Genomic DNA, 72089 nt, shown 5'->3' with positions numbered 1-72089 from the left:
CGCCCTGCTGCGTATGGGGCTGCACACGGAGGACCAACAGCATATTAGGCAGGTGGTCATAATGTTTTGGCTCAGCCGGTCGTAATGTTTTGGCTGAGCGATGCATACCTTTGTATGTCCAGCCTCTCGCGCTACTCTTGCCTGCCCAAACTCTCCCTGCAGCTTCGGCCCTCGTGTCCTGGCACCACATTCGTAAATCTGCTCACATTTCATAGCAATGGCACCTTTCTTACGGAAGGGCGAGTAAAACTGAGCACCCTGCTCCAAGTGCAGCGCCACTGCCGTCCTATACAACCTGATATTATTCACGAAGGTCGACAAACAATGTTGGAGTAATCCAGCGGGTCAGGCAGCATTTCTGTAAAAAAGGAACGTTTCAAGTCGGTACCCTTCTTTAGTCTGAAGACGGCTTCCGACCTGACCCGCTGAGTTTCTCCAGCATGTCGTATCTATTTTTGGTATCAACCAGCATCTACAGTTCTTTTAGACACACAGAGCTATTATTCACGCCTGGCTAACACTAGTGGCCTTAAAAACCTTTAAAATTCTAAATCAATTATCACTGATGCATTTTAATGACTACCACTTCTCATTTAAAAAATAACAACAAGATCAAACAAGTTTTTTTTGTACTTCATGCGTTATTGTATCTATTGTTTATTTCTCATCTTTACTGGGCAGCGTGTTGGTTTTCCAGGCGTTCATGTAAGCACGTCCAATAACAATTCACCCCCCCACCCACCTTCCCCACTTAACTGTAAGATAAACCCCAAATAATCCGAAACCTGGCGCATATAATGCACTAGACACATCCACAGGTGATTCTGCCACAATGCGCGTTTCCATAACATGAATTGGATTGTAGGCAACTACAGAATTAGGGAACACTATTTGTTCGACGCAAGTTGAATTTGTCAATACAAATAGAGAACCAGTTTTTAAAGTTGTGACGGAAGAAACTGCATATGCTGGTTTAAACCGAAGATAGGCTAAAAAAAAAACTGGAGCAACTCAGCAGGTCAGACAGCCTCTCTGGAGAAAAGGAATAAGTGACGTTTCGGGTGGCGACCAGTCTGAAGACGGGTCTCGACCCGAAACGTCACCGATTCCTTTTCACCAGACATGCCGTCAGGCCCGCTCAGTACCCTCGCTTTGTGTGGATATCTACCAGTTAATCGTTACTTTCTAAATTAACTTGAAGGGGTAAAAGCTGACTTATCTTTCAATATATAGAAACATAGAAACATAGAAAATAGGTGCAGGAGTCGGCCAATCGGCCCTTTGAGCCTGCACCGCCATTCAATATGATCATGGCTGATCATCCAACTCAGTATCCTGTACTCTTAAAGATAGCCAATGAACTGGCCTCAACTACCTTCTGTGGCAGAGAATTCCACAGATTCACCACTCTCTGTGTGAAAGAAAACGTTCTCATCTCGGTCCTAAAAGACTTCCCCCTTATCCTTAAAATGTGACCCCTTGTTCTGGACTTCCCCAACATCGGGAACAATCTTCCTGCATCTAGCCTGTCCAACCCCTTAGGTGGAATAGGTGGAAACTATGGCTCTCTCTCCGTAGCTTCCATGTAGTAAGCAAACAAAGCGGTCAATAAGAACTTTAATCGCGGGCGGGAACTGAAACAGACAAACAATGGTTTCCATTGGCACTTGTGCAACCATACACTAAGCAATGTAATAAACCAAGCGACGTGAAGAGGTGTCCCCATCCGAAACATCATGTATCCATGTTACTCCAGAGATGTTGCCTGAGCCGTTGAGTTACTTCAGCACTTTGTGTCCCTTGTGCAAACCAGCATCTGCAGTTCCTTGTCTCTACAATATAATATGAAGCCTTCAGTCGTTTATAGACAATAGACAATAGACAATAGACAATAGGTGCAGGAGTACGCCATTCGGCCCTTCGAGTCCGCACCGCCATTCAATGTGATCATGGCTGATCATTCTCAATCAGTACCCCGTTCCTGCCTTCTCCCCATACCCCCTGACTCCGCTATCCTTAAGAGCTCTATCTAGCTCTCTCTTGAATGCATTCAGAGAATTGGCCTCCACTGCCTTCTGAGGCAGAGAATTCCACAGATTCACAACTCTCGGACTGAAAAAGTTTTTCCTCATCTCAGTTCTAAATGGCCTACCCCTTATTCTTAAACTGTGGCCCCTTGTTCTGGACTCCCCCAATATTGGGAACATGTTTCCTGCCTCTAACGTGTCCAACCCCTTAATAATCTTATACTTTTCGATAAGATCTCCTCTCACCCTTCTAAATGCCAGTGTAAACAAGCCTAATCGCTCCAGTCTTTCAACATATGATAGTCCCGCCATTCCGGGAATTAACCTAGTAAACCTTCGCTGCACGCCCTGAATAGCAAGAATATCCTTCCTCAAATTTGGAGACCAAAACTGCACACAGTACTCCAGGTGCGGTCTCACTAGGGCCCTGTACAACTGCAGAAGGACCTCTTTGCTCCTATACTCCACTCCTCTTGTTATGAAGGCCAAAATTCCATTGGCTTTCTTCACTGCCTGCTCTACCTGCATGCTTCCTTTCAGTGACTGATGCACTAGGACACCCAGATCACGTTGTACGTCCCCTGTTCCTAACTTGACACCATTCAGATAATACTCTGCCTTCCTATTCTTACCACCAAAGTGGATAACCTCACACTTATCCACATTAAACTGCATCTGCCATGCATCCGTCCACTCACACAACCTGTCCAAGTCACCCTGCAACCTCATAGCATCTTCCTCACAGTTCACACTACCACCCAGCTTTGTATCATCTGCAAATTTGCTAATGGTACTTTTAATCCCTTCATCCAAGTCATTAACGTATACATTTTGTCTCATCTTGATACATTTTCCTTTAAGTAATCTCGGTAACAGTATACATAAAACAATTTAAAACGTTCATTTTTGGTAACCTCTAACTACCTATCCTTTTCATACATGTTAATTTGATAAAATACATCTCTTGGTGCCCCTGAAGACATCATCAGTGATGTAACCTGGGGTCATTGGTATTTCGGGTCTTTCAACATCGGACATCTTCGTCCGGGCGACCCAGCCGTGGTTGATCGGACCACGACTTGTATTTAGGTGCCTATCGCTCAATTCTCAGAAGGAGGATCTCGACACGAAACGTCTCCAATTCCTTCTCTTCAGAGACGCTGCCTGTCCCGCCGAGTTACAACAGCATTTTGTGTCGACCTTCGAATTAACTGCCAGGGATGGTGGTGGAAGCAGGTGCGAACGTGACTGTTATCAAACTTTTGAATCGGCATCTGGAAGCCCAAATAATGTCGGGACCTGGATTATGTGAAAGCTGCTGAGATCAGTTTAACTTGACATTATGCCCACCACGGTCATTGTGGGCCGAAGGGTGTTTTCCTGCGTTCTACCGCTCCATGTTCTATGGTCTTTGCCTTGGCGATGTAAGTGCTTGTCGAGATAGCCCTTAAATGTTCTGCGATGCCCTGCCTTCACCGTTCTCTAATCGAACTACACGGTGTGAAAAATCCCATTCACATCCTTTGACCCACCTTTTACCTATCACCTCTTGTCCAAGACAAACCAACCTGGGAAAGTTGTCCCATGTTTTGGCAGTTTTCTTTTCACCTTCCAGTTCAACATTTTACAATAAACTGTTCAGAAAATATGTGCAAGTCGGTAAGATTATCGCACAGTGGTGCATCTGTAGCATTACTGCCTTGAATGCGTAAGAGCACGAGAACTCTGGGTTCAATCCTGACTACGGATGCTGTCTGGACGGAGTTTGCACATTCTCCCTGTGACCCGCGTCGGCTTTCTCCGGGTGCTCCGGTTTCCTCCCACAATCCAAAGATGTACAGGCTTGCAGATTAATTGGATTCGGTAAAAATTGTGCATTGTCACCTGTGTATGTAAGATAATGTTAGTGTGCGGGTGTCGCTGGGCTGGGCAGACTCGGTGAGCCGAATGGCCTGATACCGCGCTCTATTCCCAAACTAACCAAACGTATCTAATCACCCTGCAGCCTTGTAGCATACTCCTCGCAGCTCACACTGCCACCCCACGCCCCCCTCCCAGCATTGTGTGACCCGCAAGCTTGCAGATGTTACATTTCCCAAACTACTAGCCTGTACGAGCTAAAAGGATAAGCGCAGCAAGGACTGAGGAACACTACCATAGAGTCATAGAGTCATTTAGTAGTGCAGTGTGGAAACAGACCCTTCAGCCCAACAATGGACAATAGGTGCAGGAGTACGCCATTCGGCCCTTCGAGTCCGCACCGACATTTGGGTCCCCAAGAATCAAGGGCCAAGACCTTCAATTAATACTAGACCCGTTGGGCCCAAACCTCTCCTGCATTGGTGCAGGACACTCTCCTCCTCCCCACCCCACTCCCTCCCCCCCCCCCTCCCTCACTCCTCCCTTCCCCGTCCCCACCCCCGCTCCCTCCCCTCTCCCTCCCACCCCCTCCCCCCTTCCCATCCCCCTTCACCTCCGCAACCCACCTTATCCTCCCTCCTCCGCCCTCCCTCCATCCCTCCCTCCTTCCTAGGAGATAGATTTAAACGTTAAAATGTGAACGTTAAAACGTTTCAATGAAACTTCTTCCATTAGGACCAAAGAGACGACGTTGAGTAAGGTGGCCCAAAAAATTGCGCGCTATCGTGTACCATTTTGTCTGTAGTTCGGGTGAAAACAAACAAACAACGAGAATTTTGGTATGTAGATGGGTGCACCACGATTGCTATACACTTATGTGTCCTACAGAGGGCGTACGGTGACAATTCGCCAGTATGTGTTCTGGGAAAGTGTTTCCGTTGTGGCAGGGGATCTTTCGTGAGCTTGACGTCCGTAATTCAGAGTTTAGAGAAATGAAAGTTGACTTCTCTGAAACATACAAAGTGTGGGGTGTATATTTTCTTTAGCTATTGGGGTTTGAGAAAGGGAAATAGGTACATTCCACAAAAATAGCGCAGGCCTTTCAGGACTGTAGGGAAGAGAAGATAATGTCTTCAGAAAGTTGAGTCTCCGTGTTCCATACCATTGTCACACGTCCTTTTCAAACAACGGAACAATTCCCTTACTCCAGCGAGTGTCTAAATTCATAACTTACTATCATGGTTGTCAACAACAATTTACAAGTTTTCTATGGGACAACTATTGAATCCGCATGAGCAACCGCTGACATGTTGACGGTCTTTCGTCTTATAAAGAAGTAAAGGCGTTAGTGCGTTTAAATGTCACAGTATCACTGTGGTTGGTTACGGCTCTCAAATGTGAGAATTTGCTCCTCCACCTCAGACAGCGTGTTACAGATTGCAACATACCGCTGGAGAAATAGTTCATCAGGTTCATCTTCACCTCTTACCGTTTCCTCTAATATGCCCTTTAGATCTGGACACTTCTGCCGTGGTGAGACATGTATTACCATATACCCTAACTACGCCCTCACAATATTTTGGAGATATATAGGGAATACACCATGAATGGAAGGACCCTAGGGAAGACAGGGGTACAGAGGGACCTTCGAGTACAGGTACACAAGTCCTTGAAGGCAGCAGGACAGGTGGACAGGGTGGTCAAAAAGGCATATGGGTTACTGGCCTTCATTAGCCGGGTCATCGAATATAAAAGTAGGGGGGTAATGATGGAATTGTACAGAACACTGGTGAGGCCGCAGCTGGAGTATTGTGTACAGTTCTGGTCACCACATTATAGAAAGGATGTGATAGCTTTGGAGAGGGTGCAGAGGAGATTCACTAGGATGCTGCCAGGGATGAAGGGCCTCGGCTATGAGGAGAGACTGAGCAGACTGTGGTTGTTTTCCCTGGAGCAGAGAAGGCTGAGAGGGGACATGATCGAGGTGTACAAGATCATGAGGGGCACAGATAAGGTAGATGGCGGGGAACTTCTTCCACTGGTGGAAGGTTCAACAACGAGGGGACATAGATACAGGGTAAGGAGAGGGAGGTTTCGGGGGGATGTGAGAAAGAACTTTTTCACCCAGAGGGTGGTTGGAGTCTGGAACTCACTGCCTGGGGTGGTGGTGGAGGCGGGAACACTCACAACGTTTAACAGGCATTTGGATGGGCACTTGAAATGCTACAACATTCAGGGCTACGGTCCAAATGCGGGAAAATGGGATTAAAATTAGACTGTGTTTGGTAACGGGCGGCGCGGACACGATGGGCCGAAGGGCCTCTTTCTGTGCTGTAGGACTCTATGACTCTATGACTCTATATCTTCGTCCCTCAGCCTCTTCTGCGGAAAGGCCAAAAAAGCGCACCAAAAGTCACTACTTGCTAAGAAGACCAAGGAAGTTCGGCTTGTCTCCAACGACCATTACCAACTTTTACAGATGAAACTTAGGAAGCATCCTAATGGATTACGCTACAGATTTGTTTAGCAACATCTGTTCCCAAGATCCCAAGAAATTCCAGAGTTATGGATGCAGCCCAGTAATTCACACAGACTAGCTTCCCCACCATGCAATGAATCTGCGCAGCAAGCTGCCTATGATAAGCAGCCAGCTTAAGCAAAGATCACTCACATCCCTGTCGTTCATTCTTCTCCCCTCTAACGTCCGGCAAACGATACGGAAGTTTGGAAGAACGTACCACCAGATTCAAGAACACCTTCTTTCCCGTTATCCGCAGGCTGCTCAACGCTCCTGTAATAAGCGAGAACCTCTTCCCGATCTTCCAACCTTTCCGAAGGTGGATTTGGACTTTTCTTCTGTAACTATCACGTTGAAATGCTGCAAATACAATATTCTTCACCCTGGTATTTTTGGCTTTGCGTTATTTGCTGTACTTGTGTATAGGTTGATTGTGCTCCTGTACTCCTTCACAGTTCGCACCGATGTATCATTTCTTGGGATCACACCATTCCTAGCCATAAAATGGGTTATCAGGGAACCTCCCTGGCTGACGCCATCTGTTGCCGACCGTGATTTGTCCTCGTTGTTTCTTGCTGCTCCCCCCCCCCCACACACACACTACATTGCCAGAAGAAAGGCCCCGATCCGAAACGTCACCTATTCATTTTCTCCAAAGATGCTGCCTGACCCGCTGAGTCACTTCAGCATCTTGTGTCTATCAATACCGACGCCATCGGATTTTCCACTCACTCCTCATCACTGAAACGCTTCATCCAAATATGTGTTCTGTACATTCACATCCTCCACATTCGCACCCTTCCTACACTATGGCATCGGAGGTGCTGTAGAGATTACAGCTGTGGCGTTCCCATCATTTTCGGGGAATCGCGTAGCAGAGGACATAGGTTGAAAGTGAAGGGGGAAAGATTAAAAAGGAATTTGAGAGTTTTTTTTTTTGACACAAAGGATGGCGGTGTATGGAACGAGCTACCAAAGGAAGTAGTTGAGCCGGGCAATATTGCAACTTTCAATAAACAATTAGACAAGTACATGGATAGGACAGGTTTGGAGCGATATGGGCCAAACGCTGTCAGGTGGGACTAATGTCGGTTGGACATGTTAGTCGATATGGGCAAGTAGGCCAGAGGGACTTGTTTCTGCGACTTTGGACTCTGAGTCTACTAGACCAAGTTGACCCGTTGGGCCCAAACCTCTCCTGCATTGGTTTCAGCACCCACTTCTCCCCCCTTCCCCTGCTCCCCCTCCTCCACCTCCCTCCCCCCTCCCCTCCCCCCCCCCCGCTACACCCCGCTCATTCCCCCTTCCTTCCTCCCCCCCTCCCACCACCCTCCCTCCATCCCCCTCCTACCCCCCTTCCTCCCTAGGAGAGATTTAAACTTTAAAATGTGAATCACTTTAAATATATAACACAGATTTCAATTAAACGTCTTCCATTAGCACCAAGGGGATGATTGTGAGTAAGGTGGACCTAAAATTGTCACGTTGTCGTGTATCGTTTTGGCTGTAGTTCAGGAACAAACAAACAAACATACGAGAGTTTTAGTATATAGATGACGAATAGTTGGACCATAACCTTCCTGTTCGTATAAACTATAACCTCGCAACTGCCCTCCCCGCCTTCATTGCCACCGGATCATAATTTTCCTCAACTTATTAGAAATTCTGTGACAAGAGAACTTTGACTGATAAACTCCTCAACGATTCAGCTTTCTGAGAATTCGTGTGAAACAGGATCCTGGGTTGACTCATGCGGAAGCTCGTGGTGAATGAGTAATTATCAGGTTGAGTAATCTGTCTGATTACTCCAAAGATGCCTGGGGTAACCGAGCAACGATATGAGCCGTAAATTAAGCGACTTTATCCAGAGTCCTCCGGAGTAATGATTGAGAGCAGGGACCTGGGCTGACTCCATCAAGATCTCAAGTATTAAAGATTTCATGATTTCAAGATCAAGATAATTTATTGTCACATGTACCAATTAAGGTACAGTCAAATTTGAGTTACCAGACTCTTTTGGTATGGCTGTATGGCTATATGGTAACTTTCAACCAGAAAGAAACGAGGGGACACAAGTTCAGTTTAGTTTAGTTTCATTTAGTTTCGTTTAAATTAGTTTAGATTAGTTTAATTTGGTTTAATTTGGTTTAGCTTAGCTTAGTTTAGTTTAGTTTAGCTTAGTTTAGTTTAGCTTAGCTTTCTTTAGTTTATTTTGGTTTAGTTTTGTCTGTCAGAGAATCGAATTCAAAGCACTCCTAATTGTCTACAAATCACTTAATGGTGTTGGACCGGTATACATATCAGACCTTCTCTCATCTTACATTCCAGCTAGACCCCTGAGGTCAACTGGGACCAGTCTATTAAACACTCCAAGAGTAAAAAACGGTGAAGCAGCTTTTAGTCACTCTGTTTCGTACATGTGGAATAAACTCCGCGAAGAACTCAAACAGGCCCAAACTCTAAATATATTCAAAACTAGGCTAAACACCAGTGTCTATGACGAGCACTTTGATTCTTGCTACTCTATATATCTTACTTTTGATCTATTCGTATTACTTTTTACATCTTATTACTTTGTATCTAATTGTATTACTCTATCGTTCGCTCGCGTGTCAGACGGCGTTAGCTCTCTGTTGGCTCCTGTTGTCGACCAATATGTTGACAGAATTGGTCGCCCGACGCGTCACGAGGACGCTTCTGTCACGATCCCCCATTACTCCATTAATCTTACTTGTAACTATTATTTATTTATCTTATTACTCTTATTATTTGTATTATCCTACCTTTTCTCCATGTTCTATATTTTTTATGCTCTGTGTAAAGCGCCTTGAAGTACCATTGCGGTATGAAATGTACTATATAAATAAACTTGCCTTGCCTTGCCTTGCCTTTAGTTTAGTTTAGTTTGCTGAAGAAGGGCCTCGACCCGAAACGTAACCAAAAATCTCCCCAGAGATGCTGCTTGACCCGCTGAGTTCCTCCAGCATTTAATGTCTATCTTTAGTTTAGTTCAGTTTAGTTTAGTTGAGTTTAGATTAGTTTAAATTAAGTTGGTTTAGTTTAGTTTAGTTTAGTTTAGTTTAGTTCAGTTCAGTTTAGTTTAGTTTAGTTTAGTTTAGTTTTGTTTTGTTTTGTTTATTGTCACGTTTACCGAGGAAATGTTAAAAACGTTTGTTGCCTGGTAACCAGCCAGCGGAAAAAACAACAAAATGACTACAATCGAGCCATGCACAGTGTAGAGACACATGATAAAGCGAATAACGTGAATAATGTTTCGTGCAAGATAAAATCATGTAAAGTCAGATTAAAGATAGTCCGAGGGTCTCCAATGAGGTAAATAAAGCAGCTCAGGACTGCTCTCTGATTGGAGGTCGGTGGTTCAGTTGCCTGATAACAGCTGGGAAGAAACTGCCCCTGAAACTGGAGCTGTGCGTTTTCACACTTCAGTACGCTTTGTTTGGTGTGAGAAGGGGAAGAGGAAGTAACCGGGGTGAGATTCGCCCTTGATTATACTGGTGGCCTTGCAGAGGCAGCGTGAGATGTAAATGGGGATAATGGAAGGGAGTATAAGAAAATAACTGCAGATGCTGGTACAAATCGATTTATTCACAAAATGCTGGAGTAACTCAGCAGGTCAGGCAGCATCTCGGGAGAGAAGGAATGGGTGACGTTTCGGGTCGAGACCCTTCTTCAGACTGATGTCAGGGGGGCGGGACAAAGGAAGGATATAGATGGAGACAGGAAGATAGAGGGAGATCTGGGAAGGAGGAGGGGAAGGGAGGGACAGAGGAGCTATCTAAAGTTGGAGAAGTCGACGTTCATACCACCGGGCTGCAAACTGCCCAGGCGAAATATGAGGTGCTGTTCCTCCAATTTCCGGTGGCCTTACTACGGCACTGGAGGAGGCCCATGACAGAAAGGCCAGACTGGGAATGGGAGGGGGAGTTCAAGTGCTCGGCCACCGGGAGATCAGTTTTGTTAATGCGGACCGAGCGCAGGTGTTCAGCGAAGCGATCGCCGAGCCTGCGCTTGCTTTCGCCGATGTCAATAACGGAAAGGAGGTTGATTAGCGTGGTTGTCTGGGCTGTGGTCAATATTCTTTGCAATCTCCTGCTGTTTCCAACCTATGGCACAATGCACGCCGACGAAATGTATTCTACGGCGCATCTGTAGAGGTTATTAAGATTTGTTGGGGACATCCCAGACTTCTTCAGCTTTCTAAGGAAAGTTGGTGTGCTTTATCGGCCATTGCTTCAACAAGGAATACCTCTCGCCTTTGTCCGTCCATTTGTCTGTCACCCATACCACCCACCCCTCCAACGTAACCTGCAACCCATCATCACTTGCAAGGCTTCCGCCCCACTTCTTTTCCAGTATTTGGCCCCCGACTACAATCAGTCTGAAAAGGGATCGCTAATTCGACGCGTCGCTTCCCCGTGTCCTCGAGATGTGCTGCCTGACCCGCAGAGTTACTCCAGAACTTTGCATTATAGATTCATGTGGATGTACCGGGTGGCGCCGTCAGCGACGGTTAATGTTCTCTGGTTTGTTTTATTGGGGGGGGGGGGAGAGGGGAGGGGAATCTTTTATTGTATCTCTTACCTTGCCGGAGATGCGATTGTTTTCCGGATCGTATCTCCGGTCGCTCTGCGGCCTAACGTCAGGGAACTGGGTGGCCTTGCTCGAAACTGACTTTGAGCCCCACCGAGGGGCTGTGGACCTACCATCAAACCTGCGATCCCTTGCCAGGGTTCGATGCGACAACCGCGACCTGCGGACTTCACCATCGAGGAGCTCGCAGTCTCGGGCAATGACCGATGTCGGGAAGCTCCAGGTCGCAGAAGGTTCGACTAGCCCCGAGCCGGGTCAGATCGAGGGCAGCGACCCCGGAGGAACTAAGAAGGGAAGAGATTGAACTTTTTTTCGCCTTCCATCACAGTGAGGAACGTGGAGGAGTCACTGTGGTGGATGTTTATGTTAAAATGTATTTTGTGTGTTCTGTTGCTTTTTATTGGTATGTTTTTATTGTATGGCAAAACAAATTCCTCTTATGTTGCAAAACATACTTGGCTAATAAAGTATGATTTTGGTTATGTTTATGATGATTATGATTATGATCATTATGATGTAGCAATTCTCGAGTTCGATCGGGAGAGATCGGACAGGGTGCAGCATTATTCCATAGAGCGCGGGTGTCTGAGGAGTGATCTAATAATGTCATTACAGGACAAGGGGTCTTGGCTCATCCGCCAGCGGCGTCCCAGGAGCCGAGGCTGTTTTGCAACAATATCTCTGGAGCATGGCTCTGGAGCAGTGTAATATCCTCACTTGCCCAATGTGACTGCAGGCTGATCAAGAACCTTGACAGAATTACCACAACAGACTCCGCTTTCCTGAACAGTGATATTTTTTAAAAAGGGAACCATTTTTCATTTCCACAGAAACATGAATTTACTATGAACTGTTCCAGAGGAGGAACTTGGACTAGTTAACGCAGTTTTCCCGGGGTCACTGGGTTATCTGGAATAGACATTTGTGTGAGTTCATATACACTAACCCATGGTTCCCGATAATGAAAAGGAGCGAGAGTTGTGGTAATTCCATTAAACCGGCAGGCGGGCGCGCAGGATTTACGACGACTTTGCTAAGACTCGAGGCCTTGAGCAACAAGGAGAGAAAGAGCATGCTAGCGCTTTATTCCTTACATCTCCGAGAGGCTGGGAGATCTTCTTCTGAGGCCGCGGGCCCAGATCATGTCAGCCCGAGGGTACTCAACGCGTGTGTCAGCCAGTTGCGTGGAGTACTCCAGCATATCTTCAACTTGAGCCTGAGTCTGGAGAGAGTTCATATGATGTGGAAGACACCCTGCCTGGTTTCTGTTCCAAGGGACACCGCTGTCCACTGTCTCCGTCAATGGAGGGGGTGTGCAGTTTACCAAGGAGTTACAAATACCTCGGAGTTTACCTGGACAGTAAACTGGACTGGTACAGGAACGCTGAGGCACTTTATATGACGGGACAGAGCCGGCTGCACTTTTTGTGAAGGCTCCGCTGTTTCAACGTCTGCAGTAAAATGCGGCAGATGTTCTACCAATCGGTGGTGTCCAGTCCCATCTTCCTCGCTGTCGCAACCTGGGGCAGCAGAGCAAATGGCGCAGACGGAAACAGGATAAACAAGCTCACGAGGAAGGTTCACCCCCTCCATTACACACCGGTCAACATGAGGAGTACCTTCAGCAACAAACTGGTTCCACCAAGATGCAGCACAGGACGCCACAGGAGATATTTTGGCCATGTGGCGATCAAACTGTACAACTCCTCCCCCTTCTGTCGTGGAGTAGATTGCCCCCCCCCCCCCGCCCCCCCCCCCCCCCACCCCCCCCACACACACACCCCTCCCCAATATTTGCACACTCTTAATATTTCCTCTTGGCTTTAATTTCACTCTTGGCTTTAAGTTCACATTTTATGTATCTTGTGTTTTATGACTGTTGCGGATCAATTTCCCTCCTGGGATAAATGAAGTTCTATCGTTTCGTATCTTATCGTAAGCGAGTGGTATGGTTTAAGTTTAGTTTAGTTTAGTTTAGAGACGCAGCGCGGAAACAGGCCCATAGAGTTTGCACCGACCAGCGACCCCAGCACATTAACACTATCTCACACACACTAAGGTCAATACCAGGCCAATTATTCTACAAACCTGTAGGTCTTTGGAATGTGGAAGGAAACCGAAGATCTCGGAGAAAACACACACAGTCACGGGAAGAACGTACAAACTCCGCACAGACAGCACCCGTAGTCGGGATTGATCCCGCGTTTCCGGGGCTGCAAGCGTTGTAAGGCAGCAACTCTTTCGCTGCGCCACTGTGCCGCCCGAGTAGGAACCTGATGGGCAACCTTTTCACACTAAGGGTGTTGGGTATATAGTATGAGCTGCCCGACGAGGTGGTGAAGCAGGTGCAATAACAGTTAAAAGACGTTTGGACAAGTACAATGGGAGGAATGTTTGAGGCCAACGGCGAGCGAATGGGAGTAGCTTCGATAGGGCACCTTGGTCGACATGGACGACTTGAGCCCAAGGGTGTGTTTAATTCCTTTGACTATATGAGTGCAATTCACCCACACTGACGCACTATGATGCTCCTATATTTCCAGCTTCGGGCCACGGAGACTGGTAACCATTTTGCCTTCTTGCTCAACTTAGTACGAATGCAAATTGTCCCTAGTGTGTGTGGCGGCTCGTGTTAATGTGCGGAGATCGCTGGTCGGTGTGGACTCGGTGGGCCGAAGGGCCTGTTTCCGCGCTATATCTCTAAACTAAACTAGACTAAGCTAGACTACATATATTTGGCTGTGGAACACGGTGTTAACTGGTGAACAATGTCTCGTGTTTGAAATACGTGGATTTTCATGTCTTGTTATCTGCGGGTTATACCAACCTCGGAGGCCCCCTCTACCGCTCTCTGAGGTGACTTCCGTCCTTTGCTGCCAGTTTACCCTCAAAGGCTTCTGTTTCCCTTCTTCTCTCTGATAAGATTTTAACCAATGCGGAACTCCACGACCACGTCCTTTCATATTACCATGCCAACCACCCCTTCCCCCACGCAGCCTGCCACTTAATTGTGCTTTATCACAGTTAAGAATCAGAACGTTGTTCGGAAGTTAGCTTGGTAAAGTCGGCTAGGCTTGTGTTCACTGGAGTTTAGAAGGATGAGAGGGGATCTCATAGAGACATATAAAATTCCAAAAAGTACTGGACAAGCTAGATGCAGGAAAAATGTTCCCAATGTTGGGGGAGTCCAGAACCAATGGCCACAGCCTTAGAATAAAGAGGAGGCCATTTAAATCTGAGGTGAGAAGCAACTTTTTCACCCAGAGAGTTGTGAATTTGTGGAATTCTCTGGTGTGATGATGTGGAGGCCAAATCACTGGATGAATTTAAAAGAGAGTTAGATAGAACTCTGGGGGGCTAGTGGAATCAAGGGATATGGGGAGAAGTTGGGCACAGATTTCTGACTGTGGATGATCAGCCATGATCAAAATGAACGGCGGTGTTGGCTCGAAGGTCCGAACGGCCTCCTCCTGCACCTATTTTCTATGTTTCTATGTTTCTATGTTTCTAAATGCCAGAAATTATGCCTGCAGCTGCAGTGAGGAAAGTAAATGGCATGTAGGCCTTCATAGCGAGAGGGTTTGAGTATAGAAACAAGGAGGTCCTACTGCAGTTGTACAGTGCCCTGGTGAGACCACGCCTGGAGTATTGTAGAAACGTAGAAACATAGAAACATAGAAAGTAGGTGCAGGAGGAGGCCATTCGGCCCTTCGAACCAGTACCGCCATTCATTGTGATCATGGGTGATCGTCCCCAATCAATAACCCGTGCCTGCCTTCTCCCCATATCCCTTGATTCCACTGGCCCCTAGAGCTCTGTCTAACTCTCTCTCTCTCTTAAATCCATCCAGTGATTTGGCTTCCAGTGCCCTCTGTGGCAGAGAATTCCACGAATTCACATCTCTCCGGGTGAAATTTTTTTTTCTCACCTCAGTTGAGTGCAGTTTGGTCTTCTAATTCGAGGAAGGACATTCTTGCAATTGAGGGAGGGCAGCGTGGGTTCACGATATTAGTTTCCGGAATGGCGGGACTGACGCATGATGAAAGAATGGAGCGGCTGCTCTTGTATTCACTGGAATTTAGCAGGATGAGAGGGGATCTGATATAAACATATATAATTCTTAAAGGATTGGACAGGCTAGATGCAGGAAAAATGTTCCCGACGTTGGGTGAGTGCAGAACCAGGGGTCACAGTGCAAGAATTAGGGGCAGGTTATTTAGGACTGAGATGAGGACAAACTTTCCTGCCAGAGAGATGTGAATCTGTGGAAATCTCTGCCACAGAAGGTAGTGATGGCCAACTCACTGGATAATTTCAAGCGAGAGTTAGATATAACTCTTAAGGCTAACGGAATCAAGGGATATGTAGAGAAAGCAGAAACGGGGTGCTGATTTTGGATGATCAATCATGATCATATTGAATGACGGTGTTCTCTCGAAGAGCCGAATGGCCTCGTCCTGCACCTATTTTCTATGTTTCTATGTTTCATTGGATTCCATAGTAAGAATCTTTCTCAGATTGTCAATGAAATAATGTGGCTAGATTTAAGATGACAGATACGAGTTTATGGCGGAATCTGAAGGGGGATTAGGTGAATTTTATCATTCTTGGAGGGGAGATGAAAACAGAATGGATAGGTTGGATCACTCTGCTATTAATTAATTTTAGTTTAGTTTAGTTTAGTTCTGAAATACAGCACTGGAAACAGGTTCTTCGGCCCACCGAGTACTTCTACAGGTTGTACAGGGCCCGTGTGAGACCACACCTGGAGTATTGTGTGGAATTTTGATCTCCAAATTCGAGGAAGGATATTCTTGCTATTGAGGGAGTGCAGCGCAGGCTCATGATGTTAATTCCCGGGATGGCGGGACGGTCGCATGTTGAAAGATAGGAGCGACTGGGCTTCCATACACTGGAATTTAGAAGGACGAGAGGGAACCTTTCTGAAACCATGTAAGATTATTAAGGGATTGGACACGATGGAGGCATGAACCATGTTCCCGATGTTGGGGGAGTCCAGAACCAGGGGCACAGTTTAAGAATAAGGGGTAGACCATTTAGAACTGAGATGAAGAAGAACTTTTTCACCCAGAGAGTTGTGAATCTGTGGAATTCTCTGCCTCAGAAGGCAGTGGAGGCCAATTCTCTGGATGCATTGAAGAGGGTGTTAGGTAAAGCTCTTAAGGATAGCGGAGTCAAGGGATATGGGGAGAAGGCAGGAACGGGGTACTGATTGTGGATGATCAGCCATGATCATAGTGAATGGCGGTGCATGCCCGAGGGGCCAAATGGCCTCCTCCTGCCCCTGTTGTCCATTGTCTATTGAGGAAACCGAAGATAACGGAGAAAGCCCATGAGTTCACGGGGAATACGTACAAACACCGTACAGACAGCACCCGTAGCCGGGAGCGAGCCCGGGTCTCGGATGCATTGAGCGCTGTAAGGCAGCAACTCTACCGCTGAGTCACGTGAATTAATTAATTGATTCAGCATTTGTATAATTCTACAATTAATGTAATGTCTGAGAGGTTGAAGCCGGCAGGCGTGGACTCTAAGAACACTTTCGATGCATCTGGATAAATACTTTAATGGTACAAGGATACGTCCAGTGTAAATGGGGTAGTACAGATAAGTTCCAGCATGGACGGATTGGCCACATTGTGCTCTGCAACTCAATGGCCCTCAATCCTTGTCGCGGATTTGGCAGGAACTCGAGCTTGGGCTAAAGGAATGAGTTTAAAGCACGCTGGAACTTTGTTCCTTGGAGGCTACGGGAATTGATAAGTTGAATGCGCGGTCTTTTACTCGGCGTGCGGAAATCAGGAATCAAAGAATTAGACTGAAGGTGAGAGGGGAAATATTTCATTGGAATCCGATGGGAAAACATTTCCCTCAGGTGCTGGTAGGTACTGTATATGGAATGAGCTGCCAGAAGATGCAGTTTAGCAGCATCCAATTTAAAGGGCAATTGGATGGGTAAATGGATAGAAAATGTTTAGAAGTATGTGGGCCGATTGCGGGCAAATGGGACTAGCTTGGATGGGCCATCTTGTTTGGCATGGACGAGTTGGACTGAAGGCCATGTTTCCGTGCTGTGTGACTCAATGATTTTACATCTGTCGGACGTGCAACGCAAGAAAATGGGAACTGGGTCGACCACCTGACATCCTGCTCTGCCGATCAAAGGAGTCGGGGTTTAATATTGGTTATTTCTCTCATGTACCAGATATGAATCAGAGCAACGAAACCATTCTTTGTTGCTGCTTTGCAGGCATATTGAGCGCACACCAAAAACATAATAATTTTACAATAAAATGTCAGATATTCTAATACACCAGACCACGAGAGCCCAACGTATGAACAAAGCAAGATAAAAAATTATAAGGAAGCGTTGCCTCAAGAAGGCAGCTAATTGAAACAAACGGCCATACTACCCTGGACACGCTCTATTCTCAATATACATGGCAACTAAACAATATTGACTCTTCACATTGGAAGTGGAAGGAGGGATCATATGACCCATTGAGCCATACAGCTCCTTTGGCGCGACCCGACATGCCGACTAAAATCGGCAATCTCTGCCAGTCCAATCTGCCCACATTTGGCCCATATCTCTCTAAACTGCTCCCTCGTGTACACCTTTACAAATATCTTCGAAATGCTGACATTATATCAGGCTTAACTAACTCCTTGTTCCATATACCCACCACTGTGCAGTAGAAAAAGTTCCCATCGGGTTCTGATTCAATCTTTCGCATCCTAACTTAAGCGTATGCTCTCTAGATCATAACATCATATGTGATGGGAGCAGAATATGGCCATTCCGCACATCAAGCCTACTCCGCCATTCAGCCATGGCTGATTTATCTCTCCGTACTAACCCCATACTCCTGCCTTCTCCCCATATGGTCTGACAAACGTACTACCCAAGAATCTGTCTATCTCTGCCTTAAATATGTCCACTGACAGCCTCCACAGGCGTCTGTGGCAAATAACTCCACAGATTCACCAGCCTCTGACTAAAGACTCCAGTGCATGTTTTCCCTACCCTTGGTAAAGGAGTCTGGCCATTCATCCTGCCTATTCATCTCGTGATTGTATACATCCGTATGCGGCCTCTACTCAGTCTCCTAGGCACCCATGAATAAGGGCCGGATCTATTCACCAACTCGCTTTAATTGTGGAGACACCTGGCATAATCCTTATCAATCTACCAACTAAACACTCGTGATTCTTAAAACTAATTGAAGCGAGGAACCCAGGTCTAGAGTCATAAAGTCATACAGCACGGAAACAGTCTAACTCGTCCATGCCTACAAACCTGCCCTATCGAAACGAATCTCATTTCCACACGAATGGCCCATATCGCTCCAAACCTATCAAATTAGCTGCATTATTCCATAGAACAGGGAACAGTACAGCGTAAGAACAGGCACGTTGTCCACAGTGTCCATGCGGAATAGGATGCCTGGACCAACTCACATCTACCTGCTCATAACCCATAGCCCTTTATTCCTGCTCATCCACATATTTATCCAAAGGACTCTTAAATGCCATTGCCATAACTCACTCCACCCCCCCCCCCCTTCCCCCACACTCCCGCGCTGCGCATTCCTGGCACTCACCACTCTCAGCGTAAAAATCGTGCCCCGCACATCTCCTTTAAACTTTGCTACCGCTCGCCTTAAATCTTTGCTCTCTAGTTTTTGGTTTTCAGCCTTGGGGCAATACACGGTTCTGACAGTCATCTCATACGTTTATATACTTCTATAGATTAACCTGCCTCATCCACTTCATTTGGCAACTCGTTCAACATGGTCACCGCCCTCGGGGTGAAAACAATGAATCGTAGATTCTATTCAATCTTTTCACTCTCACGATGAAACTTTGCCCACCAGATGCAGATCTTGCAAACCTGGGAACAAAGCTGTATACATTCTCCACTTATCTACCCCCCTCTGAATTTTATAGACCTCTATATAATCATCCCTTGCTTCCCTGCGTTCCAAGGAATAAAGTCCGAGCCTGCCCAACCTTTCCATAGAGCTCAATTCTTCAACTGCTGGCAAGATCCTCCCAAATACCGCATTCTTCCCAGCTTAAGTATACCCCTTGGGTGACCAGAACGGAAGACAGTCCTGCAAGTGCGACCTCGCGAATGTGTTCTGCAGAAGAGAAGGACTTTTAAAAGATAACACACTCAAGCAGGTCAGTTTCAGTTGAGCAATATATAACCTCTCCACTTGACTCCGGACAACATCTTCTTCGTGCGTCGTCTCTGGGCACATAGTCTAAGAATAAGGGGAGGCCATTTAAAACTGAGGCGAGAAAAAACTTTTTCACCCAGAGAGTTGTAAATTTGTGGAATTCTATGCCACAGAGGGCAGTGGAGGCCAATTCACAGGATGAATTTAATAGAGAGTTAGATAGAGCTCTAGGAGCGAGTGGAATTAAGCGATATGGGGAGAAGGCAGGCACAGGTTACTGATTGGCTCGAAATGACCTCCTCTTGCATCTATTTTCAATGTTTCTTTGTTTCTATCATGATCGATCCGATTGTTACCTCAACTCCGCCGACTGTTGGTAACCTTTCCAAATCAAGGACCCAATTATTCTTTCTTACAACGATTCAAATACCTATTGGGGAAATGAGCCAAAGACTTGCAGAGTGAACAACCGAGAGAAAACAATTGACTACATTTTAGTTGATTATCCTTGGTCCTAAAATAATTCCAGAAAAGATTTTTACAAAATCATGAGAGGAATAGATCGGTGTAAAAATCACGAGAAGATCAAAACGGTTAGACGCACGGAGTCTCTGGTCCAGAGTAGGGGAATCGAAAACCAGAAGACATAAGCTTAAGGTGAGGGAGGGTGGGGGTGGAGATTTAATAGGAAACTGACGGGTAACGTTTTTTCAGGCAGTAAGTGTGTGGAACGAACTGCCGGTGGGGGTAGTTGATTAAGGTAATATCGCAACGTTTAAAACCAATTTAGACAGGTAAATGCATAGGACAGGTTCAGAGGGATATTGGCCAAATGCAGGCAGGTGGGACAGGTGCATGTGGAACATGTTGCCCCCTGTGGGCAAGTTGGGCCAAAGGGCCTATTTCCACGCTGTAAGGCTGAATGACTATGACTCTAGAATTAGAAGCGGGTACCAGACAATGCTTCCCCCACCTTAACACGTGGTATGCAGGGGAATTCCAAGGCGCCAGAAACCCAGAGTCACAGAACATAGAGGTTCTGAACACTGCCCAGTCCACCAGAGATGGGTAATAACATCCCCACCATCAAGGGATTTACAGGCTTCTAGCCGCTGGAGTTTACAATGTTGAGGGTGACCACATTAAAGCTTTCAGAATAATGAAAGGCATGGATAGAGTGGATGTGGAAAGGATATTTCCACTGGTGGAAGAGTCTAGGACCAGAGGTCATAGCCTCAGAATTGAAGGACGCTCTTTTAGGAAGAAGACGAGGAGAAACATATTTAGTCAGAGGGTAGTTAATCTGTGGAACTCATTGCCTCAGAGGCCTATGGAGACCAAGTCAGTGGTTATGTTTAAGGAAGCGGATTCCATCTTGTGATTTGAAACTCTGATGTCCATAAGTCTAATTGACCCAATATCCCAGTCTGAAGAGGGAACATCGCCGATACATTCCATCCCCATATACTGCTGACCCGCTAAGTTCCTACAGCACTCTGTGTTTAGGTGACAAGGGAACATTCTTCAGCGGATATGTACAGCCTGTCGAGGGGATTGGGAAAATATTTGACGGTGGATCCCTTATTTGTAAGTACTGAACAAGTTCTGGAAGCTACATGTGTGAATTTCCATTTACTTTGTGAAACACACTGCCTCGTATCTTTCAACAATGCAAACCTTGGAAATAACGGTTCCTCTTGTTATGGATATATCGGTTTCCTGTGCCTTCTTCAGCCACAGTGGCTTCCGTTTCCCTTCTTGCCGATGTTAAGGTATTAACCACAACTCGCTTTCACGGCCACACAACTTCCGTTATCGCCAGAGAAACCGTATCAGAAATAGTCCATCCCTTCCTCCAACAGCCCTGCCACATAAAACGTGGGTGATTGAGAAGGTGGATGGGATGGTTTGACTTCAACAGCTACGGTTCAGACTGGAGTTGCACGGGTGTCGCACAGTCAGGGAGTCATAGAGTAACAGAATAACAGAGAAATACAGCGTGGAAACAGGCCCTTCGGCCCACCACGCCCAGACTGACCAACATGTTCCATCTACACTCGTCACACCTGCCGGCACTTAGGCCATGTACATCCAAACCAGTCCTTTGCATGTTTTTTAAACGTTGGGATACTCCCTGCCTCAACTACCTCCCCGGCTGCATGTTCCATATACCCACCACCCTTTGTGTGGAAATGTTACCCCTCAGATTCTTATTAAACTATCCCCCGTAGCCTATGTTCCCTGGTCCTCGATTTCCCTAATCTAGGCAAGAGACTGTGCATCTACACAATTTATTCCTCCCGCGATTTTATGCACATCTATAAGATCACCGCTCATCCTCCTGCGCTTCAAGGAATAGAGTCTCAAGGAATAGCCTGCTCAACCTTTCCCTCTAGCTCACACCATCGTGTCCGGGCAACATCGTCGTAAATGTCATGGTACAAAGCGGGAATATTGCGCATATTTTTGGTCGCTATACTACAGTCCAATCTAGTCAAGTATATTGTACGGCGTGGTACAGCTACATCGAACATCTCGCTTGCAGAGGCATCACAGACACATGTGGCAGAATAAGGTCTTGCCAGGGCACAATGTCAAAGAAGAGAGGGCTTGCCTTTAAGGAGAGAGGTGCAAGAATTAAATGAGATGCACAGGCCACCTGGAGGGCGTTGTGTGCCTGGAACAAGATAGGATAGAGGCTTATCAATAGCACACGGAATAAACATTTATGGATCACGTGCAGGCAATGGAGATATGTTTAACTTTGCAACATATTCGGCAGAGCAAATGTGGGCCGAAGGGTCTGCTCCTGTGTTGTAGTGCTCTATGTTATATGCTCGGAGAAGTTTCACGGGGATGTTAGGGCGGCAGAATGATAGTGCATAGTTACAGTTGCTGCCTTACACCGTCAGAGACCCGTCAGTGTACGTGCTGTGCGTACGGAGTTTCTACGTTCTCCCCGTGACCAAACTCAAACTCAACTGAACTGAACTCTTCAATGGTCAAAGACACACACAAAAAGCTGGAGGAACTTAGCGGGTTGGACAGCATCTCTTAAGGAAAGGAATAGGTGACGGTTCCGTTCGAGACCCTTCTTCGCCGCGCTTTTGCAAAGCTCCGCCGAAAGAGATAGGTCACGTCCTCTGAAATAGAAGCTCAGCCCATGAGAAAGGTCCTTAAACTCATGAGGGGAACAGAGAGGATGAATACGAATGGTTCTTTTTTCCCATGGGTTACGAATAAATAACCAGAGGACACACGTTTGAGGTGAGAGAGAGACAATATACTATGAACGGTGCAGTAAAGAAGTTGGGAGGTCATGTTGCAGTTGTATAAGACGTTGGTGAGGCCGCATTTAGACAATCGTGTTCGGTTCTGGGCAACTTGTCATCGGAAAGATGTTGTCAAGCTTGAAAAGGTACAGAAATGATTAACGAGAATGTTGCCCGGGCAAGATTGACTGAGCTATATGCTGAGGTTGAGAAAGATGGGGCTCAACGTCGTGGAGCGCATGAGGATGAGGGGTGATCATATAGAGGTGCATAAGATCACGAGAGCAATATATCGTGTAGTTGCATAGCCTCTTGCCAAGAGTGGGTGAATACAGAGGACATAGGTTCAAAGTAAAGGGGGAAATATTTAATAGGAATCTAATGGGTTACATTTTTACTCAAAGGGTGATGGATGTATGGAACAAGCTGCCAGAGGAGGTAGTTGAGGCAGGGATTTAACAATTAGACAGGCACATGGATAGAGCAGGTATGGAGGGATATGGGCCAAATGGCGGCAGGTGGGACTAGTGTAGCTGTGACATGTTGGCCGGTGTGGGCAAGTTGGGCCAAAGGCCCTGTTTCCATACTGTATCATTCTATCACTCTGTGACTCTAACCCGAGGAATAAAAGACAATTGAACTGATGTATGGATAAGAAAGATTGGGAGTGATAAGGACTAAATGCAGATAAATAAGACTAGCGCAATATGACAACTTGGTCGGCATGGGAAGCCTACGTCCTTGCTATATGGATTTGTGACTCTATGAGCGCCTTACCAATGGTTCTCTCGCACGACTTCGCCAATATTTCTCTGAATCTCGCTAAAGCTGCGCCCACATACGCCCGCCTGCAGTTAACATGAGTTGCTCCTTGCCGGCCAGCAGCCTTTCCTGCTCGTAAATTCTTAGCTTGTCCCTCCATTCAAGAGAGTGAATGTGAATCGCAGTAAAAATAAGTAAGAAGCCACCTTTTAACACACGCTTTTAATCATATATTAAGGAAAGTACAAAAATGCGTTTTACAGGAAAGTGCAAGTGGTATTTTCACCCAAAAATCATAGGTTGTTAAAGACGCCCTATCTATTTTAATTTTAGAGATACAGCGCCCTTAGCCTCACCGAGTGCGCGTCAATATGGGTACTTTGGGAGCTCCAACCGCGGGAGCCTGCAGGACGTAACATTGTGGAGCTGTCGGTCCCCGTCGGGGATCGACCTTGGAGCTCCAACCACGGGAGCCTGCGGACGTTAACATCGTGGTGCTAGTGGTCCCTTGGTTAGGGACCGACTTCGGGAGCTCCAAGCCGCAGGAGCTTCGACCGCCCCGATTGCAAGTGCTTCGACCATCCCGACGTGAGGACTTCGACCGCCGGCTACGGGAGCTTCGATCGCCCCGACTGCGGATGGTTCGACTGCCCCGACCGCGGGAGAATAGGGAGGAAAGAAGATTAGACTTTATTGCCCTCCACCACAGTGAGGACTGTGGGGAATCCGCTGTGGTGGATGTTTATGTTAACTTTTATGTAGTTGTGTGTCTCGTAGTCTTTTTCAGTATGACTGTATGGTAAATCCAGTTTCACTGTACCTTAATCGATGCACGTGACAATAAAATACCTTTGAATCTTTGAACTTTTGAACCTATGAACAGTGCTCAACAACATTGACAAGCTTGCAAATACATGTTTCTTTGTTTTCAGTATATGCCGAGTACTGTCAAGGCTGCACAGATTGACACAGTCTGACAAAGGGGCTTCCACCATGGTAGAAACAAGGAACTGCAGATGCTGGATTTTTAAAAATGACACAAAGTGCTGGAGTAACTCAGCATGTCAGGCTGCATCTCGGGAGAATATGGATAGGGTGTCAAAGGTTATGGGGAGATGGTAGGAGAATGGGGTCGAGAGGGAAAGATAGATCAGCCATGATTGAATAGACTCGATGGGCCAAATGGCCTAATTCTGCTCCTACGACTAATGAACTAATGAATCGATAGGGTGTGTGAAGCAGGTGACAGAGGAAGGCATCCACAAGCCTTGTATTACTTAAAGTAATTTGCCAAATGACGAATCAGTCACCTTAGCTCAAACAGACCTGAATAGTGTACAGTAATTCGCTTATTTGATTTTTTAGCAGTCACTGTGTTAAGATCACAAATCATTGGGCCGTGGCCTTATAGAGGAAGACGGATCTACAAGTAATCATTGGCGCATTGCCTGGTTGGAACGCTGCCGTTACGAGGAGAAACTGGATAGAGCCACACAACAGTGAACGTGCACGCCGACCAAAATATCGCATTTGAGCTTGTTGCAATTGCCCGCGTTTGGCCCACATCACTAACCCTTTGTAATAACGTGGCATTTTTTGGGTTAGATGTACAACATGCAAACAGGTCCTTCGGCCCACCGAGTCCACGACGACCATCAATCGCCCGTTCATGCACACGCACCATGTTAGCCCACTTTCCCATCCACTTCCTACACATCAGGACCACTTTGCAGATCCCAACTCATCTAACACTTGCACGTTTTGGGAATATCGGAGGATACCAGAGAACCCGGAGGAAATCCACGAGGTCACGGGGAGAACCTAATTTTCCGTGGGTACTGAGAAATAAAATCCGATTGTTCAAGCTGTTCTTTGCGAATGCAAATTCAATGGTAGCATTTATATCAAGAGGACTGGAATACAAAAAAACAGAGATGTAATGCTGAGGCGCCATACGGCGCTGGTCAGGCCGCATTTGGGGTACTGTGTGCAAATTTGGGCCCCATATCTGAGGATGGATGTGCTGGCTCTGGAGAGGGTCCAGAGGAGGTTTACAGGAATGATTCGAGGAATGAGTGGGTTAGTATATAATGAGCGCTTGACAGCTCTGGGCCTCTACTCGCTGAAGTTTAGACGGTTGAGAGGGGACCTCATTGAAACTTACAGAGTAATGAAAGGCATCGATAGAGTGGATGTGGAAAGGATGTTTGCACTGGTGGGAGAGTCTAGTACCAGAGGTCATAGCCTCAGAAAAAAGGTGCCTTTTTAGAAAGGAGATGAGGAGGAACTTCTTTAGTCAGAGGGTAGTTAATGTGTTCTGTGGAACTCATTCATACAGAGGGCCGTGGAGGCCAAGTCAGTGGATAGTTTTAAAGCAGAGATAGATAAATGCTTGATTAGTACGGTTATTAAGGGTTATGGAGAGAAGGCAGGAAATGGGATTGGGAGGCAGACACCAGCCATGATAAAATGGCAGTGTAGACTCGATGGACCGAATGGCCTAATTCTACTCCTATGAATTGTGAACTTGTGAACTGTCTCCCATTCAGTACATTCTTGGTGAAACTCTTCTCCACCCTCTCCAAAGCCTGCACATCCTATTTGTAAGCGTTTGTTGCAGAATTGTACCTTATCCTCTAAATAGGATCCAAGCAGGTTTTATAAATCCTGTCTCCGGTATTTTATATGCTCAGTGCCTGACCGATGCCAGCATATACACCCATATTGGCTGCGCAGCCACAGAGACCCGGGTTCGATCCTGACTACGGGTGCTGTCTGTATGGAGTTTGTACGTTATTCCCGTGACCGCGTATGTTTTCTCCGGGTGCTCAGGTTTCCTTGCACACTCCAAACCTTTTGGTAAAGGTTGTAAATTGCACCCACGCCCTTCCTGCAGCGCGGTGACCAGATCAGAACACTAATAACACACCGGCCACTTTGCAGAGCAATATCCCCTCTCAGCCACTGTTTAAATGGCTTGGGTTGGAAACCGCTTGTGTGGTTAGAATGTGTGCAGGAAGGAAATGGAGAAGCTGGTTAGCACCGAAGATGGACGTATTAATTTGGAATAGCTCAGCGCATCGGCTAGCATCTATGGAAGAAAGAAATAGGTAACGTTTCGGGTCGAGACTCTTCATCATACTCACCAAAATTAGACACAAAATTCTGGAGATACGCAACGGGTCAACCGGCATCTATGGAGAAAATAAATAGGTGACGTTTCGGGTCGAGACCCTTCATCAGACTGAGGGTCAGGGAATAGGAAGCGAGAGATATAGAAGGTGCATTGAACACTTGAACGAAAGGTATGCAAAAAGCTGCTCAAGGAAAGATGGAACCCACAATGCTCCATTGTTGACCGTGGGGTAAGTGATAACGAGTTTTTTTCAGACGGTGAAACTCAACAGAACGACATTGAAACTAGTAGCACAACAAGGGTGGGGGCGAGACGGAAAGAGAGAGGGGATACTTGAAGTTAGAGGAATCAATATCCATACCGCTGGGTTGTAAACTGGCCAAGCGAAATATGAGTTGCTGTTCCTCCAATTTACATTTGTCCTCTCTCAGTGCAGGAGGCCCAGGACAGATAGGTCAGTATGAGTTTCTCTAACTTCCATAGATTTCTCTAACTTCTAGTAACTAACTCTTGCATGCACTCACTCCCCATCCTGCCCTCACCCTAATCGTCGTGCTAGTTTCACCCTCGTCCTGTTGAATTTCACTGTCTGCATAACTCGTTATCACGAGTTAAGTCACAGCCAATAATGGACCATTGCGTGCTCCGCCTTTCCTTCCTCATCTTTACTTTCTGCATATCTTTCATTCTTCTGTATTATGTGTACCTTCTATATGTCACGTTTCCTTTTCCACTTGATTCTCGGCCCGAAACGTCACCTATTTGCTTTTCTCCAGAGATGCTGCCTGACCCGCTGAGTTACTTACTCCAGCTTTTTGTGAGTGTGAGCAATTTTGGGCACCATATCGGAGGAAGGATGTGCTGGCCTGGAGAGGGTCCTTCAGGAAGGAGATGGGAAGGAATTTATTTTGTCAGAAGGTGGTGAACCTCTAGAATTCTTTGCCACAGTAGGCTGTGGAGGCCAAGTCGGTGGAAATATTTAAGGTAGAGATAGACAGATTCTTGATTAGTACGGGTGTCAGGGGTTATTGGGAGGAGAATGGGGCTAAGATGTAGAGATAGATCAGCCCTGATCAAATGGCGGAGTCGACCTGAATGGCCTAATTATGCTCCTATGACTTATGACGTGACCGTATGGATTGTTTTCCAGATCCTAAAGTCCCGGCGTTCCCTGGGACTCTGATTGGATGTCTGATCCCTCCCTTCGCCTTCACCTCTGTTCCGAGTTCTTCATCAGTCCACATTTGCATACGTTGAATCGAATTCCAGAGTATAATTCTCATAAATATCGTTGCATTTTTTCCTTTGCTGGGTTGATCTAGTTTCTGGTTCATGTTTCTTTTGCACCTGGAACAGAAATAAGAGTAGGCAGAGTAGCATTGAATTCTATTGAACGCTATCGTGTGACGCACCGGTAGAGTTGCTGCCTCAATGCGCCTGAGACCCACATTCGACTCTGACCACTGGTGCTGTCTGTACGGATTTTGTACGTTCTCCGCGTGACATGCGTGAGTTTTCTCCGGGACCTCAGGTTTCCTCGAACAAGCTGAAGACGTACAGGTTTGTGAGCTAATTCGTTTGGTACAATTGTAAATTGTCCCTAGTTGAACCCCTAATGGTATTGGTGCGCGTGAAGGACCAGTTTCCGCGCTGTATCGATAAACTGAACTGAACATTTATTCAATGAAAATCAATCAAAACCAATCTACCCGCTAAACACAAAATACTGGAACAACAGCGGGTTAGGCAGCATCGCAGAAAATGAGTAGGTGACGTTTCGGGTAGAGCGCCTTCATCAGACTGAACTTCAGGGGAGAGTGAAACTAGAGGTATGAAAATGTCCAGAATAAAGCTGAGCCTCCATCAACGACTCGGGAATTGTGGAGCCCATAAGGGTCCATTGTTGGCTGTGGACGAGGTGATAACGAATGAATACAAACGGTAAAATTAGCAAGAGTACTGTGGTGGGGGAGACATGGAGAGAGAAGTAAAACAAGGAAAACTTGGAGTTAGAGAAATCAATATCCATGCCTCTGGGTTGTGAGCTGCCGTGGCGAAATATGAAGTGCTGTCCCTCCAATTTGCGTCTCGCCTTATTCTGACAGTGGAGGAGGCCCAGGACAGAAAGGTCAGTGTGGGAGTGGGAAGTGGCGTTTAAATGTTTGGCAACCGCGAGATCGCGTGGGCCTCGGCGGACTGAGCATTCTGTGCTTGGTATCGCCGATATATAGGAGTCCACACCTAGTACAACGGATACAGTAGATGAGGTTTCAGGAGGTGCAAATGAACCCCTGCCTCTCCTGGAAGAATAGTTGGGTGGAAATGGTCAGACGATGTTACGAGTGGGGAACCTTCTTCAGACTTGCAACATAGAAACATACAAACATAGAACATAGGTGCAGGAGGAGGCCATTTGGCCCTTCGAGCGAGCTCCGCCATTCATTGTGATCATGGCTGATCATCCACAATCAGTAACCCGTAACTCGTGGATGATCATATTGAATGGCGATGCTGGCTCGAAGGACCGAATGGCCCAGTCATGCACCTAATTTCTATGTTTCTATGTTAATGTCTGAAGAAGGCTCCCGACTTGAAACGTCGCACAATCATCTGCTCCAGATTTTCTGCCTGACCCGCTGAGTTACAACAGCACTTTGTGTTATCGACAAGTGAACGTATTTATTATATTGGTAGAGTGGGTTGGTTATATTGGTTGGGAAGAAGATCTCGAAGACGCACGACTGGTTTTAAGGCCAAGTCGACCGAGATGACTCCCGTCATCGTAGCCAAGCGCGCCGCGCTATCCGAGTACAAGCGGCCAGCCAACGAGACGAACCTGCAGATCCTCAGGTCTGCCAGGAGCAAGGCTCAGCAGACTGCCAGGCGTTGCACCAATGAGTACTGGACACAGCTTAGTGAGGACGAAGTCCTCTGCCAGTGCTGGAGACCGGATTTTCAGAGCTCCACCGCGGGGAGCCTACGGGACTTTAACATCGCGGAGACGTCGATCCCTTTGCCAGGGGTCGACCTCGGAGCTCCAACCGTGGGTGCTTGCGGAATTAACATCACGGAGCCCACGGCCTCTGGTCAGAGACCGACATCGGGAACTCCAAGCCACGGGAGTTTCGACCGCCCCGCCGCGGGAGTTTCCATCGCCCCGACGTGAGAGCTTCGACCGCCGGCTGCGGGAGCTTTGATCGCCCCGACGAAAGGTTCGACTGCCCCGACCACGGGAGAAATGAAGAGGAAAATATTGGACTTTTTTCCCTTCCGTGATAATGAGGAATGTGGGGAATCCGCGGTGGTGGGATGTTTATGTTAACTTTCATGCATTTGCATGGTTTTTCCCCCCCTATTATTGTAGGGTAATTCGCACATCACAGCACCTTAATTGATACATGTGACAATAAAAGACCTTTGATACCTTTGAAACGGGCCCCACCGCCCACCAAGAAAGAGCCGCTTAATAAATGCGCGGACGAACACTGTCCTACACACATTCGGGACTATCTACAAATTTTGACAAGCCGGTTAGCCTCCAAACATGTACGTCTTTAGTGTGTGGGAGGAAACCGTAGATCCTGGAGAAGGGGAAAACGTACAAACTCCGTACAGACTGCACCCGTGGTCATGGTCCAACCCGGGTCTCAGGTGCTGTGAGCCAGCAACGCTATGGCTGCTCCTTGTGGAGACCATGATTACCTTGACTCCGCTGGCCTCCATGAGGACTTCGTCTTTACGATTCTTATCCTTTGGTGTCGCTTTCAACGTCGCCAACTCAGTCTTGCCCTCTGTATTTACCGGTGGTCTGAAACAGAATTTCAAATGGTATTCATAAGGTTACATGTTGTAATATATTCATGCATATTCATGTGCCATGTTAATGAGTGGGTGTTCCTTATTAGCCAAGAACGCTGGGTAAATAAAGCCTGGCGCGATTCAGGCAACGAACGTGTGAGTGTACTTTATCTTTATGCCGTGCTGAACATAACAAAATTGGCGACGAGGACGGGATTGTGGAGGAGACTGAGGTTGTTTTGCATAGCTAGCATAGCTTTTGTACTGCTAAGTTTTAGGTGCATTGCTACACCAGAACTGGCAGGAAATCTGAGCTTGTGCAACAAAACAAAAAACTTTCTTCGTTCCTTTGTTTAAAAAAAAAAGAGAGGGACAAAATGGCAGGGTCCACGGGCTACATCGGAAGCCTGGGCATCTTTGACAAAAGTAGAGAGCCGTTCAGCTCCTATATGGAAAGAGCAAACATATTCTTCATGGCAAACAACATCACTGACACTAGTGGTGAAGGAGAGGTAGTGGCTGCAACAAATAAGGCCGTTCATGAACGCATGAAAGCGATTCTGCTCACGGAGATCGGACCTGAAGTGTACGGCACACTCGTGAATATCCTTGCGCCCCTAAAGGCAAAAGACGTGCCATTCAGTGACATTATAAAGAAGTTGGAGGAGCACTTCATCCCAACGCCTCTGGAAATTGCAGAAAGCTACAAATCCGGCACGAGAAAGCAGAAGCGAAACGAGACAATCAGTGAGTACATTGTTGCCTTGAAAAACTGAACGTTGCACTGTAACTTTGGAACCTTTCTCGAACTTGCACTACGCGACAGATTTGTTTGTGGTCTAGTGGATGAACGAATTCAGTCCAGACTCATGAGCACTCCAGATCTTACATTTGAGATAGCATGCAAGATTGCTACTACAATGGAGATGGCATCAAAGAATGCTCGCGAGTTTCGTCCACCACATACTGCAGTGGCCGTGTACAGTCACAAAGCAGCGCCTATGGCCAAACCAAAAGGGGCTAAACCGAAACCGAAGTATGGCGGGGAGCCGAGTGCAGCCAGTTGTTATCGTTGCAACGGTAATCACCCATCACAATCCTGTCAGTTCAAAACTGCTAAGTGCTATAACTGCCAGAAGAAAGGCCATATCGCCTCAGCATGTCGGGCCAAGCTTACAGTGGGAAACACACGACAACACCAGAAAAGAGTTCACAACTTAGAGATGAACCTGGATGACAATGAACTTGGGTTGCACATCATTCATGCAACTGATGTCAATAAGCCTATAACCAGCCAAGACAAGGACTTTCGAATTAAACTATTGGTAAATGAACAGTTAATTGATATGTGTATTGACACGGCAGCAGACTGTTCGGTCATGAGCAAAGACCTGTATGAAACAAAGTTCTCACAGACACCATTGTCAGAGAGTAAGGTCAAGCTGAGAACCTACTCCGGCGAAGCCTTGGAGACGTGCGGACAAATGAATTGCAAAGTTCAGTACAATGGCCAGTCAGTAACACTGCCCATCATAGTGGCCAGCTACAGAAAAAAACCAACCCTCCTTGGAAAGGATTGGCTGAGTAAAATAAAATTAAACTGGAAGAACATTTTCAGCGTTGATGTGTCCAAATCACGTCTTGAAAAAGTCATAAGCAAACATGCTGAAATATTTGCTGATAGTTACACGGAATAACAGGGTACTCTGCACACATTCGACTGATGCAAGATGTGAGACCTGTGTATTGTCGACCAACACCAGTACCATATGCGCGAAAGCAACAAGTGGAGGTAGAACTGAACAGGTTGGAGCGGAATGGAGTACTCGTGAAGACAGACCAGAGCAACTGGGCAACGCCAATTGTGGCTGTACCCAAGGATGACAAAACTGTTCCACTATGCGGTGACTACAAAGTCACAATCAACCAAGCCGTTGACGACGAACAGTATCCTTTGCCAACCTCGCAGGATCTGTATGCAGAACATAGCGGAGCAAGAGTCTTCACTAAGCTGGATTTGTCTCATGCTTATGCCCAACTCAATGTTGACAAAGAAAGTCAGCAGTGCTTGACCATCAACACACATAAGGGCTTGTAATCATATACAAAGCTGCCCTATGGTGTGAAATCTTCCCCGAAAATCTTTCAGTCCGTCATGGACAAAATGTTGCAAGGCATTCCACACTGTGTGTGCAACTAGGATGATCTACTGATATTCACAGTGGGCATGGAAGAACATCCGGAAATACTCGAGCAAGTTCTCACACGACTGAACTGCCACAACGTCAAACTACGAAAGAGCAAATGTGCATTTGCACAATCAGAGGTGATCTACCTTGGACTCAAAGTAGATTCCAACGGACTGCGCCCTGTGAAGGCGAAAGTTGAAGCAATTGCGAATGCTCCAAAGCCCAACAATGTGTCAGAGCTACGATCATTCCTTGGGATGGTGCATTTCAATGCACGATTCCTTCCAGATTTAGCAACCGTGCTAAAACCACTACATCACCTGTTACAAAAGGATGAGAATTGGATGTGGGGAAAGGAACAACAACGTGCATACGACATCTGCAAGAAAAACCTGACAAGTGACAAACTCCTTGTTCACTATGACACGACACGTGAGATGAAACTTGCTTGTGATGCTTCAAGTTATGGTGTAGGTGCAGTGATTTGCCACGTAATGGATGACGGACAGGAAAAGCCTATTGCTTTTGCCTCCCGCACCCTATCACCACGTGAGAGCAACTATGCACAGATAGAAAAGGAAGCACTCATCATTGTGTTCGGAATCAAGAAATTCCACCAGTTTCTTCTTGGCAGACCATTCACCCTTGTGACTGATCACAAACCACTACTAGCGATACTTGGTCCCAAGTCAGCTATACCTTCCATGGCGGCATCAAGGATGCAGCGCTGGGCAATTCTGCTGTCCCAGTATGACTACAAGGTGGAGTACAGAAGCTCCAAATGCAACGCAGTCGCAGATGCGTTGTCCCGATTGCCCCATGAGAACTCTGATGTGGGAAGCGAGAACTCAATCTACACACTGCAAGTCGTAGATGAAGACTTTCCAGTGACTGCAACAGAAATTGCAACTGAAACAGAGAAGGACACTGTGCTAAAGAGTGTTTATGAACAGACATTGAATGGTTGGACTGAAATCGAGAGTGGATCAAACTCGGAACTGAAGCCTTTCTATAATCGACGACATGGATTATCATGCGAGCAGGGATGCATAAAGTGGGGTTACAGAGTGGTCGTACCAGAGTCTTTAAGAAACAAGATTATGTACGAACTTTATGCCGAACATCCTGGCATAGTAAGCATGAAGTCAATTGCTAGAAGTTTTGTGTATTGGCCTGGTATAGACAGTGATGTTGAGTCACTGGTGAGCAAATGTAGCGTGTGTCAAAATTGCCACAGTAAACCACCAAAAACACCACTGCAACCCTGGTCGTGGCCAAGTAGACCGTTTCAGAGAGTTCATGTAGACTTTTGTAAAAAGGGTAATGATAATTTTCTGGTATTAGTAGATAGTCATTCCAAATGGATTGAGGCTAAGCATATGGGATCAAGCACTACTGCTGAGCCTACCATAGATGAGTTGAGATCAATTTTTGCATGTCATGGTTTACCAGAAGAACTTGTTTCTGATAACGGACCTCAGTTTCGTTCAGAACAGTTCAAAGAGTTCATGCAGCGTAACGGGGTAAAACGCACACTTGTTCCTCCATACCATCCAGCCTCCAATGGGGCGGCGGAAAGGTCTGTTAGAGTAGTCAAAGAGGCTCTCAAGAAACAGGTTTTGCAGGGTAGTTCAAATCTCAGCATGAAACATCGTTTGGCTAGTTTCTTGCTGAAGTACAGAACCACACCATACACAACTACGGGTTATTCACCTGCAGAACTGTTGATGAAGAGAAGGCTAAGAATACGCCTAAGTCTAGTTCAACCCAATTTGGCCTCGAGAGTTGAGAAAAAACAGTTAAGTCAAAAACGTCACTTTGACTTCCTCAAAAAGGAGAGGAACTTCAAGCCAGATGAGCAAGTTCGTGTTCTCAGTCCTCCCAACAAGTCCAGTCGAGACAAATGAGATGTTGGGGAAATAATGGAAGTGTGTGGAACAAAAAGATACTTAGTGGATGTTGGAGACAAGATCAAAAGTGTTCATGTGCATCAAATGATTCCAGCCAAAGATGAATGCAAAAACTGAGCATGAATTCCTAATGCCTGAAAGTGAGTTAGAAAAGATTATTGTGGTTGATACACAAAATCCAGTTAGTACACATAAACAGACTTGTCTAGTCAAGGTCAGTGTACTAAAATAGAGCCAAACAAGCTAACAGTTTAGTCTACACGTACATCTGTTACTGCTGTTGCACCTGTTACTGTTAGACGATCAGGCTGGAACCTCAAACCAGTAATTAGGTTACATTTGTAAGTTAGACAACTCACTCCACAAGTAAAACGAAAATGTGTGAATATGTAAAATAAATGTGGTATGTTTATCATTTGAAATTTTGTAAATATGGTAAAAGTATTGGTGTAAATCAAGTTTCACAACACCAAAATTGTAACTGAGTACTTGGATTTAATACTTTAGAAAAGGGATAGCCGTGTAATGTATTCATGCATATTCATGTTCCATGTTAATGAGTGGGTGTTCCTTATTAGCCGAGAATGCTGGGTTAATAAAAGGCTGGCGCGATTCAGTCAACGAACGTGTGAGTGTACTTTATCTTTATGCCGTGCTGAACATAACACATGCTATAGTAGAATTAGGCCGTTCGGCCCATCGAGTCTACTCCGCCATTCAATCGTGGCTGATCTCTGCCTCCCAATCCCATTTTCCTGCCTTCTCCCCATAATCTTTGACACCCGTTCTAATCAAGAATTTGTCTATCTCTGCCTTTAAAATATCCACTGACTTCTCATATATGCGGCCCAGATTGGCTCACAGTACTCCAAATGCGACCTGACCAGCGCCTTGTAGAGTCTCAGCATTGCATCTCTATTTATTTGTATTCCAGTCCTCTTTTTATAAATACTGGCATTGAATTTGCCTTCAATATATTGTTCCTAAAGCGTCATCCAAAGTCAGGCCTTTGACGCTCACAGAACAATGCGCGATATCCCCAATAAACCGCTACGCATCCATTCAGAAATTACAACAGTTGGACGCTCGGTGCACCGTGAGGTTTGAAGCTTCTTTCTTCCTTTCATCGGAAGCATAACTTCCGCACTCCCTTCAATACTACCGGAGCCCGTTTCCCGTTTCCTTTCACCTCACCGAGGTTCTCAGTCCCGCGATCCCGTTAAAAACCTGCAATCTCATAAAATGTTTCATGAAACGCTGTAACATCTAAAAAGAAGCACATTTGGAATGTTTGTAATGTCATATTCAGAAGTGATAGGAGCAGAATTTGGCAATTCGGCCCATCAAGTCGACTCCGCCATTCAATCACGGCTGATCCATCTTTCCCTCTCAACAATATTCTCCTGCCTTCTCCCCATAACCCCTGATACCCGTACCAATCAAGAATCTGTCTATCTCTGCCTTAAAAATATTAATTGACAGCCTCCACCGCCTTCGGTGGTAATGTTTTCACACAAAGGTTGGCGGGTATACGGAACGAACTGCCTGATGGGGGGAGGGGAGTGAGTTTAGATAGGTTTAGACAGGTTTAGACAACGTTTAAGAAGCATTTAGACGGGTACATGGATAGGGCAGGAGAGGATATGGGACAAACGCAGCCAGGTGGGACGAGTATAGAAGGAATATGTTGGTCGGTGTGGGCAATTGGGCAGTTATCACACTGTATGACACTATGCCTCCATCACTATCACTTTGTCCTCTGACCGAAAGAGTTGTTTTTTTGGATGACAATAAAGGCTATTCTGATTCTGATTTTATGCAGATGTCTGCCTGCTAAGGTTTTAGAGATAACGTAAAAAGACGCGCTCAATTACGGTATATCTGCCCTCGGGTATTTTTCTCTCTGCACTACCAGCTTTATTGTATATGTTTTCATTGCTTGACTTGACTTGATAGCACGCAAGCAAACCTTTCTTCACTGTAACCCGACACACGTGATAATAATAAACCAATATCATGATAGGCATAGATTCGGTAGGTGCACAGAGTCGCTTGCCTTGAGTAGGCGAATCGAGGACAAGAAGACATAGTAGGTTGAACGTGAAGGGGAAAATATTTAATAGGAATCGGAGAGGTATCTTTTACACACAAAATGTGTTGGGGGAATGGAACAAGCTGCAGAGGAGGTAGTTGAGTCGGGGATTATCCGAACATTTAAGAAACAGTTGGACACGTTCATGGATGGGACTAATGTAGCTGGGACATTTTGGCCGGTGTGGGCACGTTGGGCGGAAGGGCCTGCTTCCACGCTTCTATGAATCTATGACTCTAACAATGAACATATCCCTCCATTCACTGCATATCTATGGGCCCGTGTAAAAAAAATTGTTAACAGCAACAGTCTTATTCGCTTCCACTACCATCCCTAGCATGCGTTCCAAGTACCCGCCATTCTCTTTTCAACTTTCCCCTCTCATGTTAAAGCTGTACCCGCTATTCTGATATATTTCCAATGTGGGAAAAAACTTTCTGTCTACATTACCTGTACCTCCCATAATGTTATATATATATATCACTCCATGTCTCCCCTCAGCCCCCGACGTTCCAGAAACAAAATAATCCAAGTTTGTCCGAGCGCCTCTCATAGCTGATGCTCTCTAATCCAAACAGCATTCTGGTAAACCTCTTCTGCATCCTCTCCAACGCCTGCACGCCCTTTCTACAACGTGGCGACTTGAACTGCACAGAACACTCCAAATGCAACCTAACTAAAGTTCTATAAAAACTGCAACATGACCTCCTGAACTTTGCACTCAACGTCCCCACCGATTATTGTATGTGTACCACGCGCCTTATTTACCACTCTACCTACATGGGTTGTTACTTTCAGGAGGCTATGGACTTGCTTCATTCGCACATCCCAGGGTAACGCTATGTTTTGCAATCTTGTTAGTCATTGAGTCATACAGCGTGGGAAAGGGCCCTTCGGTCCAACTTTCTCACGCCGACCAACACACCCCATCGACACTAGTCCCGCCTGCCTGTGTGTGGCCCATAGCCCTGTAAACCTATCCAATCCAAGTATCAGTCTAAATGGGTCTTAACTGCCGTGACAGGGTCTGCCTCGATTACCTCCTTCTGAAGCTCGTTCCATACACCTACCGCCCTTCGTAAATATAAATGTATATGTTTTCTCTTCACACTAACTTTTGTAGTTGTATATGTATTGATTGCACTCAGGTATCGTTTTTGTTTTGACTGGGTAGCACGCAACCAAATGTTTTCACTGTATATCAGTCCTTGAGGCAATAATAAATCAATAAGAACGAATACAGTTGTATATTAATGATTTGGACTTGGGGATTGAAGGCTTTGTGGGTACATTTGCGGATGGTGCAGGGGCAGGTGGTGTAGAGAAACCAGAAACTCTGTAGAAGGACTTGGACAGGTTGAGAGAGTGCGCAGAGATGTGTCAGATAGAATATAGTGCAAAAACGTGGAGAGTCGTGTATTTTGGGAGCAGGAATAAAGGCGAGGCTATTTTCCAAATGGGTAGAGAATTCAGAAATCGGAGATGCAAAGGGACTTGGTGCAGGATTTCCAAAAAGTTAATCTGTAAAACGAATCAGTAGTAAAGAAAACAAACTCGTTGCTCGCATTCCTTTCAAGAGGGCCTGTATACAAAAATAGGGATGTAATGATAAGGATCTATAAGGCGCTGGTAAGGCCAATTTGGAATATAGAGAGCAATTTTGGGCACCGAGGAAAAAATATGTTGGCTCTGGAGAGGGTCCAGAAGACTTTTACAAGAATGATTCAAGGAATGAGCAGATTAACCTACGATGAGCGTTGTTGGAACTGGGCCTGCACTCGCTGGAGTTTAGAAGAATGAGGCGGGATCTCATTGAAATATACAGAAGAGTGAATAGCTTGGGTAGAGTGAATGTGGAGAGTATGGTTTCATGACTGGGAGAGTCGTGAACTAGAGGTCATAACCTCAGAATTAAAGGACGTTCTTTTTGCAAGGATATGAGGAGAAATGTCTTTAGTCAGAGGGTGGTGAATCTGGGAGAATTCCTTACCACAGAAGGGTGTGAATATTTTTAAAGCAGAGATGGATAGATTCGTGATCAGTAGAGGTGTCTGAAGTTATGGGGAGAAGGCAGGAGAATGGGGTTGGGGGGTGGAGATAGACCAGCCATGATTGAATGGCGGAGTAGACTTGATGGACCGAATGGCCTAATTCTGCTCCTATCACTTATGATCGTATGACGATAATGAACTTCAAGGCAACGTTATTTGCCCAGGAGTCCCAGTACTGACCTGCCAGCTCTCCGCCGTCTCTTCACCAACGAACAAGTCACGACCAACACGACGATTAGAAGCAATGCACCTCCTGCGGCACCCAATGAAATGAGTGAGACATTCTTCCACTTGCTCCACCACAGGAAAAGGGCTGGTGCAGAAGAGACAACCATTAGATCAAAGGCTTCTGGACGGCACAGTGGCGCAGCGGTAGAGTTGCTGCATTGCAGCGCCAGAGTCCCGGCTTCGATCCTGACTACGGGTGCTGTCGGTACGGAGTGTCTACGTTCTCCCTCTGAGATTTTCTCCGGGTGCTCCGGTTTCCTCACACAACACAAAGACGTATAGGTTTGTAGATTAATTGGCTTCGGTAAAAAAAAGTATATTCTCTCTAATGAGTAGTTAGATATTCCTAATTGGCTGATGGCTGGTAGGCACTGACTCGTTTGGCCGAAGGGCCTAATTCCACGCTTTATCCCAAAGTCTAAAGTATATGCTCTCTGTTGGCAACGACCTCAGCAAAGTAACACGCTCCCTCGATCCCATTCATGTGTGGATCAACCTTGGGCAGTTGACCATTCAACTGGGTAAGGAGGCACTTGCCGATGGTCATAGAGAGAGGGCGAAAAACGTTTTAAATATTTATGCATCGATGGGGTGGGGGAAACCTAATAGTTTAGTTTAGTTTAGTTCAGAGATACATTGCGGAAACAAGCCCTTCGGCCCACCTGGTCCGCGCCGACCATTGATCCCCGCACACTTACACTATCCTGCACACATTAGGGACATTTGTTACATTTACCAACCCAATTTATCTACAAACCTGCACGTCTTTGGAGTATGGGAGGAAACCGAAGATCTCTGAGAAATTCACGCGGTCACTGGGAGAAACCACAGACTCCGTACAGACTGCGCCCTTAGTCGGGATCGAACCCGGGTCTCCGGCGCTGCAAGCGCTGCAAGGCACCAACTCTGCGGCAGCGCCACCCGGGGAAATAGAAACTAAGGGGAGTGGGGGACCTTTTCTTGCGAAGGCTGGAGAGGGTATGGAACAAGCTGCCGGACGAGGTATTTGGGGCAGGTACTATCACAACTTTTAAGAAACATTTAGACATGAACATGGATGGGACGATTTTAGTGGGATATGGGCCAAACGCAGGCAGGTTGGACTAACGTGCATGGGACATGTTGGCTGTTGTGGACAAGTTGGGCCGAATGGCCTGTAGCCACGCTGTAGTTTCTATAGAGTAGAAATTCAGACCTTTTTATCTGGGCGGGTTTAACCCAAGGTGTGTTTAAAATAAAGGGGGGGAAAGATTTTGGGGCACCGTTTTCGGACAGTGGGTGGTGGGCATATGGGACAATCTGCCAGATAAGGTCGTTGAGGTCGACACTATAACACGATTTAAAAGACATTTGAGCTGGTACGTGGATTGGAAAGGTTTGGAGGCATGTGGCCCACATAAGGGCAGAGGGCATCAGCTTAGATTGCAGCATCTTGGTCGCATGGGCGATTTGGGCCGAAGGGCCTTTCCCCGTGCTGTGTACCTCGATGGCTCAGAGAGTAATGGAACTGAGTTAGATATAGCTCTTAGGGCTAACGGAATCAAGGGATATAGGGAGAAAGCAGAAGCGGGTTAATCATCATATCATATCATATCATATCATATATATACAGCCGGAAACAGGCCTTTTCGGCCCTCCAAGTCCGTGCCGCCCAGCGATCCCCGTACATTAACACTATCCTACACCCACTGGGGACAATTTTTCACATTTACCCAGCCAATTAACCTACAAACCTGTACGTCTTTGGAGTGTGGGAGGAAACCGAAGATCTCGGGGAAAACCCACGCAGGTCACGGGGAGAACGTACAAAACTCCTTACAGTGCAGCACCCGTAGTCAGGATCGAACCTGAGTCTCCGGCGCTGCATTCGCTGTAAAGCAGCAACTCTACCGCTGCGCTACCGTGCCGCCGATTTTGATTTTGGATGATCAGCCATGATCACATTGAGTGGCAGTGCTGGCTCGACGGGCCGAATGACCTACTCCTGCACCTATTTCCTATGTTTCTATGTTTCTATGGAACGTACTGCCGTGGGTTGGCGGTAGTGGGAGACACGATAGTAACGTTTAAGAGGTTCTTAGATCGGTAAATGGATGCGCAGGGAGTGAATGGATAAAGATCGCGTGCAGGCATCACATTCCTCACGGATATTGCGGACCCAAGGGCCTGTTCCTTCGTTGAACTGTTCTACGCCTCAAATGCGCGCTGCATTTTCTGAATCCTGTTTGATTTTTCACGGAGTTCAGTCATTTATTTTCGCCGTAAGGAAGAATCCCTTTGCCTCACGTCGCCAGGGACCGGGGATCGATTCAAACACCCGGTTCCCTCCCCACGTCCCAATAGCTCGCCGCTGTCATTATGCGGGAGGAAATTAACGGGAACGCCAGGGGTTTAAACAAAACGGCCGATTATCATCAATGGATAGATGAAGGTTGGCACGGACTCGATGGTCCGATGACACTATGTCTATGCTGGATATCGCTGTGACCATCTGGCCTCGTAAGGGTCCCGCATTCACACTGTCTGAAGTCTAAATAACTGTTTCGATCGGAAAGGCCACCTATTTCTTTTCTCCAGAGATGCTGCCTGACCTGCTCAGTTACTCCAGCTTTCTGAGTTCATCTTTGACACTTGGCCTCTCGCGTTTAGCGATAGGTCTCGGTAAGCTGCCCGTCACCTTCATATTTCTCTAACATCTTCTCACACGCATTCCCAACTCAGTTTAGTTTATTGTCACGTGTACCGAGGGACAGTGGAAAACATTTTTGTTGCGCGGTAACGAGTCAGCAGATAAACAATACATGCTAACAATCGAACCATGTACACCATGTACGATAAGGGCATAACATTTAATCCAAGGTAATGCTAACAATGTCCGCTCAAGGATAGTCCGAGGGGCATCAAAAACGTTGATAGCAGTTCAGCACGCTCTCTGGTTGTCGTAGGATGATTCATTTACCTGACAGCAGCTGGGAAGAAACTGTCCCTGAATCTGGTGGTGTGCGTTTTCACACTTCTATCCCTTTTCTTGATGGGAGAGGAGCGAAGAGGGGGTGGCCAGGTGCGACTCGTCCTTGATTATGTTGCTGGCCTTGCCGAGGCAGCGTGAGGTGTAAATGGAATCAATAGAAGGGATGATGATTTGTGTGATGGCCTGGGCTGCGTCCATAATTCGTTGCAATTTCTTACGGCCCTGGATGAACCATCTACTCCCCACCAACACCTCAATCTCCAAATAATCCTTAGGAGTATTTCGCCCATCCGCGCACTTGTGGACAATGAACATCAGCGAATTAACCATATAACATATAACAACTACAGCATGGAAACAGGCCTGTCCGGCCCTACCAGTCCACGCCGACCATTCTCCCTGACCTAGTCTCATCTACCTGCACTCAGACCATAACCCTCTAATCCCCTCCTATCCATATACCTATCCAATTTACTCTTAAATAATAAAATCGAGCCTGCCTCCACCACTTCCACCGGAAGCCTATTCCACACAGCCACCACCCTCTGAGTAAAGAAGTTCCCCCTCATGTTACCCCTAAACATTTGTCCCTCAATTCTGAAGCTATGTCCCCTTGTTGGAATCTTCCCCACTCTCAAAGGGAAAAGCCTACCCACGTCAACTCTGTCCGTCCCTCTCAAAATTTAAAAAACCTCTATCAAGTCCCCCCTCAACCTTCTACGCTCCAAAGAATAAAGACCCAACCTGTTCAACCTCTCTCTGTAGCCTAAGTGCTGAAACCCAGGCAACATTCTAGTAAATCTCCTCTGTACCCTCTCCATTTTGTCGACATCCTTCCTATAATTTGGCGACCAGAACTGCACACCATACTCCAGATTCGGCCTCACCAATGCCCTGTACGATTTTAACATTACATCCCAACTTCTATACTCGATGCTCTGATTTATAAAGGCAAGCATACCAAACGCCTTCTTCACCACCCTATCCACATGAGATTCCACCTTCAGGGAACAATGCACAGTTATTCCCAGATCCCTCTGTTCCACTGCATTCCTCAATTCCCTACCATTTACCCTGTACGTCCTATTTTGATTTGTCCTACCAAAATGCAGCACCTCACACTTAGCAGCAATAAACTCCATCTGCCATCTTTCAGCCCACCCTTCCAAAAGGCCCAAGTCTCTCTGTAGACTTTGAAAATCTACCTCACTATCAACTACACCACCTATCTTAATATCATCTGCATATTTACTAATCCAATTTGCCACACCATCATCCAGATCATTAATGTAAATGACAAACAACAGTGGAACCAACACAGATCCTTGGGGTACTCCACTAGACACTGGCCTCCAACCTGACATACAATTGTCAACCGTTACCCTCTGGTATCTCCCATTCAGCCATTGTTGAATCCATCTTGCAACCTCACTATTAATACCCAACGATTTAACCTTCTTAATCAACCTTCCATGTGGAACCTTGTCAAATGCCTTACTGAAGTCCATATAGACAACATCCACAGCCTTGCCCTTATCAATTTCCCTGGTAACCTCTTCAAAAAATTCAAGAAGATTAGTCAAGCATGACCTTCCAGGCACAAATCCATGTTGACTGTTTCTAATCAGGCCTTGATTATCCAAATAATTATATATATTGTCCCTAAGTATCTTTTCCATTAATTTTCCCACCACAGACGTCAAACTAATAGGTCTATAATTGCTAGGTTTACTTTTAGAGCCTTTTTTAAACAAAGGCACAACATGCGCAATGCGCCAATCTTCCGGCACCATCCCCGTTTCCAATGACGTTTGAAATATTTCCGTCATAGCCCCTGCTATTTCTGCACTAACTTCCCTCAATGTCCTAGGGAATATCCTATCAGGACCTGGAGACTTATCCACTTTTATATTTTTCAAAAGTGTCCGTACCTCCTCTTCTTTAATCCTCCTAATTCCCATCACTACTCTACTTGTTTCGCTTACCTCACATAATTCAATATCCTTCTCCTCGGTAAATACCGAAGAAAAGAAATTGTTTAATATCTCCCCCATTTCTTCCGGCTCAGCACATAGCTGTCCACTCTGACTCTCTAATGGACCAATTTTATCCCTCACTATCCTTTTGCTATTGACATATCTTGGGGTTTACTTTTACATTACTTGCCAAAGCAGCCTCATATCTTTTTTTCGGTTTTCTAATTTCCTTCTTAAGATTCCTTTTACATTCTTTATATTCCTCTGGAACCTCATTTACTCCCTGCCGCTTATATTTATTGTATATCTCCCTCTTTTTCCGAACCAAGTGTCCAATTTCCCTGGAAAACCACGGCTCTTTCAAATTATTATTCTTTCCTTTCCACCGAACAGGGACATAAAGACTCTGTACTCTCAAAATTTCACCTTTAAATATCCTCCATTTCTCTATTATATCCTTTTCATAAAACAAAAATTTCCATTTCACTCCTTTTAAATCCTTTCTCATCTCCTCAAAATTAGCCTTTCTCCAATCCAAAATCTCAACCCTTGGTCCAGATTTGACCTTCTCCATAATGATATTGAAACTAATGGCATTGTGATCACTAGACCCAAAGTGCTCCTCAACACATACCTCCGTCACCTGACCCATCTCATTTCCTAACAGGAGGTCCAACACTGCCCCTTCTCTGGGAGGCACCTCTACGTATTGCTGCAAAAAACTATCCTGCACACATTTTACAAACTCCAAACCATCCAGCCCTTTAACAGAATGTGATTCCCAGTCTATATACGGAAAATTGAAATCACCCACAATCACTACTCTGTGCTTACTACTAATATCTGCTATCTCCTTACATATTTGCTCTTCCAATTCTCGTTCCCTATTTGGCGGTCTATAATACACCCCTATAAGTGTTGCTAAACCTTTCTCATTTCTGAGTTCCACCCAAACAGCCTCCCTAATCGAGCCTTCTAGTCTGTCCTGCCAAAGCACTGCTGTGATATCCTCCCTGACAAGCAATGCAACACCCCCACCTCTTGCCCCTCCGATTCTATCACATCTGAAACAATGAAATCCTGGAATATTTAATTGCCAATCGCAACCCTCCTGCAACCATGTTTCACTGATCGCCACAACATCATACTTCCAGATGTCAATCCAGGCTCTAAGCTCATCCACCTTTCTTACAATGCTCCTAGCATTAAAATATACACATTTAATAATAATAATAATAATACATTTTATTTATATAGCGCCTTTCATATACTCAAAGACGCTTTACAGAGATTTTGAGAACATAGGGGAAATGAATAAATAGATAAATAAGTAAATAAATAAATGAACAGAGAAAGGAGACAGAAGGTGAGGTGACCTTCAGTGGTTGAAGGCAGTACTGAACAGGTGAGACTTCAGCGATGTTTTGAATGTGGTGAGTGTGGGGGAGTCTCTAACGGTTTGGGGTAGTGAGTTCCATAGGGTGGGAGCAGCGATGGAGAAAGCCCGATGGAGAATTTAAGGGACCCATCATTTCTTATTCTCAGTTTATTTCTTTTCCCTTCTTTCTCTCCTACATATTGGGTCTGAGTGTTTCCCTTTTCTGCCTCCTGCCTCACACATTGCCTGTTAGCTATCTGTGTTTGAGTCCCTCCCCCCAACCGTACTAGTTTAAAGTCTCCGCAATTATTTTAGCAAATCTCCCCGCCAGGATATTGGTTCCCCTCAGGTTCAGATGCAACCCGTCCTTTTTGTACAGGTCATACTTCCCCCAGAAGAGGTCCCAATGATCCAGAAAATTGAAACCCTGCTCCCTGCACCAGTTCCTCAGCCACGTATTTATCCTCCACCTCACTCCATTCCTATTCTCACTATCGCGTGGCACAGGCAGTAAGCCTGAGATTATTGCTTTGGAAGTCCTTTTTTTTTAACTCTCTTCCTAGCCCCCTAAATTCTCCTTTCAGGACCTCTTCCCTTATCCTACCTATATTGTTGGTACCTATATGTACCAGGACCTCTGGCTCCTCTCCCTCCCCTTTCAGGATATCCTGGACACGCTCAGACACATCCCGGACACCGGCACCAGGGAGGCAAACCACCATCCGGGTCTCCCGACTGCGTCCACAGAAACGCCTATCTGACCCCCTCACTATAGAGTCCCCTATTACTATCGCTCTCCTCTTCCTTTCCCTACCCTTCTGAGCAACAGGGCCGGACTCCTTGCCAGAGGCCCGGGCACCGTCGCTGCCCCCAGGTAGGCTGTCCCCCCCAACAGTACTTAAACAGGAGTACTTATTTCCAAGGGGTACAGCCACCGGGGTACTCCCTAGTCCCTGCCTCTGCTCCTTGCCCCCCCCCCGTAACTGTGACCCACTTGTCTACCTCCCGTGGTCTAGGAGTGACCACCTCTCTGTAACTCTTATCTATAACCTCCTCACTCTCCCTGATCAGACGGAGGTCATCAATCTGCCGCTCCAGGTTCCTAACACGGTCCCTTAGGAGCCCCATCTCGTCACACCTGGCGCAGATGTGGATGTCTGGAAGACTATCAGACTCCCAGATTCCCCACATCCGACACCCAGAACAAAAAACTGCCCTGGCACTCATACTCCCCAAACAAAGCCCCGTGCTCGGTTACTAAACCTACCGCCCGGTCGCTGCTCCAACCGCTCCAACCGCCCACCCCAATGAACTGAGTGATCGCCTGGGAGAGGTGAAAAACCGGATAAAAAAACCAGGCCAATTTGGGAGAAAAAAAATCCGGGAAATTCCTCTCCGACCCCAAGCTAGGCGATCGAAATTTGTCCGGGAGATCACACAGGTCTTACTCCTTACTATCCCCACACAATCCCCACACACTACTTCCCAAGCAACACAGCTTGGTGCTGCTGCTGCTGCTGTTTCTGCTGCTTGCTGCTGATTGCTGCTACTTGCTGCTGACTGCTGCTGGTTGCTGATTGAGATCGGTGTCATTTTGTGCCATTGGTCTGTACCCCGGGGCGTGGAAGGGGGACCTAGGCGGTCATATGGAGAACGGATAAATACCACACAAACAAACAGACACAGCGGCGGAGGTGGGGATCTAACCCGGGTCTCCAGAGGAGTGAGCTGGCCGCAGGCCTTTAACGAAACGTTATCAAACGTGTCGCGCAAACGTGACGAGAAAACCCCGGCCCTTACCCTCTCTCTTCTCGATTTCCGGCTCGACCTTCAATTCCGCCCGCGATGGTGGCATGCCACGGGGGTTGGATACCGAGCAGTTCACCGCGTCCATCACTCGGTGCTCCCCGAAGACGACCAGCGTGTTGGTCACCAGCGACCCTTCGCGCACGGACTCCGTCCGGATGTCCCCCTCCGTCTTCGTCCCCCCGACCGTCCGCCCCAGGAAACCCCAGGTGACATCGACCTGGAGGTTGAATTGCACCATGCAGCGGCAGGTGACGTTGGTGGGAAACTTGGTGCATTGAGAGTCGGAAAGAATGACTGCTTCTTCTGTAAGACACGGGGTGACAAGAGCAACAATCGGAATTGAGTTAAATTACAATTAGTTTAGTTTACTTTAGATACAGCGCGGAAACAGGCCTTTCGGCCCACCCAGTCCGCGACCACCAGCGATTCCCGCACAATAACACTATCCTACACACACTAGGGACAATTTACACATACACCAAGCCAATGAACCTAAATATCTGTACGTCTTTGGAGTGTGGGAGGTAACCGAAGATATTGGAGAAATCCCACGTGGTATAACATAACATATAACATCTATGTACTAAAACTCTCGTTTATTTCTTTGTTTCTTCCTGAACTACAGCCAAAATAGTAAACGATAGTACACGGGAGGGGAGGGAGGGGGGGGAGGGAAGGGGGAGGGGTGAAGGGGGGAGAGGAGAGGGGGAGGAGAGGGTGCTGCGCCAATGCAGGTTTGGGCCCAACAGGTCCACTTGCTCTGGTGTAACATAAAACGACAATTTTATGCCCACATTGGTCAATGTCACCCCTTTGCTGCTAATGGAAGAAGTTTCATTGAAATCGGTGTTACATTTTTTAAGTTATTCACGTTTTAAAGTTTAAATCTATCTCCTCGGGAGGGAGGGAGAGAGGGAGGGAGGGAGGGAGGGAGGGAGAGGGGGAGGGAGGGGGATGGAGGGAGGGAGGGAGGGAGGGAGGGAGGGAGGGAGGGAGGGAGGGAGGGAGGGAGGGAGGGAGGGAGGGAGGGAGGGAGGGAGGGAGGGAGGGAGGGAGGGAGGGAGGGAGGGAAGGAGGGAGGGAGGGAGGGTGGGGAGGAAGGAGGAAGGGAGGGAGGGGAGGAGGGAGGAAGGGAGGGAGGGAGAGAGGGGGGTGGAGGGCGGAGGGAGGGTGTGGAAGGAGGGGAGAGAGGGAGGGGGAGGAGGGAGGATAAGGGGGAGTTGAGGGGATTGAGTGGGGGAGGGGAAAGGGAGGGGAAGGGTGGAAGGGGGGGAAGGGAGGGAGGGGCGTAGGGGGAGGGGAGGGGAAGGAGAGGAAGGGTGGAGGGGAGAAGAGTGGGAGGGGAGTGAGGGGGGAGGGGTAGGGGAGGGGAGTGAGGGGGAGGGGAGGGAGGGGGGAGGGATGGAGTGCGAAGGGGAGGGGCGAAGGGGGGAGAGGGAAGGGGAGGAGAGGGTGCTGCACCAATGCAGGAGTGGTTTGGGCCCAACAGGTCCACTTGCTCTCGTGTAACATGAAACACAAAGTACTTTTGCTATAACTCCAGGATAAGCGCCCAACTAATAAAACCAAGCCAAAAACCAAAGTATTATCCAACTAGCTAACTAAATATACCATCTAATAATAAATAAATAAAAATAAGCATGCAAAGAACAGCTACCTACATATTAATCAGCTATTACAAAAATCTAATCCTGCAGATGCAATTGTATCATTGGGGTTATCAATGGTGTTTCGTTGAATTAGACCCAGGGCACCTCGGGACGCTCAACAATTGGTTCTGGTGTCCCAGAACAACCCCCCTCAGTACTTGCTCTCACCACCTATGCTACTATAATCTACGAAATAAAGGATGCTGCGACCAGTTAGCGCACGATAACAAATGCTAAACACCTCCATCATATCTCCAATTTATCCCAGCCCACTGTTAGTTTAGTTTATTGCCACGAGTACCGAGGTACAGTGAAAAGCTGTTGGTGCGCGCTAACCAGTCAGCGGAAAGCCAATATACGATTGCAATCGAGCCATCCACAGTGTACTGATACACAATGATGGGAGTAACGTGAATAATACAGAAACATAGGAACATAGAAAATAGGTGAAGTGGTAGGCCATTCGGCCCTTCGAGCTAGCACCGGCTTTCAATATGATCATGGTTCATTATCCAAAATCAGTACCCCGTTCCTGCTTTCTCCGCATATCCCTTGATACCGTTAGCCCTACGAGCTAAATCTAACTCTAACTAAAAATCTAACTCTAATGTAACTCTAAATCTAAATCTAACTCTCGCTTGAAAACATCCAGTGAAGGCATCTATTGCCTTCTGCGGCAGAGATTTCCACAGATTCACAACTCTCTGGGTGAAAACGTTTTTCCTCATCTCAGTCCTAAATGGCCTACCCCTTATTCTAAAACTGTGACCCCTGGCTCTGGACTCCCCCAACATCAGGAACATTTTCCTGCATCTAGCCTGTCCAATCCCTTGGGAATTTTATATGTTTCTATAAGATCCCCTCTCATTCTTCGTTTAGTCCAAGATAAAGTCAATAAGTCCGAGGGTCAGTAATCGGACAGAGTCACTCCGGGAATTGAAATGAGGGTCGGACGCACTTCGTGGATGTCATTCTTTGATATGTGTGAGCACACCGGAGCGCCCGAAATAAACATACTTGGTAACAGGGAGAACGTGCAAACTCCACACAGTTAGTCAGTACCATTATGCCGATTGCGCCTTTTAGAAACATAACAACATAGAAAATAGGTGCAGGAGTAGACTATTCGGCCTTTCGAGCCAGTACCGTCATTCAATATGATCATGGGTGATCATCCTGAATCGGTACCCCGTTCCTGCTTTATCACCATATCCCTTGATTCCGTTAACCGTAAGAGCTATATTCAACTCTCTCCTGAATATATCCACTGAATTGACTTCCACTGCCTTCTAAGGGAGATAATTCCACTGATTCACAACTCTCTGCGTGAAAAGGTTTTTCCCTCAACTCAGTCATAAATGGCCTACCCCTTATTCATAAACGGTGATCACTGGTTCTGGACTCCCCCAACATGGGGAACATTTTTCCCTGCATGTAGCCTGTCCAATCCCTTAAGAATTTTACATGTTACTATAAGAACCCCTCTCATCTTTCCAGTGAATACGTTCGACCCATTCTATCACAGATATTCCCTCTCATCAACACTCCCCCACTTTCTCTCCGACAGAAAATCTCCCATCTCTCCCTTCCCCAGTTCTAACCAACGGCAGTAGACTATTTCTTCTTTATGCAGACGGCATCTAACCTGTCTAACCTGACAATGGAAAGAGGAAAATGTGCTGCAGTAACAGCGGGTCACGCCACATCCGTGGAGGACTTGGATTGTCAATTCTTCAGACTGCCTTTGGGGGTTGTGGGGAGGGGGGGGCTCTGGAAGAGAGGAGGGACGGGCCAAAGCAAAATATTGTTGAACAGGGAGACTCGGGGGTCCAAGACTCCTTGAAAGCGGTGACACATGTCGACAAGGTAGTGAAGAAAGCGTTTGGCACACTAGTCTTCGTCGCTCAAGAATTGAGCGTAGAAGTTAGGACGTTATGTAATAGTTGTACAAGATCCCGATCAAAAACTCCGTCTATCCATTCTATCCGCAGATGCTGCCATCCCACTAATTTACTCCAGCACTTTGCAATTTCTTCACTTTTCCAGCATGTGCAGCTCCTTGTCTCCCTGAGTTGAGTTGAGTTGAGTTGAGTTGAGTTGAGTTGAGTTGAGTTGAGTTTAGATTATTTCAGTTCAGTTCAGTTCAATTTAATTTAGCTTAGTTTAGTTGAGTTGAGTTGAGTTGAGTTGAGTTGAGTTGAGTTGAGTTGAGTTTAGTTTAGTTTAGTTTAGTTTAGTTTAGTTTAGTTTGGTTTAGTTTACCGAAAGAGCATGGAATCAGGACATTCGGATCCACCCTTCGGATCCACATCGATCGGCCGTACACTAGTTCAATGCTATTTCACTTTCGCAGCCAACACACAAGAGACAATTACCAGAAGCCAATTAACTTACGTCTTTGATATGTGGGAAGAAAACGGAGCACCCTCGGTGAAACATACGCGGTCACAGGAAGAACGCACAAAGTCTACACACACAGTCAGGCACACTTCCGAATAGCCATTACGCCATTTCTATCAAGTCTATCACGGACGTTCAATCTGTTCCACGCATGTACACACCTCCACTTTCTCGCTGACAAAAATCCTCCAATCTCACCCTTCCCCAGTTTTGACTGTTGCTCCTGATGCACACAGCATCATAGTTTAGTTTAATTTATTGTCACGGGAACTGGGGCATTTGTTGCGTGCTAAACAGTCAGCAGAAAGGAAGTACATGTTTACAATCATGCCATTTACAGTGCGTAGATACATGATACGAGAATAACATTTAGTGCAAGGAAAAGCCATCAAAGTCCGAAAAAGATCGTTCAAGGGCTACCAATGACGTAGATGGTAGATCAGGATTACTCTTTGGATGTATAGGATGAGTCAGTGTCATGATAACAGCTGGGAAGAAATTGACCCTGAATGAAGATGTGTGCATTTTCACACCTCCACCTTTTGCCTGATGGCAGAGGGGGAAAGAGGGAGCAGCCAGGCTCCTTGATTATGCTGCTATGCAATCAATTATGTAAATAGGGGACAAAAACCAACAAAGGCCAGTATGAATTCCTTACAAAGACAAAGTATTATGTCAATTGCCGAAGTTAATCACATCTTCCGTGGCGCAGCGATAGAGTTGCTGCCTTACAGCACCAGAGACCTGGGTTCCATCCTGACAACGGGTGCTGACTGTACGGAATATGTACATTCTACTAATGACTGCGTGTGTTTCCTCCCACACTTCAAAGACGTGCAGGTTTGTCGGCTAATTGACTTCTGTAAATCTTAAATTGTCCTTGGTGTGTAGGATAGTGCTCGTGTGGCTGATCGGCGCGGACTCGGTGGGCCGAAGGGCCTGTTTCCGCGCTGTATCTCTAAACTAAACTGAACTAGACGCCAGAATAAGGGCTACAGGGGGGGGGCTACACATTCAGGTGGGGCATAGGGGGGGGGGGGGGGGGCGTTATTTGTTAGTTACCTAAACATTGAAATTTCAACCTTTGCGATGGAAGCTATCCAAGTGGAATATGAGGTGCTGATCTTCCAGATTGCGTGTGGTCTCACTCCGGCACGGGAGCAGGCCCAGGACAGAAACGTAGATGTGCAAAGGGGAAGGGTTAACAACCGAGAGATCTAGCAAGGGTTGGCGATCCGAACGCGAGTGTGCGGTGCAACGGTCTCCTGGTCAATGCATGGTCTCGCCGATGCTACGGAGGCCGCGTCGGGAACACCAAATGTGGGGGATGCCCGAATTGAGCCTACCGAGTTTATTGCGACCGTATGTTTAATACGGAAGATAGACACATAAAAGCTGAAGTACCTCAGCGGGCCAGGCAGCATCTCTGAAGAAGAGGAATAGGTGACCTTTCGGGTCTAGACCCTTCTTCAGACTGAGTCAGTGGAGGGGAAAACGAGTGAAAGGAAAAGGTACATGGAACAAATTAATGAAAAGTATGAAAAAGAACAAATCAAAGCCAGCAACGATGATCAAGGAAAGGTGGAGCCCATGACGCCCAACGTGAATACACTAGTTTCAGGCAGGTGGGACTTGTGTAGATGGGACGCGTTGCAGGTGGGACTATTGGACATGACACGTGCTGGCCGGTGTGGGCAAGTTGGGCCGAAGGGCCTATTTACGCGCCCACAGTCACAGCTATAGACTATTTGATTATTTGACTCTAACGTTCCATTGTTGGCTGTGGAGAAGGTGTAAACGAGTGGATACGAACAGAGAAACTCGACAGGACGACAGTGCGTCTGAGAAATATAGCGTAAAAGGATGCTTCTTTTTGGAATAACAACCACTTATATGGGCATCTATTCGAAGTTGGGGATGAGTTTCATTTTTGTAGTTTTGTAACCCATTTCTTGGTAACCATGTGAATTGTATTAAGATTGTAATTGGTTATTGATTATCTATGCACCACCCCATTTTCCTTTATGTATGAAAGGTAATCAATCTTGGAAAAGCTGTTTTTTTCCCCCTAGCTGAGATCTCTTCAGCCACTTGTATTGGGTCTGAGGATATTCTCTGGCAAAACACCCACTGTACAATAAAATCTGTTGTACAGTGGGGGTATTCGAATTAATCATTATGAAATCAGACTGAAGGTAAATAACTCGGATTATCACGTCGATCAGGGTGGGGGAGGGATGGAGAGAGAGGGGATGCAACGGTTACTCACGCAGACTGGGGATACGGATGGGTGAGGACCGTGTGCTCCCCAGGGCATTTCTGGCACTGCAGCCGTAAGAGATGGGTTCCTCTTCCCTCGCTTGCTCAACTGCGATGGTTTCACCTTTCCACCCTAGATACGTCTCTTCTCCACGGGAAATCTTAAACCAAGAGAACCCGTTGACGCTTGGGTTGGCTGTGCTGGAACAATTCAGGATGATCTTGTTGGCTTCTTTAAACGTCATCCGGATCATGGGCGTCCCTGGCATGTCTTAGAAACATAACGTTATTCACAGGTTACAATGAGGGTGAGGACCTTGGACTATTGTGGCTGGAGGTAACGTTTATTAAAGTGAAAGAGTCATATAGCACGGAAACAGGCTCTTCGGCCCAACTCCTCAATGCCGACTAAAATGCCCTATCTACGAGTTCCATTGGCCCAATTGGAAGGTAGTTTGCACAGAATCTCTCGCCCAGAGTGGGAGAACCGAGCACCAGATGACATAGGTTTAAGGTGAATGGGAAACGATTTAATTGGAATCTGGGGGTAACTTTTTCGCACAACGGGGTGGTGGGTGTGTGGAACGAGCTGCTAGAGGAGGTATTTGAGGCAGGTGCTATTGCAACGTTTAAGAAACATTCGGATAGTACAAGGATAGGGCAGGTTTGGAGAGATATGGACCAAACGCAGGCAGGTGGGAACAGTGTGGGAAGTTTGGAACATGTTGACCGGTGTGGGCAAATTGGGCCGAAGGGCCTGTTTCCACATTGTGTCACACGATGACTATGATTCTATGACTCAATATACCAAAACCCTTCCGACCCGTGCACCTGCACCAATGTCTTTTAAATGCTGTTACTACACCAGCATCACATGTTTAGAGAGCCATAGAGTCATACAGCACGAAAACACGTACATCAGTTCAAATTGGAAAAGCCGACCAGGATGTCCCATCTACGCGAGTCCCATCCGCCCGCGTGTGGCCCATACCGCTTTAAGCTTTCCCTTCTAATCTCCCTGTACGTGTATTTCAAATGCTGTTATCGTACCTGACTGAACTACCTCCACTGACAGCTTGTTCCACATGCCCCCCCCCCCCCCATCCTCTGGGTGACAAAGCGGTCGCTCAGGATCTTATTGTCTTTCCCCTCTCCCCTCAAACCTGCGTCCTCTGCTTGTTGATTCTCCTATATATATATGATTATCTTGATTATATATATTTATATTTTAGGGAGCATCTGCCGTTCAATCCTAGATATAAATATATATATATATATTTTAGTGCTCCCAAAATGCATTATCCCACATTATATATATATTTATAAATATATATATTTATATCTAGGATTGAACGGCAGATGCTCCCTAAAATATAAATATATATAAATATATATACGCACACGCACACGCACACGCACACGCACACACGCACGCGCACACGCACACGCACACGCACATATATATATATAAGATGGACACAACAAAACCTGGAATAACTCAGCGGGACAGGCAGCATCTCTGGAGAGAAGTAATGGGTGACGTTTCGGGTAGAGACCCTTCTTCAGATTGAAAGTCCCGCTGAGTTACTCCAGCATTTTGTGTCTGTATACAAAAATGCTATTGGCACATTAGGTATCATCAGTCAGAGCACTGAGTATAGAGGTTGGGAGGTCATTTTGCACCTGTTACCAGTAGTGCGCCTCAGGTTTCGGCGCTGGGCCAATTACTGTTTTGTCATCATTATCAATGATTCGGAGCAAAACGTGCATGGCATGATTCGCAAGATTGCAGATGACACGAAAATGGGTGGTATTGCAGATAGTGAAGATGGTTGCCAAAGATTGCAACATGATCTAGATCGGATGGGCTGGTGGGCTGAGGAATAGTTGGTGGAATTTAAGACAAATAAATGTGGGATAATGCATTTTGGGAGCACTAAAATGGTCAGAATCTACACAGTGAACGGTGGAGCTCTGGGCAGTGTTGTAGAGCAGAGGCACAATGGAGTACAACCAGCGCAGACATAAAATGCTTGAGTAACTCAGCGGGTCAGGCAGCATCTCTGGAGAGAAGGAATGGGTGACGTTTTGGGTCGGACCCTTCTTCAGACTGATGTCAGAGGAAGGGGCGGGACAAGCATAGAATGTAGTTGGGGACAATAAGATTAGTGGGCGAATGGGGAAGGGGAGGTGATGGAGAGAGAAAGCAAGGACAATCTGAAATTAGAGATGTTAATGTTCATACTGCTGGGGTGTAATCTACCTAAGCGAAATATGAGGTGCTGTTCCTCCAATTTGCGCTGGGCCTCACTCTGACAATGGAGGAGGCCCAGCACAGAAAGGTCTGATTGGGAATGGGAGGGGGAGTTGAAGTGCTGAGCCACCGTGAGATCAGGTAGCTTGAGACGGACAGAGCGGAGATGTTTTGAGAAGCGATCGCCGATCCTGCGCTTGGTCTCGCCGATGTAAAGGCGTGATACCTGGACCAGCGGATACAGTAGATGAGGTTGGAGGGCATGTAAGTGAACCTCTGCCTCACCTGGAAAGACTGTTTGGGTGATAAAGAAGTACATTTGCATAGTCTTTGAAAGTGGCATCACAGGTAGATAGTGTGGTCAACATCGCTATTGACACATCAGACAGAGCGCTGAATACTGAATTTGTATAAGACCTTGCTGAGGCCGCATTTGAAATATTGTGTTCAGTTTGGACACCATGTTTTAGAAAAGATATTATCATGCTGGAAAGGGTGCAGAGAAGCTTTACGAGGATGTTGCCAGGACTCGTCGGTCTTGAGCTATATTGAGTGGTTGAGCAGGGTTTGACTCTAGTCTTGGAGCGTATGAGAATGAGGGTTGATCGTATAAAGGTGCGAGAGGAATAGATTGGTTAGACACAGAGTCTCTTGCTCACAGTCAGGGAATCTAGAACAGAAGACATAAGTTTAAGGTGAAGGAGGAAAGATTTTTTTCGGAATCTGAGCGGTAATTATTCTCACGCAAAGGATGGTGTGTATGTGGAACGAGTTGCCGGAGAAGGTCGTTGAGGCGGGTACTATTGCAACGTCTAACAAATATTTAGAAAGTTACGTGGGTAGGACAGGTTTAGATGGATATGGGCCAAACGTAGGCCGGTGGAACGAGTGTAGATGGGGCAAATTGGCCGATGTAGGAAAGTTGGGACCAAGGCCCTGCTTCCATGCTGTAAGACTCCATGCTCCAATACTTTAGAAGGATCACTTACATGATACATTCAGGATAACGGAGTTTCCCAATCGATGACTAGTTTTGGGATACACAACGGTACAGCTAACGGTTCTTCCGTGGTGCACGGCGGTAGGGTTAAAAGTCAGAACGGTGAATATCTCCCCGCTCCTATTCTCCCCGGTCACGCTGACGGTGGTATAAGGTAGCTCGCTCCAGGTGAGAGAAGGGCGGTCGTCGGGACAGGTGTAGCGGGTTTTGCAGATGATGCTCACGGGAGTCCCTTCACTTAGGTCCCCCGGGAGTAAAATCTCGGGTTTGTCGGGAACCTCTGCAGAATGGAGTAAAGAAAGCAAACTCAATACTAGCATTTATCTCAAGAGGGCTTGTATACAAAAACAGTGACGTAATGCGGAGGCTCTACAAGGCGCGGGTCAGGCCACATTTGGAATATTGTGAGCAATTGTTGGCACCATATGAGAGGAAGAATCTGCTGCCTCTGGAGATGGTCCAGAGGAGGTTTACATGAATGATCCCATGGATGAATAGGTTAACCTACGATGAACGTTTGTCGGCACTGGGCCTGTACTCGCTGGAGTTTAGAAGAATGAGTGGGAATCTCATTGAAACACACCGAACAGCTCAGACCCTCGTATCCTGGCAACATCCTCGGAAAATTTCTCTGTACCCTTTCTCACTTGACAACATCTTTCCTGTAATCTGGTACCCAGAACTGAATACAATACTCTAAATGCGTCCTCGCCAATGTCTTATATGACTGCAACATGGCTTCCCATTTTTTAAAATTACTACAGAGATACGACGGTGCCTATTGACCTAGTTCACTACGAAAGTAGGCTCACCCATAACTTGGAGTTGCACGGGAGGTTTGTATGTGTGACTATCGAACCCTTCTAGATTCACATAGAAGTAGTACACATCCGCATCGGCGGGTCTGACATGATTGATCCTCAGAGTGCAGTTCTTATCTGCCAGGTTCCCAACGATTTCAGCCCGCCCCTTGAACTGAGACATCGCGTAATTGGGATCTTTGGAGTAAGACACCGTGTACTTCCAGTAATCTTTGTACTTGAACCAAGCTCCGTGGACGGCGGTGTAAGGTTGCGAGGGGAAGTCGAACGAGCAAGGTATCACCACGCAAGACTTGCTGACGGCGCGTTGGGGCAACGCCCGCATGACCCATTCACCCGACAGCGCCCCTGGAAGGGAAGGGGGAGAGGGGAAGTCATAAGCGGATATCTGGAAACACCAGAGGAAAGACAGGATGGAGGTTTTACCAGAATGCTGACCGCATCTCCCTGTTGCAGCCACAGGAAGAAGTCTCCACTGGTGGGAGAGTCTAGGACTAGAGGTCATAGACTCAGAAATAAAGAACGTTCTTTTAGGAAGGAGATGAGGGGGAATTTATTTGATCAGAGGGTGGTGAATCTGTGGAGTTCTTTGCCAGAAGGCTGTGCTGGCTTGGAGGCAGGGTTTTTACAAAGGGTGGCGGGTCAACGCATCGCCAGAGTTTGTGGTGATGGATACAGATACATAAAAGCATGGAAACCCAGAAAGTAGGTGCTGGAGTAGGCCTTTCGGCCCTTCCAACCAGAACCGCCATTCAAAATGATCATGGTTGGTCATTCAAAATCAGTACCGCGTTCCTACTTTTCACCCATATCCATTGATTCCGTTAGCCCTGAGAGCTAAATTTTACTCTTGAAATTGTCCAGTGAACTGGCCTCCACTGCCTTCTATGCCAGAGAATTCCACAGATTCACAAAACTCTGGGTGAAAAATGAGCATTTAAGAGGCTTTTCGATGGTCTAATTTTACATTTTACATTTTACTAAACATTAGTTTAGTAGTTGTACATTAGTTCACTGAGTTATACTGTTTTATGTACTATGTACTACTCTGAGTCCACACTGACATCAGCTCCAAGTTATCACGCTGAGTTTGATCCATTGGAAAAGGCTGTTAGGCAAAATATCTCATGCACTCGAAGGCAGTACCTTGTAGAAGTGACAGGAGGAGGTAAGATGTCGTGATCATTGTTTGCTCGCGAATATTCAGTCAGTTCTCCGCTTCCAGGGTCAGGAGGTACCGTGAAGAGAACGCCTTCGGGGAGATTTCTCTTCGCCCCTAGGTAGACACAAAATGCTGGAGTAACTCATCGGGTCGGGCAGCATCTCCGGAGTAAGGAATTGGTAGTAAGGCAGGCAAATTCAATTTATTTCGGGAAGACCAGAATATAAAACAGGCATGTAGTGCTGAGGCTTTATAAGGACATACAGTATAGTCAGAAGAAATTGGAGTAGAATTAGGCATTCGGCCCGTCAAGTCTATTCCGCCTATCAATCATGGCTGATATATCTCCCCTCCGAACCCCGTTCTCCTGCCTTCTCCCCATTACCACTGACACCTGCACTAGTCAACAATCTATCTATCTCTGCCTTGAAAAATATCAACTGGCTTAGTCTCCGCAGCCTGATGTGCAAAGAAATCCAAAGATTCACCACCCTCTGGCAAAGACATTTCTTCTCATCTCCTTCCTAAAAGAACGTCCTTTAATTCTGAGGCTGCGACCTCTGGTCCAAGACTTTCCCACCAGTGGGAACATCCTCTCCACCTCCACTCTACCCAAGTCTTTCACTATTCTGCGTGTTTCACTGAGGCCCCCCATCATTCTTCTAAACTCCAGCGAGTACAGGCCCAGTGCCGACAAACGCTCATCGTATGTTAACCCACTCATTCCTGGGATCATTCTTGTAAACCTCCGCTGGACCCTCTCGAGGGCCAGCACATCCTTCCTCAGATACGGTGCCCAAAATTGCTCACAATATTACAAATGCGGCCTCACCAGCACCTTATCGAGCCTTAGCGTTACATCCCTGTTTTTGCATACAAGCCTTCTTGAAATAAATGCGAGCATTGCGTTTGCTTTCTTTACAGTCTATTCGACCTGAAGATTAACTTTTTGGGAATCCTCCAGCAGCACCCCGAAGTCCCTTTGCCCAAGTCCGATTTCTAGATTTTCACCCCATTTATAAGGCACTGGTCAGACCGCATTTAGAATATTGTGAGTATTGGAGCATTGGTGAAGAGTTAAAAACGAAGGAATACAAGAATGCGAACAGTGGAACGAGAAGGATTATTAGGATGGGGTTGGGGGGGGGGGGGGGGGGGGGAGAGTGAAGGCAGGGGTTACTTGAAATTAGAGAAATTAATATTCATACCTCTGGGTTGTCAGCCGCCCAAGCGAAATCCGAGGTGCTGTTCTTCCAATTTGCGTTTTGCCTCACTGTGACAATGGAGGAGACCAAGGACAGAAAGTTCAGTGTGGGAATGCCAGGGGGAGTTAAAATGTATTTAAAGCGATCCAGCCCTCCCATCCCTGTATCCCTTCGTTATCACCTCTCCCCCAGACAACAATGGGCTCCACGTTTCATTGGTCATCCGTTCCCAGCCCTGCTTTGTTCTGGCCGTTTCTTACCTTCCAGTCCCTGCCCGATACTTTCCGTCTGAAGAAGGGCCCTAACCCCAATCGTCATAAGGTCATAAGTGGTAGTAGCAGAATTAGGCCAATTGGCCCATCAAGTCTACTCCGCCATTCAATCGTGGTTGATCTATCTCTCCTTCCTAACCCAGTCATTCGCTTACCTTCTCTCCATAACCCCTGACACCCGTACTAACCAAGAAGATATCTATCTCTGCCTGGATATCTATCCACTGACGGCCTCCAATGTCTTCTATGGTAAATAATTCCACATATTTACCACCCTCTGGCTAAATAAATGTTTCCTCATCTCTTTCCTAAAGGAACCTCCTTTAATTCTGAGGCTACGACCTCTGGTCCAAGACTCTCCCCCTGATGGAAACATCGTCTCCACCACCACTCGATCGAAGCCTTTCACAATTCGGTGCGTTTCAATGCGGTCCCCACTCATCCTTCTAAACTCATGCGAGTTGAGGCCCAGTGCAGTCAGACGGTCATCATCTGTTAACCCACTCATTCCTGGGATCATGGTCACCCATCCTTTTTGCCCAGAGATGCTGCCTGATCCACTGAGTTACTCCAGCTGTTTGTACTTATCCATATTCTCCAGAGATGCTGCCTGACCGGCTGAGTTACTCCAGCACCTTACTCATCCATGTTCTCCAGAGATGCAGCCTAACCTGCTGAGTTACTCCAGCACCTTACTTATCCATGTTCTCCAGAGATGCTGCCTGACCCGCTGAGTTACTCCAGCAGTTTGTACTTATCCATGTTCTCCAGAGATGCTGCCTAACCTGCTGAGTTACTCCAGCAGTTAGTACTTATCCATGTTCTCCAGAGATACTGCCTGACCCGCCGAGTTACTCCAGCGCGTTGTGTCTATTTTACGATTATGACTGTGCAGTCGGGTTCAAAATCCTGCTCGTTATGAGAACGTAACTGTCCCTGAACATGGTGGCGTGGAAACTTAGACTTCTCCACCTCCAGCCCGCCGGCAATCTTTCGCGGCGGCGGTCCCTCGGCACTGCCTCTCCCACGAAGCGGCGCTCCCTCAGTACTGCTTCTCCCACAGTGCGGTGCTCCCTCACCACAGCCTCTCCCACAGTGCGGCGTTCCCTTAGTACTACCTCTCCCACAGTGCGGCGTTCCCTCACCACTGCCTCTCCACAGTGCGGCGCTCCCTCACCACTACCTCTCCCACAGTGCGGCGTTCCCTCACCACTGCCTCTCCCACAGTGCGGCGCTCCCTCACCACTGCCTCTCCCACTGTGCGGCGTTCCCTCACCACTGCCTCTCCCACAGTGCGGCGCTCCCTCACCACTGCCTCTCCCACAGTGCGGCGCTCCCCCATTGCTGCCTCCCCCACAGTGCGGCGCTCCCTCAATACTGCCTCTCCCACAGTGCGGCGCTCCCTCAGTACTGCCTCTCCCACAGTGCGGCGCTCCCTCACCACTGCCTCTCCCACTGTGCGGCGCTCCCTCACCACTGCCTCTCCCACAGTGCAGCGCTCCCCCATTACTGCCTCCCCCAGTGCGGCGCTCCCCCATTACTGCCTCCCCCACAATGCGGCGCTCCTTCAGTACTGACTCTTCACAGTGCGGCGCTCCCTCAGTACTGCCTGTCCCACAGTGCGGCGCTCCCTCACCACCGCCTCTCCCACAGTGCAGCGCTCCCTCACCACTGCCTCTCCCACAATGCGGCGCTCCCTCAATACTGCCTGTGTCACAGTGCGGCGTTCCCTCACCACTGCCTCTCCCACAGTGCGGCGCTCCCCCATTGCTGCCTCCCCCACAGTGCGGCGCTCCCTCAATACTGCCTCTCCCACAGTGCGGCGCTCCCTCAGTACTGCCTTTCCCACAGTGCGGCGCTCCCTCACCACTGCCTCTACCACAGTGCGGCGCTCCCTCACCACTGCCTCTCCCGCAGTGCGGCGCTCCCCCATTACTGCCTCCCCCAGTGCGGCGCTCCCTCATTACTGCCTCCCCCACAATGCGGCGCTCCTTCAGTACCGCCTCTTCACAGTGCGGCGCTCCCTCAGTACTGCCTGTCCCACAGTGCGGCGCTCCCTCACCACCGCCTCTCCCACAGTGCAGCGCTCCCTCACCACTGCCTCTCCCACAATGCGGCGCTCCCTCAATACTGCCTGTGTCACAGTGCGGCGCTCCCTCACCACTGCCTCTTCCACAGTGCGGCGCTCCCCATTACCGCCTCTCCCACAGTGCGGCGCTCCCTCAATACTGCCTCTCCCGCAGTGCGCCCCTCCTCAATACTGCCTCCCCACATTGGCGAGGGAGCGCCGCACTGTGGGAGGGGCAGTGCTGAGGGAGCGCCGCACCGTGGGAGAGGCAGTACTGAGGGAGCACGGCACCGCGGGAGGCGCTGTATAGAGGGAGCGGCGCACCGCGGGAGGGGCTATACGGAGGGAGCGCCGCAACGCGGGAGGGGCTTTACGGAGGGACCGCCGCACTGTGGGAGGGGCAGTTATCAGGGAGCGCCGCACCGCGAGAGAGGCAGTAATGAGGGAGTGCCGCACCGCGGGAGAGGTAGTAATGAGGGAGTGCCGCACCGCGGGAGAGGTAGTAATGAGGGAGCGCCGCACCGCGGGAGAGGAAGTAATGAGGGAGCGCCGCACCGTTGGAGCGGCAGTAGAGGGAACGTCGCACCGTGGGAGAGGCTGTACGGAGGGAGCGCCGCACCGTGGGAGAGGCAATGTGCAGGGAGCGCGAAATTGAGCGAGAGTCGGCTCTAAGGGAGTGCCGCACGGTGAATGTGCGGGGCGAGGGGACCAGACATTGTTGGACGGGAAGTAATGAGGGAGCGCCGCGCCACGCCGTGGGGAAGCTGTACGGAGGGAGCGCCGCACCGTGGGAGGGGCAATTATGAGGGAGCGCCGCACCGTGAGAGAGGCAGTGCTGGGAACGCCGCACCGGGAGAGGGGCAGTGCTGAGGGAACGCCGCACCGTGGGAGGGGCAGTTATGAGGGAGCGCCGCACCGTGGGAGGGGCTGTACGGAGGGAGCGCCGCACCCTGGGAGAGGCAGTGCTGAGGGAGCGCCGCGCTGTTGGAGGGGCAGTACTGAGGGAGCGCCGCACCGTGACAGGGGCAGTTATGAGGGAGCGCCGCACCGTGACAGGGGCAGTGCGGAGGGAGCGCCGCACCGTGGGAGAGGGGCAGTGCTGAGGGAGCGCCGTACCGAGGGAGGGGTAGTTATGAGGGAGCGCCGCGCCGTGGGAGAGGCAGTGCTGAGGGAGCGCCGCGCCATGGGTGGGGCAGTGCTGAGGGAGCGTCGCACCCTGGGAGAGGCAGTGCCGAGGGAGCGCCGCAATGTGGGACAGTAATTTACGAGGGAGCGTTAAACTGTGATAGAGGCAGTGCGGCCGGAACACCGACCTTTAAAGGGATTCAGTGCCGAGGGAGCGCCGCGCTCTGGGTGCGGCAATACCGAGGGTGAGCCGGCACTCACCCGCGGGTCGTACATTCACCCGGGAGGGCCGTCAGGACCTTCACAAAGTCGGTGTCACAAAGTCGCAAAACCGTCAGACGAAGCTGAGATCAGTTTGGACAGGATTCAATGCCGACTGCCCGCTTCTTCGCTGAACTCAACGCGGGTCTTTCCGTGTTCTGCAGCCGAATCAGAATGTGTTCAGGAAGTGGGAGTGTTCCGTTCAGTTTGGTTTCGTTGAGAGATACAGCGCGGAAACAAGACCTTCGGCCCACCAAGTCATAGAAACATAGAAACATCGAACATAGAAAATAGGCTCAGGAGGAGGCCATTCAGCCCTTCGAGCCAGCACCGCCATTTATTGTGATCATGTCTGATCACCCACAATCAGTAACCCGTGCCTGTTTTCTCCCCATAATCCCTTGATTCCACTAGCCCCTAGAGCTCTATCCAACTCTCTCTTCAATCCATCCAGGGATTTGGCCTCCACTGCCCTCTGCGACAGAGAATCCCACACATTCAGAACTCTATGGGTGAAAAAGTTCCTTCTCACCTCAGTTTTAAATGGCCTCCCCTTTATTTAAATGGGTCCCTGGTTCTGGACTCGCCCAACATTGGGAACATTTTTCCTGCATCTAGCTTGTCCAGTCCTTTTATAATTCTGTTTGTCTCTATAAGATCCCCTCTCATCCTTCGAAACTTCAGTTAATATCTTTCAATATCTTTTCAATCTTTACACATATGACAGTCCCGCCAAGCCAGGGATCAATCTCGTGAACCGACGCTGCACTGCCTCAATTACAAGGATGTCCTTCCTCAAATTAGGAGACCAAAACTATACAAAATACCCCAGATGTGGTTTCACCAGGGCCCTATACAATTGCAGAAGAACATGTCTACTCCTATATTGAAATCCTCTCGTTATGAAGGCCAACATGTCATTAGCTTTCTTCACTGCCTGCTGTACCCGCACGCCAACTTTCAGTGACTGGTGTACAAGGACACCCAGGTCTCGCTGCAACTCTCCCTTACCTAACCTGACACCATTGAGATAATAATCTGCCTCTTTATTTTTGTCGCGAAATTGGATAACCGAAATCATAGAAACATAGATAGAAACATAGAAAATAGGTGCAGGAGGAGGCCATTCGGTGAGGCGAGCCAGCCCCGCCATTCATTGTGATCATGGCTGATCGGCCCCAATCAATAACCCGTGCCTGCCTTCTCCCCATACCCCCCGATTCCACTAGCCCCTCGAGCTCTATCTAAATCGATCCACGATCCCCGCATACTAGCACCATCCTACACACTAGGGATACATTTATATTCATACCAAGCCAAGCCACCAACAAATCTGTACGTCAATTGAGTGTGGGAGGAAGCGGGAGCACCCGGGGAAAACCCATGTCCAAACTCGGTGCAGACAGCACCCGTGGTCAGGATCGAACCCGGGTCTCAGGCGCTGAGGTAGCATCTCTGCCGCTGCGCCACCGTGCCGTCCTAAATATGTCCTGATCTCACACGTTGGCCTTTGGCCCACGGAGTCATAGTCATAGAGTCATTGCGTGGTACAGTGTGGAAACAGGCCCGTGGGCCCAACTTGCCCACACGGGCCATCAAGTCCCAAACATAATGCAAAGTTATGTCAACTGTAGATGCTGGTCGACAGAAAAGACAGACGCAAATCACTGGATTATCTCAGCGGAACAGGCAGCATCTCTGGGTAGAAAGAATGGGTGACGTTTCGTGTCGAGACCCTACTTCAGAGTTGCTGCCTGTCCCGCTGAGTTACTCCAGCGCTTTATATTTAATGCCAAGTTAAACTGATCTCATCTGCCTGTAGATGATCTAAGTCCCTCTATTCTCTGCACTTGCACATCTCAAAAAAGCCTCTTAAAACTCTACTGTTAAATTTGACTCCACCACTACCCCTGGCAATACGTTTCAGGCATCCGCCATTGTTTGCAAACAAAACTTGTCCCGCACATTTCCTTTGCACCTTCCGTTTTTCAACTTCGCAATGTGCTCTCTGGCGTTGCGCAATTCCAACCTCGGTTCTGACTCTCTACCCTGTCAATCGCTCTCATAATTTTATATACTTCTATCAAGTCATAGAGTCATAGAGGCATTGAACAATACACCACGAAAACAGGTATTTCGGCCCAACGGCCCACAATGACAAACATGCCCCATCTACACAAGTTCCACCTACCTGCCGTTTGTACATTTACCTCTAAACCTGTCCTATCCATGCACCTGTCTAAAATGCTTCTTCAACATTGCGATGGACTTTGCCTCGACTCCCTCTTAGAGAATAGACGATAGACAATAGGTGCAGGAGTAGACCATTCGGACCTTCGAGCCTGTACGCACCGCCATTCAATGTGATCATGGCTGATCATTCACAATCCGTACCCCGTTCCTGCCTTCTCCCCATACCCCCTGACTCCGCTATCATTAAGAGCTCTAACTAGCTCTCTCTTGGAAGCATCCAGAGAATTGGCCTCCACTGCTTTCTGAGGCAGAGAATCCCACAGATTTTCAACTTTCTGAGTGAAAAGGTTTTTCCTCATCTCCGTTCTAAATGGCCTACCCCTCGTTCTTAAACTGTGGCCCCTGGTTCTGGACTCCCCCAACATTGGGAACAAGTGTCCTGCCTCTAACGTGTCCAACCCCTTAATAATCTTATATGTTTCAATAAGATCCCCTCTCATCCTTTTAAATTCCAATGAATACAAGAGTTATCGCTCCAGTCTTTCAAGATACGACAGTCCCACCATTCCGGGAATTAACCTAGTAAACCAACGCTGCACGCCCTCAATAACAAGAATGTCCTTCCTCAAATTTGGTGACCAAAACTGCACACAGTACTCCAGGTGCGGTCTCACTAGGGCCCTGTACAACTACAGAAGGACATCTTTGCTCCTATACTCAACTCCCCTCGTCATAAAGGTCAACATGCCATTAGCTCTTCTGGCAGTTTAACACACCCACCACCCTTTATGTGAAAAAGTTACCCCTCGGTTTACTATTAAATCTTGTACCCCTCACTTTAAACCTATGCCCTCTGGATCTCGATTCTCCTACTCTGGGCAAGAGATATTGCGATCTATTCCTATCATGATGTTATACCCCTCTGTAAGATCTAGTGTTGAACATTTCCACGCTGGGAAATGTATTCTGGGCTGCACGGTGGCGCAGGCCTCCTCCTGTACCTATTTTCCATGTTTCTGTGTTTCTATGAGGAAAAACTTTTTTCACTCAGAGAGATGTGAAGCTGTGGAATTCTCTGCCGCGGAAGGCAGTGGAGGCCGATTCTCTGGATGGGGCTCTTAATGATTGCGGAGTCAAGGGATATGGGGAGAAGGCAGGAACGGGGTACTGATTATGGATGATCAGCCATGATAACGGTGAATGGCGGTGCTGGCTCGAAGCGCCGAATGGTCTACTCCTACCACATATTGTGTATTGTCTATTGTCTATTGTCTATCGTCTATTGTCTATTGTCTATTGTCTAATGTCTATTGACTATTGTCTATTGTCTATTGTCTATCGTCCATTGTCTATTGTGTATTGTGTATTGTGTATTGTGTATTGTGTATTGTGTATTGTGTATTGTGTGTTGTGTGTTGTGTGTTGTGTGTTGTGTATTGTGTATTGTGTATTGTGTGTTGTGTGTTGTGTGTTGTGTGTTGTGTATTGTGTATTGTGTATTGTCTATCGTCTATCGCCTATCGTCTATCGTCTATAGTCTATTGTGCATTGTGTATTGTTGATTCTCTATTGTGTATTGTGTATTGTGTATTGTGTATTGTGTATTGTGTATTGTGTATTGTGTATTGTGTATTGTGTATTGTGTATTGTGTATTGTGTATTCTCTATTCTCTATTGTGTATTGTCTATTGTGTATTGTGTATTGTGCATTGTGTATTGTGTATAGTGTATTGTGTATTGTGTATTGTGTATTGTGTATTGTGTATTGTCTATTGTCTATTGTCTATTACCACTTTGGACCTCTTCAATTGCCAGAGTGAAGCAACAGGGAAATGTGGGGGACAGCACCATATTCCGCCTGGGTTGCTTACAGATACGAAAATTGACATCTCATTTTTAACAAAATAACCCAACTACCCCCTCCTCCCCCCACTTCCGCCTTGTGCCCTGAGCGAATGCGCACCCGTTTCCCCCACTACCCCGCCCCACTTACCCGTCCCTCCGCCCCACCTCCCCGGCCCCTTCGGGGCTGTACTGCACTGCTAAATTGCTGAAAGTGCGTATGCAGGTACAGCAGACAGTGAAGAAAGCAAATGGCATGTTGGCCTCCATAGCGAGAGGATTTGAGTATTGGAGCAAGGATGTCCTGCTGTAGTTGTACAGGGCCCTGTTGAGACCGCACCTAGAGTATTGTGTGCAGTTTTGGTCTCCTAATTTGAGGAAGGACATTCTGGCTATTGCGTGAGTGCAGCGTAGGTTCACCAGGTTAATTCCCGGGATGGCGGGACTGACAAATGATGAAAGAATGGATCAACTGTGCCTATGTTCACTAGAATTTGTAAGGATGAGAGGCGATCTTATAGAAACATTTAATCTTATTACGGGCTTGGGCAGGCTAGATGTTAGAAAATATTCCCGATGTTGGGAGTGTCCCGAACCAGGGGTCACAGTTTCAGAATAAGGGATAGGCCATTTTGGACCCGGGTGAGGAAAAACCTTTTTATCCAGAGAGTTGTGAATCTGTGGAATTCTCAGCCACTGAAGGCAGTGGAGGCGAATTGATTGGATGTTTTCAAAAGAGAGTTACATTTAGCTCTTTGGGCTGAAGGAATCAAGCGATATGGGGGAAGAGCAGGAATGGGGTACTGTTTTTCGATGATCAGCCATGATCATATTGAATTGCGATGCTGGCTCGAAGGGCCGAATGGACCACTCCTGCACCTATTTTCCGTGTTTTTCTGTTTCTATGACAGGTTTAGAGGGATAGGGCCAAACACAGGCAGGTGAGACGAATGTAGATGGGACATGTTGGTCGGTGTGGGCATCTAGGGTCAAAGGTGCTCTTCCACACTTTATGACTCTATGACTATGACTCTATGAATCTATGACATGCTGAATATCCTCAAACGTTTGAGCGGACAGGCAACGGTTAATAGTTAAAGAAACAAGACCTAATAGGAACGAATTCCTTTGAGCCACGGACCACAAAATAGGAAACGATACTTCTGCCACCCGGGAACGAAACCAAAACGTCTTCGAAATCAAAAGAGAGTTTTTAGCTTTCCAGAAATTGCAGTCAGTCCAAATTTTCGGACGTTTTGAAACTCAACAGAGAACATCTTTGGGCCTGCGATGGAATTTCGAAGGCAGTGGAGCCCAATTTATTGGATGCTTTCAAGAGAGAGTTAGATTGAGATCTTCGGGCTAACGCATACGGGGAGAAAGCAGGAACAGAGTACTGATGTTGGATGATCAGTCGTAATCATTTTCAATGGCGGTGCTGGCTCGAAGGGCCGAATGACCTCCGCCTGCGCATATTTTTAATGTTTCTATGTTGCTATGTTTCTATGTTTCTATGAGGAAAAACTTTTTTCACTCAGTGAGTTGTGAAGCTGTGGAATTCTCTGCCTCAGAAGGCAGTGGAGGCCAATTCTCTGGATGCTTTCAATAGAGAGTTATATAGAGCTCTTAATGATAGAGAAGTCAAGGGATATGGGGAGAAGGCAGGAACGGGGTACTGATTATGGATGATCAGCCATGATAACGGTGAATGGCGGTGCTGGCTCGAAGGGCCGAATGGTCTACTCCTACCACCTATTGTATATTGTCTATTCTCTATTGTCTATTGCCTATTGTCTATTGTCTATTGCCCATTGTGTATTGTGTATTGTGTATTGTGTATTGTGTATTGTGTATTGTGTATTGCGTATTGTCTATTGTCTATGACTCTATGAATCTATGACATGCTGAATATCCTCAAACGTTTGAGTGTCCAGGCAATGGTTAATATTTAAAGAAACAAGACCTTATAGGAACGTATTCCTTTGAGCCACGGGACCACAAAATGGGAAACGATACTTCTGCCACCCGGTAACGAAACCAAAACGTCATTGAAATCAGAAGAGAGTTTTTAGATTTCCAGAAATTGCCTCCATTGTACCCCGTTCCTGCTTTTTCCCCATATGCGTTAGCACGAAGATCTAAATCTAACAGATGTGGGCCTGCAATGGAATGTCGAAGGTAGTGGAGGCCAATTTACTGGATGCTTTCAAGGGAGAGTTAGATTTAGATCTTCGGGCTAACGCATATGGGGAAAAAGCAGGAACGGGGTACTGATTTTGGATGATGAGCCACAATCATATTGAATGGCGGTGCTGGCTCGACGGGCCGATTGGCCTCCTCCTGAACCTGTTTTCTATGCTTCTATGTTTCAGTATGTAGGATTCATGGATTCGGATCAAAGAATGGAGGAAGCACATGGTGAAGAGCACAAATAGTTATTTACAAAAGCAAACATAAGTAAATCTGAAACTCAACTATCAATAAAGACACGATACAAAATAACTCTTACGTCCCTCTGCGCATTCGAGCCCCCTGTCTGCACTGGCTGGCACAGGCACACACCACGGTCCAAGCTCTCATTCACTCCCTCTCCTTGGATATTTTTTAAATTCAGTTCAGAGATACAGTGCGAACACAGGCTCTTCGGCCCTGCGGGTCCGCGCCGACCAGCGATCCCCGCATATTAACTATAACCTACACACACTTGGAACATGTTTTTACATTTACCAAGCCAGTTTATTCATAGACATTGACAAACATAGAAAGCATAGGAAAAATAGGTGCAGAAATAGGCCATTCGGCCCTTCGAGACAGCCCCACCACTCAATATGATCAAGGCTCATCATCTAAAATTAGTACCCCATTCCTGCTTTCTCCTCATATCCCTTGATTCCGTTAGCACTAAGAGCTAAATCTATCTCCCTCTTGAAAACATCCAGTGCCTTCTGTGGCAGAGAATTTCACAGATTCACAACTCTCTGGGTGAAAAGGTTTTTCCACATCCTAAATCAGTCCTAAACGGCCTACCTCTTATTCTTAGACTGTGACCCCTGGTTCTAGAGTCCCCCAACATCGGGAATATTTTTCCTGCATCTGGCCTGTCCAATCTTTTAAGAAATCCTCTTGTTCCTATAAGTTCCCCTCTCATTCTTCTAAATTCCATTGAACACCTGAAGGTCTTTGGAGTATGGGTGGAAACTGAAGACCTCGGAGAAACCCCATGTAGGTCACGGGGAGAACGTACAAACACCGTACAGAGAGCATCAGTAGTCGGGATGGAACCCGCGTCTCCGGCGCTGCATTCGCTGTAAGGTAGCAACTCTACCGCTGCGCCACCGTGCCGCCCATTTGGTGAAGCTCTCCCCGAAGTTGACGATCGTGTTCTCATGGTAGAAGCATGTACTTACACCGATCAGCCAAAACATTATGACCACGGACAGGCGAAGTGAATAACATTGATTATCTTGTTTCAATGGCACCTGTCAAGGGGTGGGATATATTAGGCAGCAAGTGAACAGTCAGTTCTTGAAGTTGATGTGTTGGATGCAGGAGAAATGGGCAGGAGTAAAAACCTGAGCAGCTTTGACAAGGGCCATATTGTTATGACCAGACGACTGGGTCAGAGCATCTCTGAAACGGCAAGGCTTGTGGGGTGCTCGCGGTCAGCAGTGGTGAGTACCTACCGACAGTGGTCCGAGGAGGGACAAACCACAAACCGGCGACAGACAGGGTGTTGGGCGCCCAAAGCTCATTGGTGCGCGAGGGGCAACGAAGACTATCACGTCTGGTCCGAACCGACAGAAGATCTACTGTGGCACAAGTCACAGAAAATGTTAATGGTGTCACGGGAGGAATATGTCACAATACACAGTGCATCGCACCCTGCTGCGTATGGGGCTGGACATGGAGAACCAACAGCACATTAGGCAGGTGGTCATAATGTCTTGGCTCATCAGGTCATAATGTTTTGGCTGATCGGTGTATATCATAATGTTATCTCTAAGAACAACAGGTGATTATGTGTCAAGCTCGCTGTCCTTTTTGGCACCATAGTGGCGTGAGTTTTGTGTCCCATCAGACACCGAGTTAGTCTCGGAAGTCTCTGGGAAAGTAAAGCTTAGCTCAATTTCCTCCCACGTGTCCTCGTGATCTACTGGTCCATTCGAATTACATAGAAACATAGAAACATAGAAAATGGGTGCAGAAGGAGCCCATTCGGCCCTTCGAGCCAGCACCACCATTCATTGTGATCATGGCTAATCGCCCCCAATCAATAACCCGTGCCTGCCTTCTACCCATATCCCTTGATTCAACTAGCCCCTAGAGCTCTATCTAACTCTCTTTTAAATCCATCCAGTGATTTGGCCTCCACTGCCCTCTGTGGCAGAGAATTCAACAAATTCACAACTCTCTGGGTGAAACAGTTTTTTCTCACCTCAGTTTTAAATGGCCTCCTCTTTATTCTAAGACTGTGGCCCCTGGTTCCGGACTCGCCCAACATTGGGAACATTTTTCCTGCATCTAGCTCGTCCAGTCCTTTTAGAATTTTATATGTTTCTATAAGATCCCCTCTCATCCTTCTAAACTCCAGTGAATACAAGCCTAGTCTTTTCAATCTTTCCTCATATGACAGTCCCGCCATCCCACGGATCAATCATGTGAACCTACGCTGCACTGCCTCAATTACAAGGATGTTCTTCCTCAAATTAGGAGAACAAAACTAAACAATACTACAGATGTGGTCTTACCAGGCCCCTATACAACTGCAAAAGAACCTCTTTAC

This window comes from Rhinoraja longicauda, chromosome 39 (genome assembly GCF_053455715.1).
Source record: "Rhinoraja longicauda isolate Sanriku21f chromosome 39, sRhiLon1.1, whole genome shotgun sequence".
Taxonomy (NCBI): Eukaryota; Metazoa; Chordata; class Chondrichthyes; order Rajiformes; family Arhynchobatidae; genus Rhinoraja; species Rhinoraja longicauda.
This window is presented reverse-complemented; position numbering follows the sequence as displayed.